This window comes from Haliotis asinina, chromosome 7 (assembly GCF_037392515.1).
Source record: "Haliotis asinina isolate JCU_RB_2024 chromosome 7, JCU_Hal_asi_v2, whole genome shotgun sequence".
NCBI lineage: Eukaryota > Metazoa > Mollusca > Gastropoda > Lepetellida > Haliotidae > Haliotis > Haliotis asinina.
Window position 1 is genome coordinate 28,796,704 of NC_090286.1, and position 60,948 is coordinate 28,857,651.

The 60,948-nt window shown below is 37.8% G+C and overlaps 1 protein-coding gene across 1 annotated transcript; it reads right to left on the reverse strand.

Moving 5' to 3' along the window:
- Positions 1-16,697: 16,697 nt before the first annotated feature.
- LOC137290470 (dihydropyrimidine dehydrogenase [NADP(+)]-like) lies at positions 16,698-60,370 on the reverse strand. Its single transcript, XM_067821421.1, has 20 exons — positions 60,305-60,370; positions 53,920-54,030; positions 44,662-44,832; positions 43,174-43,335; positions 41,492-41,688; positions 40,585-40,666; positions 38,135-38,222; positions 37,476-37,753; positions 36,521-36,731; positions 35,927-36,111; positions 34,835-35,050; positions 32,614-32,778; positions 31,975-32,043; positions 31,544-31,627; positions 30,656-30,776; positions 26,597-26,859; positions 25,028-25,207; positions 23,106-23,336; positions 22,503-22,614; positions 16,698-21,897 (listed from the first exon to the last, which is right to left on the reverse strand). The coding sequence occupies exons 1-20, from the start codon at positions 60,344-60,346 to the stop codon at positions 21,752-21,754; spliced, it is 3,114 nt and encodes a 1,037-aa protein (XP_067677522.1). The 5' UTR covers positions 60,347-60,370; the 3' UTR covers positions 16,698-21,751.
- Between the last annotated feature and the right edge of the window lie 578 nt (positions 60,371-60,948).

Genomic DNA, 60,948 nt, shown 5'->3' on the forward strand with positions numbered 1-60,948 from the left:
GATTCCTTTGTAGCGCGAATGTCTAATGTTGGACACCAGCATGTTACACATTTCCAGAATCCCACATGAATCACCTTGCATATGCTCTGTAGTTGTAAATATTAACGATGCCGGTATAGCCGGTGAACAGATTCATCTAAATTCCGCCAATCTATATCACCTGCGGTATTTGTTGCATTTCGCACATTAATACCCATGTAGCTCCACCACTAAATGCGCAACGTGTGCGTTTTATACACTGTCTGACACACACTTTAACTGGCTTTCAAACGCAGTATAGAAATGCATTTTCTAAGGTGAATCGTTAGAGTGGTTGCCATTACATCATAACCGGACTATGGTGGCATGATGACTACTGTGATATAGAAGAATTGAAGTTCAACAAAATTACACAAACCATCATGTCTGAGATTCAATCTGGACTGGTTACCAGGGGCACCATTAGAATTACGTTTGCATTTTTGGAGAGAGCGTTGGATCGGGTTTCCAACCATGTATAACATGCATAGATATCACAAAGTAAAAGGCTTCCAAAATACAATGGCGCGAGCGACTTCCACCGGAGGCTGGGTGGAAGACAAGTCTTCTACCGAGACTCCTGTGGAACAAATTCAGACGGCCTAAAATCACAGAAACCTTAATTGCTCGGCTGTAAATTTGCCAAAAAACAAAAAGAAAAATTCTACGTGACGCGCAAGGGTCCCGCTATCCAATGACGTGCAGGATGCACGTGTAAGGCTGTGAATGCAGCTCCCAAGGGAGCCGTGCTGCAATAGGTGATACAATCTGGGTGCATTATTACCTGAAAAATCTGGGATGTTGTTAAGTGCACTGGTTCGATCATCCATCAAGCATTTCATGTGTCCCCGCCGACTGTGGAAATGGAGGAATAGTGCTGAACTGTTCAAATCCCACTGAGAGTGATACAGAGATATGGTATGTGGTCCTGGGGTAGAATAGGCCTTCAGCAACCCATGCTTGCCATAAAAGGCGACTATGCTTGTCGTAAGAGGCGACTGAAGGATCGGGTGGTCAGCCTCGGTGACTTGGTTGGCACATGTCATCGCTTTACCATTGCGCAGATCGATACTCATGCTGTTGATTACTAGATTGTCTGGTCCAAACTCCATTATTTACAGACCACCTCCTATATATTGGGGAAGTGAAATAACCTGACGTGTAAAAATACAACTGCGTTGGTCGAACTCACCCAGGTGCACATGTTTATGTTGATACATAACAAAACGACAGTCTCGAGTACTGTGATTATCGTTTATTCCACGAATACTGAATATAACCGAATCTTACTATTACACATTAACAAAAGCCAAAATTTTGATGCACAAATGTTAACAATGTACCCAGTTCTTACATGTATATGTTGACACATATTGACAGCTGGGACAGAATTTTAAGAAATTATAGATAAGGACATCTAAAATGAAAAATCTGCCATGACAAGGATTCTCTTAAGAGTATGTGGAATAGTTTGTGAAGAAAGCTAATGACAGTTATACAAAAATTATCCATGGTGAACACAATGTTTTTATATCTATTTTCATCACGTTGCAGCAACAGAATTTGAGAAAAAAACTGACAGGTATATTTCGCGAAAGTGACAAACTATGCAGTTTTGAAAGCAGACATTAAACAAATAAGTATTATGAAAACTACCGTGTATAGAGGTCGCAGGTGTCCAGGCGTTTTGACCATCTACAGACTCAACAGAATCAACAACAGAACTGGACAGAGATGGAGGAGGTCTATCTGATATCGACCAGATTTGTCTTGTTCCCGGAAGTAGGCAAAACAAGACTTGAATTTTGACACATAACCTGAAGACTGAATTCAATAAATCATTAGGCTGTAATAGATAGGAAATCGGGATTCTGTATGGATGTTTCCGATTATACATTACAAGATCTTAGTAATACCCAAAAGCTGTTCATGTGGTATATATGTAAATATTTACAGTACCAAATTTCAGTCAAAGGTAGTGGTTGGTAATTCTTAGTATTCAAATTTCAGTCTTTACATTTGTGGTTGGTAAGTCTTAGTATTCAAAATTTCAATCTTTACATTTGTGGTCGGTAATTCTTAGTATTCAAAATTTCAATCTTTACATTTGTGGTCGGTAATTCTTAGTATTCAAAATTTCAATCTTTACATTTGTGGTTGGTAATTCTTAGTATTCAAAATTTCAATCTTTACATTTGTGGTCGGTAATTCTTAGTATTCAAAATGTCAGTCCTAACAGTAGTGGTTGGTTATTCTTTGTATTCACAATTTCTGTGGACAAACACTAGGTGTTTGATGTTTACTGAAGTTTGGTTGTATGGGGCACCAGGTCCTGCTGGCAGTGGCATAATTATCACGCATGTTTCTTCCTGATTAGACACAAACCTATAATAGATTTAATAGATCATGATTCGATGTTTTCAAAGTACATGGAAGCTACCATCACTCCAAATGTATGGTTTGGTGGGACCGGTGAATAAAATGAGAAATGGGTAATTTTTATGGATGGTACGTGTTAATAGTGAAAATGATACAGTGCGGAGGATAGTATGGATGGATCATGCTTTCATCTGGGCTCCGCCTCACAAAGCGATCAGAATGCAATGACTCTGACTGTTGCAACCCCCATACTTAAACACAGACTTACGCTATGATCGCTTTGTGTAACCAGACCCTGTTCGTGATTATATATCATCTAATTTAAAATGATTCTTCGTAAGTAAAATAATTTAGTTTCAGATTGCTTCACACTTTCTATTGAGCTGAACAAACAGCATTCATATCTCCAAAATACTGTTGCTGTCGATGATGATGATGATATGCACAAAGAGAGAGAGAGAGTTACATGTATTAGGGCTAGAATTGATGGTTGCGTATTAACACTGCGAATGAACCAAGGAACTTTTATCCTACTGCTTGCTGTGGTGGAAGCTCTGTTATGTGTTAGAATGTGCCGCCATGTACTGTCAGTTGACATTGGTGACTGTACGGTGAAGTCTTAATGACCAGCGCTACGTCACGTACAATCACATTGTTGTTACATTTCTCTTTTACAGAGCATACACATTAACATAATGTCTACATTGCGTTGTTTTCTCTCAAACTTCCATCAGATTTTCAGTTAATATTGCCTTATAATAAAAGTTCTCACACATTTCTGCTCATTTCACTGTTCTAAACCAGGGAGCGCTTAATTAAGCTCCATGTGTACTTTCCATCTCTATTTGAGGATGAAAAGGGCAGGTCTTGCACTTATACTAATCAATGATACAATGTGTATTGATCCTGCAGCAATCATCAATCTGATCATGATTGGAGAATGTGTATTAATACTCCTGCAATCTACCACCAATTTGGTCATGATTACAGAATGTGTATTAACTATCAACCTATCTATTCTCAATTTGGTCCTGATCAGAGAATGTGTATTAATTCTCCAGCAATCTGTTATCAATCTGGTCATGATTAGAGAATGTGTATTAATCCTTCAGCAAACTATTATCAATCTGGTCATGATTAGAGAATGTGTATATATTAATTATCTAGCAATCTATTATCAGTTTGGTCCTGGTTAGAGGATGTATACTAATTATCCAGCAATCTATTATCAATCTGGTGCTGACTAGAGAATGTGTCTGAATTATCCAGCAATCTATTATCAATTTGGTCCTGATTAGAGAATGTGTATTAATTATCCAGCAATCTATTAAAACTCTGGTCATGATTAGAGAATGTGTATTAATCCTCCAGCAATCTGTTATCAATCTGGTCATGATTAGAGAATCTGTATGAATTATCCAGCAATCTGTTATCAATCTGGTCCTGATTAGAGAATGTGTATTGATTCTCCAGCAATCTATTATCATTCCGGTCCTGATTAGAGGATGTGTATTAATCCCCCAGCAATCTATCATCAATCTGGTCATGATTAGAGAATGTGTATAAATTCTCCAGCAATCTATTATCAATTTGGTCCTGATTAGAGAATGTGTATTAATTATCCAGCAATCTACTATCAATTTGGTCATGACTAGAGGATGTGTATTAATTATTCAGCAATCTTTTATCAATTTGGTCATGACTAGAGGATGTGTATTAATTATCCAGCAATCTATTATCATTCCGGTCCTGATTAGAGGATGTGTATTAATCCCCCAGCAATCTATCATCAATCTGGTCATGATTAGAGGATGTGTATAAATTCTCCAGCAATCTATTATCAATTTGGTCCTGATTAGAGAATGTGTATTAATTATCCAGCAATCTACTATCAATTTGGTCATGACTAGAGGATGTGTATTAATTATTCAGCAATCTTTTATCAATTTGGTCATGATCAGACGATGTGTATTAATCCCCCAGCAATCCATCATCAATTTGGTCCTGATTAGAGGATGTGTATTAATTCTCCAGCAATCTATTATCAATTTGGTCATGACTAGAGGATGTGTATTAATTATCCAGCAATCTATTATCAATCTGGTCCTGATTGTAGAATGTGCATTAATTCTTAACAATCTATTATCAATTTTGTCCTGCTTAGATTATGTGTAGTAATTCTCCAGCTATCTATTATCAATTTGGTCATGATTAGAGAATGTGTATGAATTATCCAGGAATTTATTATCAATCTGGTCATGATTAGAAGTATTGGTTTATATCTTAACATAGGAAAAATTGCTACTACCCCTTGGATCTCGATTCTCGCATTGCGTGAGGATTTTCAATTTAAACTATAAACATTTCTGATAGTTCCTTTGACTAGTTTTTCTATACATATGAAAATGGTTTCAGATTTTACTTTTTAAAAATAGAACCCATTGCTACTACCCCTGGGGCCTGGATGCTTTTGCTTCGGGTGAAGATTTTCAATTATTACATTTTTTCAGTATAAACATGAACATTTTTCATAGTTTCTTTGAATAATGTTTCCATACACATGACACTGATTTTCAAGTGTAATTATTAAGAATAGAACCCGTTGCTACAATCCATAGAGACTTGGTGATTTTGCCTCGGTTGAGCTTTTTCAATATAAAGATGAGCAGTTCTCATAGTTTCTCTCCAAAGGTTTCCTATAGGTATGTAAATGGTTTTCACTTTTACTCTTTTTAAGTAAAACCCATTACTACTATCTCCGGACCTTGATGCTTTTGTCTTTGATGATTGTTTTCAATATTTTGTTTCAATATGAATATTAACACTTATGTGATTAGTTTTGATATACACATGAAAATGGCTTTAAGTTTTAATTTTTTATCATAAACCACATTGCTACCATCCCCAGAGCTTTGATGCATTTGCCTTTAGTGAGTTTTTTTCAATATGGCTTTTCAATGTATGCTTTTACAATTCCTCAATACTTTGCCACTAGTGAGGTTTTTCCATCACAGATTTTTCCGTATCAGTTTTTAGTAAGTTTTTTAAATTATAAACACTGGCATTTCCGATAGTTTCCCGGATTAATTTTGCTGTACATATTATATAAAACAAACATTGCATTTAACCCTATGGCCTTTATAATTTGCTTTTAGTGGGTTTATTTCATTATAAACACTGGCATTTCCGATAGTTTCTCGGGTTAGTTTTCCTGTACATATTATGTTTTAAAAAAATCCTTTTACCCCTATCGCCTTTATAATTTGCCTTTCGTGGTTTTTTAAAATATATACATTAGCAATTCCGACAGGTTCACGGATTAATTTTGCTGTACATATTATATAAAACAAACATTGCTTTTACCCCTATGGCCCTTATAATTTGCCTTTTGTGAGTTTTTAAAACATATGCATTAGCAATGGGGATAGTTTCCCGGATTAATTTTCCTGTACATATTATACAAAACAAACATTGCTTTCATCCCTATCGCCTTTATGATTTGCCTTTAGTGAGTTTTTTAAAATATATATATTAGCTATTCGGATAGTTTCCCGGATTAATTTTGCTGTACATATTACATAAAACAAACATTGCTTTTACCCCTATGGCCTTTATAATTTGCCTTTAGTGAGTTTTTAAAACATATACATCAGCAATTCCAATAGTTTCTTGGATTAATTTTGCTGTACATATTATCTAAACCAAACATTGCTTTCACCCCTATGGCTTTTATAATTTGCCTTTTGTGAGTTTTTACAACATATACATTAGCAATTCCAATAGTTTCTTGGATTAATTTTGCTGTACATATTATCTAAACCAAACATTGCTTTCACCCCTATGGCTTTTATAATTTGCCTTTTGTGAGTTTTTACAACATATACATTAGCAATTCCAATAGTATCCCGGATTAATTTTGCCGTGCATATTATATAAAACAAACATTGCTTTCATCCCAATCGCCTTTATAATATGCCTTTTGTGAGTTTTTTAAACATATACATTAGCAATTCCGATAGTTTCCCGGATTAATTTGGCTGTGGATTTTATATAAAACAAACATTGCTTTACCCCTATGACCTTTATAATTTCCTTTTAGTGAGTTCTTTTAAATATAGATATTAGCAATTCCTATAGTTTCCCGGATTAATTTTTCTGTACATATTATACAAAACAAACATTGCTTTTCCCCCTATGGCCTTTATAATTTGCCTTTTGTGATTTTTTAAATATATACATTATCAATTCCGATAATTTCCCGGATGAATTTTGCTGTACAGATTATATAAAACAAACATTGATTTTTACCCCTATGGCCTTTATAATTTGCCTTTAGTGAGTTTTTTAAATATGTATATCAGCATATTCCTATAGTTTCTCGGATTAATTTTGCTGTACAGATTATATAAAACAAATATTGCTGTACAGATTATATAAAACAAATATTGCTGTACAGATTATATAAAGCAAATATTGCTTTTACCCCTATGGCCTTTATAATTTGCCTTTTGTGAGGGTTTTCAATATTGCTTTTCAATATAAACATGAATATTCTAATTCGCTTATAGTTTTCTGACTGGTTTTCCTACACATGTACAAATGATTTTCAGTAAAAATAAAACCTATTGCAACTATCCCTATGATGTTGATCCTTTGCCTTTAGTGAAGTCTTCCAATATGGTTTTGCCAAAATTCATTATAGTCAACACATGTTTCAGATTCACACCTTTTGGGTACTGACAGATATAATCTTCAGGTAATCCAAAATGTGCATTAATAAAATGACAAAATGTATTTAGCACAATAAAACCCATGCTGGTGCAATATTAGGTGAAAACATAACTTGTGTTGTGACCTCCCGTCTACCACAGCCCTCATGGATATCAGTCACCTCTCCATTCAACCCTTTCATAATGTGCCTTTACCTACCTTTCCTGATAGACAAACCACCAGAATAACCTTTGACCTCTACACACGTGACTAGAAGAGCTAATGATAGTGTTGCTGCCGTGATGTCTTTACAACCAAGGATCTTTAGCTTTGGCCAAAGCAGGATCTGAATGGCCGGAGGAGTCGGGTGAATGCCTGAAAATAATGTTTAAACTCAGTCGTGCATTCATGACTAACAGCAAGTATGTCTATCGACAGGTTTCAACAATACCTATCCTTCTTGAGGAGTAGAAGTTCCTGTTCTTCATTCAGACCACACAACATTTCATAGTAAACATACATTAGACATAGTAAGTGAATCGGCTCTAGTGTTATGGTTAGATAAAAGTATTATCCTTTTCAGAAGTTGAGAGGTTTACTGACAATCTGCTTCTTCGTTGTTCCAGATTTTGTACTTCATATATATGTCTATGCAATTTTGACAGCAACTGTTAACTGTTACACCGATATTGAGCAGGCACTAGCAGACACTGACAGACACCAGAAGAGGCTGGCACACACAAAAAGGCACTGGCAATTATTATGTTTCTTGCATTAGAATCATGATTCTTGGTTAAGCCAATTCGTGTGGGTCCGGTCCTCATTTTAATGGAAAAGAACAGGACAGCCAATTGCTTCGAAAAAAACACAGGTTATAGTGCTCAACTCATGACAGATTATTTAGTGGTTTATTACAATTTCTTCATTTGGGGCTATTGATCAAAAACGGGTAGATTCACCTACCCGACGAATGCGTTTGCGGATGCCTCTTGTTTCCCTTGCTGCAGATGCCACTGCAAGTAAAGCAGTAAACACAAGATATTAGTGATGCCAATCACCTCACCTTCTGTCCCAAACACCTCCCTCAGTCTACATAACCCCCCTCATGCATCGCACTAGATCCTCGAATGGCCCTGGTAAATGAGGTTAAAACTGATCTTCAGCAACCCATGCTTGTTGTAACAGCGCCTAACTGTTCAGATGGCCAGACTAGCCGACATGGTTGACGTGTTATCCTACTGGGTTGTTTGGTCCAAACCAGACTGGGTACAACAGACCGCCACCACATGGCTAGAATATTGCTAAGGGCGGCGTTAAAGTAGAGAACTAGAAACAAAATTTTTTTTAAAAATGGTGCGAGAAGACGTGTCTCAGAAAAAAGACTGGCACCACTCACTGCTGTCATCCATTGCTGGTGTTGTTGCACATGCGCTGTGAGCACCTGCTGTTGATGTTGCTGCATGTGAAATGCTGTCATCTGCTGGTGTTGTTGCACGTGGGCTGTGGGCCTCTGCTGGTGTTGTTGCACGTGGGCTGTGGGTATCTGCTGGTGTTGCTGCACGTGGGCTGTGAGCATCTGCTGGTGTTGTTGCACGTGGGCTGTGAGCACCTGCTGGTGTTGTTACACGTGGGCAGTGGCCACCTGTTGGTGTTGTTGCACGTGGGCTGTGAGCACCTGCTGGTGTTGTTACACGTGGGCTGTGGGCACCTGTTGGTGTTGTTGCACGTGGGCTGTGGGTATCTGCTGTTGGCATGGTGGCCCTTGAGATATGTTCACTCAGTGCCGGTGAGATGGCACGTGCAACATCGCATTTCAATTCATCTCTCACAATGGAACGCAGTGACATCCTGATACATTAAACAAACTTGCAACGAACAGAAGAATACATTATTTCAAGCATACATTATTGAGATACTTTTCAAACTTGACAAACAATGATAAAGCTACACTTTTCAGAATAAAACCAACATTGTCATTGAACACTGAACAGAATACATAGCGTGAAAGGACCTGAAACAATTGTTTCGACAACGCTTAAAACTAAAAACGTGCCTGTAATATCGATACTTGAACAATTTGGGGGGGATTTGCTGTTTATCCCTGTGGTGCAGCTAAGTAAATAATTGCGAGGAACGTTCAAATGTGGTTTTAGGGAAAAAGTTGATATTTCATCTTTAAACAAATTCTCAAATAAATCACGATTTTCTATACCACCCTTCTCTGAAACTGTTTAGTCACCGCAATAGATATTGTTTTCCTTTAGTCTATTTTTTCCTTTCAACTTCACCCAACACAAGTACCTGTCCTCTTGTGGAGACGGTGCCATGTCGGAGCTTGATCCAAGCTGTTCTGAGTTGGTGGTCTGGCTACCAGAGCTTGAGCTTTGAGGAGACAGAGCAATAAACATCAGTAACAGAACCTTGTTAACTTATTTGTAAATTATATTACCGTCAATGCAGTGAATGAGTGAGGTGGGGTGTTGGGGGTGGGGTTGCTTGGGGGTGAGACACTTTGCGCATTATGCCCATGTGTGAGGAATCGAACCCTGGTCCTCGGCTTTTCGAGTGAAATCTTTAAGGAATACAACTTGATACATATTAGGCACATACTATTGATAAAATGAGTTCATATATATGTCAGTGACCACATCTATTGCATACCGTTCACATTATGATTGGGATAATCTATATAAATGACTGCACTTGACATAAGGATAAGACTATATATCATGGAAACAATTCCAGCCAAAAGCGGAGCAATATGCTATTCTATCATTACATTATATTTCAGAGTGTTGAAGAAGTACATATTCTCAATATATTCTAAGTAAGTCCAATGAAAACAAGACACTTACGAGTCATAGAACATCAGTTCATTGTCTGGGCTAGTTGTCACTTTTCTTGCACTGAAACCACAATACCACATTGTGTATACAACTGTTCAGAGCATACCAGAGTGTCATCCAACAGGATATGATACACAATGACATATTTGAAATGGAAATGTTTTCTTAAATATTTTCTTGCTTTTAATGTCAACTTTATATCTAATCCCAATGCCTTCCTTTGATGCATCGATGCTAATGCTATCAACCACTGGTCTAGAATCAATTATTTACAGACAGCCTTCTTTTAAGTGGAGAAATTATGACTGCGACGTTAAAGAAAACAAAGTAAACAAACAAACCTTTCAATGCTTCTGGGCTTCAGTAATTCTCAAAGAAAACACTTGAAAACAAACTTACCCTCTAGGCCAATTGTTACAGTCAAACAATTACCTGATTTTGCTTACGTAGTTGAAAGGGACATGTATCCTTACAAAATCAACCAGAATATCGAATACTAGGTCCCTTTGTTTTAGAGGAGAGCCCAACTTAATAGATTGAACAATTCCTAAACGTGTGTTCAGTTGACAGGTGTTGTTTAGTGTGCAACTGCTTTGATAAGAAATATGGCCAATCTAATTCAGCTTACGATGCTTGATATTGCCTCCTGCTACACGAAGGCTTATGTCCTGACCTGTTGGCAGGCTTCAATGCGAGAAGAGACTGCATATAGAAGGCCTGGATCTCCTGCTGGTTCAGAGCGGGGAGTTCAGGGGAGGTTGGTGGCTCGGGGGATTCCCTGTAAATGGGAGAACATTGTGACGTCAGATTCAGCTTTTTTTAAAATGTTTATGTTAGATATAAAGCACACGACACCTGGATGATGGGGATGGAACCATCCCTCTCACAGATACCACTCTCCACCCACCCCTCTCACAGATCACCACCCTCCACCTATCCCTATCACAGACCACAACAACTCATACCCCTCTCACAGATCACCATCCTCCACCCATCTCTCTCAGACACCACAACAACACTCACTCCTCTCACAGACTACGATCTTCCCTCCACCCCTCTCTCTGATCACCATCCTCCACCCATCCCTCTCACAGATCACCACCCTCCACACATCCCTCTCACAGACCACGATCCTTCACCCACCCCTCTCACAGACAACCACCCTCCACCCATCAAATCACAGACCACAACAACACATACCCCTCTCACAGATCACCATCCTCCAACCACCCCTCTCACACACCAAAACAGCACTCATCCCTCTCACAGACCACGATCTTCCCTCCACCCCTCTCACAGATCACCACCCTCTACCCATCACTCTCACAGACCACCGCCCTCCACCCATCCCTCTCACAGACCACCTCCTTCCACCCATCCCTCTCACAGACCATGACCCTCCACACACCTCTCTCACACCCCACAACAACACATACCCGTCTTTCTCTGAGAGCGGCTCTGAAGCAGCGGCTCCTCCGTTGTAGATATCCTCTGGGGAACTCACTGTCTCCACTGGGGGCAGCCCAGTCCCAGCGTAGTTTATTCTACACACATGGATGCGCGAACATCAGGTAAGTAAATGGACTGCGATCCACAAAGTGTTCGTAGCTCTGCGTCATTCTTACTTTATAAAGTAGCCTCTTAAAGGGGCACTGATGCGGAGCGAATAATGTTTCTCGCCAACGGTCTAATTACGAAACCAAACCGCAAATTGGTCAGCGCCCGCTCCTTCGACCGTGATGGACAGAGGAACTGGACTCCTGTCCATATTAGCAGAATTTCTTCACCTAAACAGTCAGGAGGCCGGATGCCCATCATATGCCATTTGTTTAAAAATTTCCATGGTATTTCATGTCTGATCGTAACCAAATATCCCAGCAGTGTAGTTCTTTTCGGATGATTGGATTGTATAGTTACTGATCCAATTTGATCCTATTTCTGTGTTTTTAACCTCGATATTTCATCATGTTACATGAAAATATGATGTCTACAGGCAAGTAGTGAGCCATTTGTTTCACTACGGAAGATTGCAAAGCTTTATATTTAGGTAGTTTTGAGTGTTGGTTGAGCTGTGGTAGCTATGATAGCTACAATGGTTTATTATTTATGATAATAAAAACCCACAGTTGATTTATTTGAATTCGTAAACAAAAAGCGATGACTTTGCCTTTGGTAGAGAAATCTGAAAAAATTCTTACGTAAAAAACCCTTATTTCACCTATTAACCAAAGTACACAGCAAATGTCTGTGTGTATTCCTTATGTAACGAAATTCCGTTGGTATCCTCAAAACAGTTTCGGCCCATAAGTGTTTTCAGGCTGCATGCGACACAGAGATTACATCTTCCTTGCTGTAACTCGAGTTTGATGGTGTAAACCTACACGTGTTATTTGTCATCATTCTCTGGATGGTCAATTAATGAATTTATAACAGGTATAATTAGTAGTAACACCACTTCGGTTACTCACTAAAGGTTCCCATTTGGCATTTCTCCTGTCTGGAGTAAATACTCAACATTATAAATTGAGGTCTGTAATGGCAAATGTATTGTATGTTATGTAATATGTGCATGTATGTGATGCAAGAGGGTTTATCAGCTGAGTTACAAAAACAAACATCGATCAAAGGATTAACCGATAACACACTGATTGATTAATTACTTTTATCTTCACGAAGGTCACGAACCAGTCACGAATTCTGGGATATCATCCGGGTACTCACGGGAGAAAAACAATAACAAGAGTTTACACCAGTCCACGCAAACTGCTCCGCATCAGTGCCCCTTTAAAGTGACGATAACTTCACGAACACTTTGTGGGGATCTGGGCCCACTTGCACAAAACGATCTTAGAGCTACAATTATTGTAAGTACTTAAGATTGTGATCTACAGTTGGATAACGTTCAAAATTATGTATTTTTCTACTTGTAAAAATTGAATCTGACGAGAGACAAGAGTTTTAATCTATGCATTTTAAATATAATACAAATATTCTTCAAACGGAAAAAAAACACTTGCTGGGCTATGTGAAATTTGCATAACACGTTTTTAACAAAATGAAAAAATAATTATCAACAAAATAGCATAAAGTAATTAATATACTGTGGATGCGCATTTAAGAACACAGTCAACACACACGAAATAATATCGTTTTTATATTTCCCTGTCATGAATTTTCCACAACACTCCCACAGTCATGTCACACTTTCTTATCTTTACAAATCTAATGCTTGTGGATATATTTGGGATTTTACTCCACATAACACCGGCCAGATGACAAACTATGTTCAACTGACAGCCACTGACAAATCATGGTACATTTAGGTGTTATATCATAAGGAAATTATGTGTTATCTTTTAATTTCATGATTATTAGGTCAATAACGCAAGCCCCAATTTCTTAATGTATTTGTTTGTATTTCAATATTCGCATCAAACATGATATTTCTGTAGTTGCAGTATCACATGTTTAGTTCATAAAAAAATGAGAATGTAGAAAAATTAGAGAATAACCCCTGAGGTACGAGTGATTATACATTACCTTCCACGTTATCGCTTTCTTCTTCAATGTTATCATTTTCTTCAAAGATATGTGGGTTGTGGTTTTGGGGGTTTTTTTGTTTTCATGAAAAATCGGCAAGGTGCGATTAAGAAAGGAATGTCATTTCCGTGCAGTAACAAGTTCCACGTTTTATTTTTATATACTAAGATTGCTCTGTGCAAGCGGACCCTGGACATTGCTGTCCGAGAAATAGTGCAGAAGGCACAAAGACACATAAATAGAATGCCACATTTCTAAAGAGAGTGGGTGAGTATAGTTTTACGTCACTTTACAACAGCATTCATACAATATCACAGCGAGGGAGACCAGAAATCTTCGTCGTGAAGAGTGAAGGCTTTACCCACTAGGGTACCTCACCGAATCAGTACTAAAAGACGATAGAGAACACCATATTCATTCTTGTTACAGTAGTTTGTCATGGCATGTTCTTTCGCTTGGTTTTAGTGACATAAATGCTTCAAACGAAGAGAAAATGCACAAATATATTCATGAATTGAACGTTCGACACATGCAAACGTAACACGATGGTGGTCAAGTACCAGCAGAGCAGTATCCCTACCTCCTGATGCCGATAACTCTCCGGGTGTTGCCATGTCCATCCCTCACAGGGGGCGGGGGCCCTTCTTGTCTGTGAATAAAACAGTGTCATGTCTAATTCAGACCATACTTTGTTAGGTAAATGTTATACGCTAGCTTTCTATATCTATATCCGAGAGAGATCGTAAATTCATAAGAAAATCATAAAAATCGATCTACGAAAGTGTGACATCATAAATAATATGCATTAACCAAAACACCTGAGCACCCGATCCCGTTAGTCGCCTCTTACGGCAAACTTAGGCTGCTGAAAATTAGTTCTAACCCGGATCGTCATGGGGTTCCAGGACTGTGAAGTTTGCATTTGATCAACAGTGTACCCGAGTTGTCACGTCAACAGGGAGGCACACGAACAGTCATAAACCAACTCTCATTATGTGAATGTAGACGATTATATTTTATCGGGTTGAGAGACCAGCAAGGTTTCATGTTGGTCAACAAGCCATGGCAACCGCATACTTATGTGTGTGAAGTTGTGGTTTCATTATTATATCGTTTAATAAAAGTCATTCCTATTAAATGCTGCGAATTAAATGTTGAAAAACATACCCGTTGTCCATTATCTGGAAACCAAATTCTCGTTGGCGCTATAAATCTTTGCTACAAGCAACTTTAACTCTTCGAGCGCTAATGCCTGCGTCGAGTAGAAAAGGCTGCTGGCCTTCTGTGACGTCACAAGTGCGTAACGCGTCACGGACTTTGTCATGACGTCATAGTGTTTATAGTGTCATATATTTACGTCTACGCGACCTGCAATATTGGCTGCCGTCTTCGCAAGGGGCCTATTGAGGAAACAGTTTTAATAGCAGTCAGACTGTAGACTACACACTAATTGGTAGCGTCGCATGTGTTTCAAGGGGGGGTTACTGCTATCGGAATAGCAACAAAACTATAATCAACATTTCAGAAACTGGCTGACCTCATTTTGTCCAGGGTCTATTTTCACAAAGCTTTGGACAAAGCGTTTCACGACTGCCATGCCTCCTCTAATGTATATTACACATATACTACTTATAATAAGACTTTGTTTCGGCCACGTCAGATAAGCTATTGTAATATCGGTTGAGCTGTATAATACATACTTGCGTTTGTGCATATTTTATCATCAATTGCGTATGTGGCATGTGGCGTTACGAGGTCGCACCGAGTTCATCTTGTCATAAAAGAAATAGTAATGTTGTACTCACCAATAAGTAGATGTAAATAATAGGTAGTCCAATGACTGATGTTATGAACAACGATTCGTATTTTGGAGTGTTCTGATTGCATCGCCTTCAGCGGCAAGTAGTTTGTTAGTGAGCGTTGGTATACCAGATATGGGCTGCACATATTGTGCCCATGTATGGAACTGAACCCGGGCCTTCGGCGTTATCACAGACAGCTGAAACTGAAATATATTCTTTCAATGATGGATAATTACAGTGTAGGTGATCATTTCATGAAGCTACACAAAAACTAAAGCGCACGTAAAGTCAATATAATGCCATTAACTAAAAGTAGATAATTTAACCGCACCACCTGCGGTAGAGCGTCTGCCCACGAGACTTGCAGTTCCAGTGTCGATAGGAAACTCTTTTGTCGTTTGAGCGTAATCTTGAACGAAATTTTTCAACTGATTTCAAACACTCACATTTGAATGTTGATGTTCATATAAAGTTAGGAACAGTAAAGGCGGTCTTACTAATGAAAAGTAAAACCTGTTAAGAGATCTTTCTAGCGAAAAGTAAAACCTGTCCCTCCAAAACAAAAACCTCAAATGCGGTTATTCTGGGAAAACAAGAGATGCCCTAATATATAGTGAGAAGCACACTTCAGGTTTATATGTCACTTGCATGATTGACTGGTCTAGACTGGATTATTTATATTTTTGGAATATAGCAGAATATTGCATTAAACAATAGCCAGTCATGTCTTACTCTAATCCTGGTAATTACTTGGTGCATTATTACCTGAAAAATCTGGGATGTTGTTAAGATGGTGCACTGGTTCGATCATCCATCAAGCGTTTCACGTGCTGAAAGCAGTAACTGTTTAAATACCACACAGAGTGATACAGAGATATGGAATGTGGTCGCGGGGTAGAATAGGCCATCACCAACCCATACTTGCCATAAAAGGTGACTATGCTTGTCGTAAGAGGCGACTAAAGGGATCGGGTGGTCAGCCTCGGTGACTTGGTTGGCACATGTCATTGCGCAGATCGATACTCATGCTGTTGATCACTGGATTGTCTGGTCCAGACGCGATTATTTTCAGACCGCCGCCATATAGGATATTGCTGACTGCGGCGTAAACCTAAACTGACTCACTCACTCAGATTGTTACAAAACCAGAGGACAGCTGCAGGAGTATCTGAATTATATACTTACCTGAATGAAGCTGACAATATGGGAACAAGTCTAAGCCAGACAAACCAGCTATTAATGTCATCAGCACCAACCCACTTCGTTGGGTTATTATAACTACTAAATCCATTTAATCGTCCCCTACTACCAACATGGGTAGCTGAGCATATGTACTGCTTCAACTCCTAACTGGTCTGACTTTTTTAAAATATAGACTATAATGGAAAAAAAAGCAAACTGATTTTTCAGATCTGATTTTATTTCAAGTATTTCTACATATGCATGTATAATTCCCGTATGTCAACTTACATGATACAAGAGATTTTACATGTGTTTCACATGATGTTTATTTGGGTCCCACACACCAGTGGTGGCTTTCACAAATCAGTCTTATCACTAAGATGGCCATTACTCATACATGTTAAGATGGACTTGCACAGACTTATACCATTCATGGTGTGAAGACTGTCCTGTGCTACATCAACTGTGTCATCTAGCAGCATTTAGAAGTTGTTGTAGATATTTGATTTACTTGTATTTAACCATCATAATCTCAACTTTACCTGATGAAGGGATCTGCACTGATCCTGAAAGGTTGTGTCGAAAGAATAAAGAAGTTTAAATCCATAAAATATCTTGGTCAATCCCAGTTAAGTGAATTCTTGTCACACAGACTTCAGTTGGCAACCAAACCATGGCATCTCTCTGTCACTGACTTTGTCTAATTTTGCCACAAAGCTACCCTGTTGGTGTACCTCCCTATATTCTCCAAGATGTACTTTAGTGGGAGCTCTTAGACATCTTTGTGGAAGGTACAGTTTGTTTTATTTCATTTGACACTTATGAATTGTTTTTTGACAACACAAAATCTAGGAATTGCATCAAAACTAAATTTTGCACAGTCACATGAAATTGACAGACCAACTCTGATGATCTGTCTCATAATTTTTGGATAAAAAGTTATGAAGGGGACCACTTGATGAACAGCCAAGTAATCAACAAGGCTGTAGTGGAATTTCACACCAGCAAATTACTGTTCTACCAGCAAGCATTCCCCCCTCACAAAAACAAGCAAAAGTGACAACAAAATAATGATCGTTTGTTGAACAACTTTTCCATTTGGGTGTGAAACTTATAAGTTTGTAGATTTCATGGGTCTGTGCAGATTTTGGCATTGTTGCAATTATCGAAATGCAGACAGTAGTTGACACACAAGCAGTGTAGTTGTACACCAGTACACACACTACATACAAGAGACTGATCTGTCACAATATCTCATGCTGAAAAAACACATCAACACACACATGACCTTGAAGTTCCATGACAGACCTACACATGATCCATAATACGGCTGACTAAATATCGCCATATGATAAACATGGTTAATTTACTGGTCTCTGAATGACTTGACTCAACCATCCAAATGGTTCATGTCTACACACTAAACTACCTCCACAACACCCAATACATTGTTACAACAGCACAGTTTAGGTGTGAGTGATAAACATTTGTGTTTTTGATACTATCTAGACTAGTATTTTCAGATAGATCACATTGGATCACCAAAGTGCCCAAAATACAGTTAAGGTACATGCAAACAAACAAAAAAATCAAGGGTGAGACACGGAATGAAGCCGAGATTACAGTTTCATATACCACTATATTACTGTCCAGGGTTTATGAATATTTGTAAGGATCTGTTTTTGAAAATTAAGCATACAAAATATCCAAAAAATAGTTATGATCCTTCATATATACAATGAGACAATGCAACATGTTATATCTGGGACTACACTTTCTCAGTAAAGTATAGAGTCTAGTGCTTTTGTTGGGTTGAGCCCCATCCGGGATTTGAAGCCACACCCTCAGAGTCAGTCACCCAATCACCAGCACCGAGTCAGCCATCTAACCCACTTAGCCACCACAACTTTCACTGTGTGTTGAAATGTTCACAAAATCCTACATCTACAACTACAAATGTGATTCAATAGAAATGGTGTAGCTATCAATTGGAAAATCAACAAAGATAGAAGTTCATATCTTTAAACCATGCATCTGTCTCTGTATATATACTTTTCATTAAGCAGGTATACAAAAACATATAACATTTTATACTTCTCAAATAAACAATCAACACAAACTTAAACACATAAAAATCTGTTTTAAAGTAGGATTTCATTGTCATTATTACATATTTTGTCCTTTGTCAGGATTTCCACAATCAATTAATAAAAGATTTGGGTCCCAATTTCTAATGAAAAACAAGAAAAATAACAATCTACTTCCATACTGTAAGTAGTCTATCCTACAAAGATATCAAAGACGTCATTTCAGTGTATATTTCAAAGCATACGTCTTGTGCATGTCTGCATCTTGAGGTTACAGGACAAAACAACATATACTCTAAGAATCAAATAATGCAAAACATGAAAGTTTCAACGTTCCTCTACTCCACAGTCAAATACATAGCTTGTGAAGAATGCTTAAAAAAATAAAGGAAGATTTGTACTTTCATATGTTCCCTTATTCATTTCCATGAGCATATATGTACAATCCAATATAATACTCAATAGAAGAAAAGGACTACTCAATACTTCCATACTGCTATAGTTAGGCTATCACAAAACAACAAATTATCTAGTCCTAAAAACAATGGGTGTGCTTTAAGTTGTTTTGGGTACCAAGTATGATGTTGTGCTATCACCAATACCAGAACAGCTTTGTCTGCTGTCATAAAGCATGTGGTATTGAAACTAGAATGTTCTATTACATACTAAACACCACTTCCCTGAGAGAGAACTTAATGATATACTGAAGACACTAATCTCATACAGAGCCCTGTCACCTGATTGTGTTTTAACTGACAGATGATGACAAATGTCTTCCCTGAACCATACACACCAGTGTTTGTTATATACTGGTATATATACTGGACAGCAAAAGAAACAACTGTTTTTGTCAGGCTTTCAAGTTTTGGGGGGTTTTTTTCTAAAAAATTGCATTTCTTTTGCTGTTCAGTATATTTATACATTAATACTCTTTCTGTTGCTAGGTTACAGTGAAGCCACATAACATAAGAATCATAAACAGACATTTCAAACAGTAATGAATACAATTAATAAAATCTTCATGAAAATCTATTTATGCCTAAGGACTTAAGTTAATGTTTAAAAAATGAGATGTTACTTGTTTTTGTATGATGAGTGTATTAACATCATTGTCAAGGTGCTCAATTTTTATAAGTTGTCGGAATGACATCAATATGATGTTATACAATGTTGCACATAAGCAAAAAGTTATGCCCACCCTCAAGACATCAATACCTTGCTTCTCAGATAAAACAGTTTATGCATGTACAGTCAGACTTCGTATATCTGAAAGTCAGATATCCAAATTCCTCAGTTTCTGAACATTCTTCCAAAAAAGAAATGTTTCTAGGTACAGTTTGCCTCATATACATTGTATCTGAATGTCTGGTTTCTGTATCCAAACAGTCAATCTGGTAACAAAACAGCAAAATATGTACAAATTTGCCTTAGACACCAAGGCTATCGTCAGCAAAATGTGAAGTGAGCTCCTCAACAGTGCTCACTGCACTGACCTTTGATCAGTCCTATATCAAAACCCAAGGTCTGTTGTCAGCAAGATATCAAAAGAGGAAGTCTATCATATCTACCGCTTGTCAAAACATTGTTCTGGCTGTTAGTTAATTCACAGTTTATTGAATATTCAGCACAAGACGTGTAAGTTAATCAGAGAAGAAACAATTAAACTTTGACATTGAATTGACACTGATTCAAATTGTCTGTCGAGTAAGCATAAATAAACATGGAGGTGTCATTCGTTGTGCATTTGAGCAAGATGGCTAGTACAAATGTTAAACATAAACATTCTGCCATTACATCTACGGAAGAGAAGGAAATTTGCATGTTTACATGTTCAATGTTATTTTAAATTGTTTTGTTTTCACATGTAGCCAGCCACCTAGGTTCTGATTCAGATATCCGAATGATTCGTTTGTCTGAACAATTCAAACAAAAAAGCAAAGTGTTCGGGTATATGAGGTGTGACTGTAATTGCACTGTGTTCTAATAAGGATGTAAGAAGACACACGTGTCAAAATCCTGTCGAACTAAAGGATATCAAAATAACTTTGCATTAATCTTCTAAGACAAACATGAACGAAAACAACGCTGCTCTGTTCTTTTGATGCAAGAAATTGAGTGAAATAAACAAACGCATACTTTTGATTAGACTAATGCTTTGTCATTGAATATACATGTGTATATAATTTTGATAGTAACAAACTAACCCATTTAAATGGGGAAATCTAGACTTGCTTCATTTAGTGCTTTATCATTATAGTGTGGGCTAGGCATTAGGGAAAATTATGTAGTTCAGGGACTGTGATATTTGATATATTGGTGAAACCATTACCATATATACATATTCCACATATTAAACACCTTTTCCAATAATTAACCTCTACACATATGAGAGATTAATATTCATAATCCCTTTTTCTCGGGCCAAAAAAATTAAAAAACTCACCATATTCATTTAGGATAAGGCCAAGTAAATATGCTAGAAAAAGACTCTTTTATGTACAAGTTGTTTCATGCTGCAAGATGTTTTTGTTTGTATAGTGTTCGATGGCATTACAGCAATATTCCAGCTATATGGTGGTAGTGTGTAAATAATCAAGTCTGGTCCAGACAAACCAGTGATCAACATCATGAGCATCAATCTACATCACTGGTATATAATTACGTGTAAACCAAGTCAGCAAGCCTGACCATCTGATCCCATTCGTTGCATCTTACAACCATGGATCTTCATGGTAGACTACCGTAACATACATGAAATGAATTTTAGCTCCTGTAAGAAACAGAAATATGTTCATACCATTCAACTCCTATTTGACAAGTTTCTAAATACCAATGCACTCATTACTGCAAAAACACTAGAACACTGACACGTGGGAGCTGGATCCATAACGACAAAGGTCTAATCCATTAGCGATTATATCTCATAAATTATCTAGAAATACACTTATATACTCTGATTACAATCCAAAAGCCGTCATAAACTGATCATTTGATAGGAACATACTGCAGATGAGATATTGTCTGTGCTTATTTTCATGGATATTATTACAGCAAATATGGAACTCACAAAATAAAGTTTTTAAAGGCAATTGGAATTGAAACAGTAACACATGTTACATAAGCAAAATAATAGCATATGTAATTTCAAGGTAGTGGATATCATCTGAATCTGTGATGGTAATTAACTCTAGTTGGTCGCCAAGACAACAGCTGGTGTGGAGGAAATGTCACTGACATTGAGAGGGATGCCACGTTTTGGGATGTAGGGGATTTCTCTTTTGACCATTGTGATGCAGTCGATGATGGGGCACACTGACAGGCACAGCGTACAGCCTGCAACACAATTACTGCGTAAGTCAAACAATGCAACATGGGTGAAACAGTCAAACAATGCAATTTAGGTCAAGTAATGCAACTTAGGGCCAACAGGTCTCCCGGTGAAGCCTGTAACACAATCACAGTAAGGTTTGTTTATTTGTTGTTTGACGCAGAAGTCAGCAATATTCCAGCTATATCACAGAATTCTGAAATAAACAAGCCTGGAACAGACAATCCAGTGATCAACATTGTGAGCATTATTGACATACACTCTGTTTGGGTTCAAATGAAAACAATGAAATTAGTAAATGACTTGAAATAGGATAAGTGCACAAAATATAAATAAGAACAGGGTCTTTATACCTCTGTACCCCAAAGAATCTGAAATCTGACATTTCATGAGCCATCATGGAAAAAGCTGTTTCAGAAACTATCATGCAACATTGATCTATTTTCATACATCTCAGCCCAGTCTCCTACAAGTCAGGAAACCGCCATGGTACAGAAGTGGTACATGTCTTGCATATGCCGATTTTGAGGTATTTAATCATTCTAATCCAGCTCTTTACAGGGTTCCAGAGAGTATAAAGACTTGGTGGTAACTGCCTGTTTCTACCTACCTGTGCAGTCGTCTGTGACGTGAGGGAGGTGTGTCTCGGGGTCAAACTCAATTGCTTGGTAACCCGAATCATTGCATGTCATGTAGCACTTGCCGCAGTTGATGCACATGTCCTGGAAATAAATAGTGAATGAGTTAATTTCACACCACTTTCAGGAATATTCCTGCATTATCAGGACGGTGAACACAGAAATGAGCCTCACACATTGAACCCACGTGCAGAATCAAGCCAGGATTGTTAGCGAGTCAAGTGAAAACTTTAACCCCTAGAAGTAAAGACAGGACAGTGTGTTAGTTTGTGAGGGTGGGGGTGGGGGTGGGGGGAAGGGGATTGGTAGGGGTGTGGTATGAGTGTCAAGTGTTCACATGTCCATATCATGGATTTCAGAAATGATCAGTTAAAGACTACTATCAGTTAAAAGACATACTGTGTCAATACGTTTCCTTTCCCACATCTGAAAAACATGTATGTTATTAACTGCCTGTGATACATTCGGCCTGATGACTCACATATCTTATAATAATTACCTCGGCGCTACTCCGATACACATCACTTTAACTTTAATCTGTTCATCGTGGACACCAATCCACCTTCTGCGCTCACCTCATCGATCAAGGCCACTACTTGCTGCTTGTTGTCTAGGTCATTGTAAGTGCCGATCATTGGGAGAGCTCGGCCAATTACATCCTTCACAGAGGGTACTGACTTCTTAGGGACATTAGCTGGTCGAATTGGAACCAGTTTGTTGTCATTCTCCAGCAAGTCGGCCTTGACCTTCACCCCTGCTATCACTTCCTCCCTTTTCTTCATGTAAGGTCCAAATGATGGCAGATGCTGAAGAAATAAATAATACAGTGTGTTCTTTGTCACGTAATTAGCAATCCCTAGCAATCTCATATCGCTGAAAATCAGCTTAGAGTAATGTTAGTTAAATGTCAAAATCAAAGTCGCCATAGAACATTGACCAGTATGCCCTCAAATAGTTTACATGTTAAGTTTACCCTTCAGTAGTTTTCAACTAAAGTTCACCCTCAAAATATATTAAGAAAGTTTATCCTTCATTAGGTTTGAACTAAAGTTATCTCTGCAATACTTTTCAAAGAAACTTTATTCTCAAATAGTTTTCAAAGAAAGTTCACCCCTAATAGTCTATTTGTCCTGCGAAAGACAATCATGTGTAGGTAATAGCTGATTATGATCTTTGGTGGTAATACATAGAATCGCATCCAAATGAGGATGCAATTATGAAAGCACATTATCACCTAGAAACAACTACAGAAGAACATGGATATAGTGAACATGGATACAATGTACAAACGAATATAGCCAACAAATTTAAAAGTCCTGTCAATAGTCGTCTATAGTATCATTAAAATTATACGTGAATAGCAAACTCATGAGTAGTGAATTAACGGCTATAATGGACTGATTTACTGCCCCAAGACCCAATTAACGATGTGATTAGCGAATTCACTCAGTGTCAGCTCAGCCAGTTAGCCGGTATACATCAATCTTGTTTGTGGCAAATCAACATTGTTTGATGGTCACTAATTAATTAACAAAACAAACATATCATGTTTAAAAGCTTGACTGATATACAGGCCTTCAGTTCACTCACGTCACAATGGCAGGCAAACGTAAAGCTATCACCTTTGACACCAAGCTTCAGATAATTCAGGCTATAGATTCAGGTGTAAAATCTAAATTAATTTATATATTGTTGTGATTGTTAAACATGTTCTAGTTAATGTCTGTGAATGTACAAGAATAAAGATTTGTAGCCTCAGTATATACGTCTCTACACCTCTACAATCCAAGATGGTGGTCAGATGTGCATAATGAACAACAATTTTAAAGAACTAAATTTCTTGCTTCCTTGGAGTTCATTATATCAATGTTCTTCTGTATAGCAACATGAACATTAACTTCTCTGAGTATGACATATGAACTAAAGTGATATAAAAGAATGGACTCTTCTTTAAATTCTTCTTTTCAATAGTATAATGACATATAAACTAAAGTGATATAAAAGAATTGACTCTTCTTTAAATTCTTCTTTTCAATAGTATAATGACATATGAACTAAAGTGATATAAAAGAATGAACTCTTCTTTAAATTCTTCTTTTCAATAGTATAATGACATTTGAACTAAAGTGACATAAAAGAATGGACTCTTCTTTAAATTCTTCTTTTCAATAGTATAATGACATATGAACTAGAGTGATATCAAAGAATGAACTCTTCTTTAAATTCTTCTTTTCAATGGTATATACATACTTATCAAGTATTTAATGAAACAGTGTCCTTATGTATTTATTTTACTGTGCAAGAAAGATTTAACAAATTTTAACAATCACTTAAATGGTTTGTATTTTCAACACTAACATGCCTGAGTATGAAATGTAAGGATCAAACAACACCTTCAAATATTTAAATTTCTAATTTCTTTCATTTTAAGCCTTGCACAATAATTCACTACAGGTTGGAATTGCCATATAGTAAAGAAAAGCATTTTTAGCCTCACGTGTCCGATGAGGTCAGCAACCCTGGGTACTGGCTTCCCCTTCTGATGTTTGGGGACTGGAGGACTCTGTCCATCCCAGTTGTGCAGCTGGTCAAGGCTTTGGAGGTACAGCAGTGTCTTCAGACCTGATATATAATCCTGTACCACTGTGAAGTCCTGGTTCTGTACAGCACTGCACACCTACAACACCACCACACATGTCACTACTGTCCTACACTGGCGTCACACCACAATCACAATGGCTCCTTGCAAACATACTGATACAAGAGTATTCAAAAGAAATAAAAAAGTTTACCAATAAATTGTATATGCACAAGGTATGCAAATGCCAAGGATATTATGAGTACAAAGTCAGAAAAATTATTGTCAACAGATTTATTTTGTATTAGTAAAGTTGAAAAATAGAAATATTCAGGCAAATATTTCTGAAAAATGTTTCATAAACATGACATTCAACAAACTTAAAGTTTCATTCTTGGAACACAAAGATGGCAGCCATAATGACAAGCCTGCTGCTCACAACAGCAAAACCCAGTATATGCAAAGCTGATAAAAACACTAGTGAGTGAGTGAGTTGAGTTTTACGCCGCACTCAGCAATATTCCATCTATATGGTGGTGGTCTGTAAACAATCAAGTCTGGAACAGACAATCCAGTGACCAACAACATGAGCATCGGTGTGCGCAATAGGGAACCGATGACATGTGTCAACCAAGTCAGCGAGTCTGACCACCCGATCACGTTAGTTGCCACTTAAGATGAGCATAGTCGCCTTTTATGGCAAGTATGGGTTGCTGAGGGCCTGTTCTACCCCGGGACCTTCATGGGTCGATAAAAACACTAACAAACAAGACAGGGTTATGACAAATAAACAACAAGCAAATAGCAAATAAACAAATCACTGACAATGCTCAGCAACTACCATCACAAATCCAAAGTCGCACTAATTCAGCAAGAAGTTTTAAAAAATGGCTGTTCACTGATACATAGGCATCCACACATGCTGAAAACAGTTTGAGCTGATCTTAGAGTTACCTGCCCTTCTTTTTAGAGTAACCTGCACTTGTGTTTACCAAGCATTACCAAGATCCGCACAGCATACTTTCATCAAGTCCCGCCATGCTATGTACCATATCAAGAGAATTGGTTTAGCAAGCCTGTAATTATTGCTGAGCCTTTTAATGAATAAAGATAAATTTAAGGTTAAAATAATAACTGTTACACGATTCTCTTTTATGACATTCATACAGACACTGACAAAAATATGTATGCTATTACATTCTGGACTTGAAGAAATACTTGGAAGCTTCTTATGGATGGCAGCAATAACAATTTTCTCATTCCCAGAATGGATTTGGCGTAATCTTGTATTTCTATCTCTAGCAGTTATTATTTTGTGTCAAGAGTTATGTTTTCAGAGTTACTCACCCTTGTATTTAGTGTTATCCACCCTTGTGTTTAACATTACCCAATCTTGTCTTCAGTTACCAACCCTCATACTTAAAGTTGGCCAACCTTTCTTCAGAATTATCCACCTTGTGTTCAGAGGTATCCCCATTGTGACCCTACCTGTAGAGCAGATGCCCCAGCTTGAAGGAACTGCAGTCCTGCTTCAGCTGAGTCTATTCCCCCAGTGGCCAAGATGGGGAAGTTGGGCAGATTCCGGGCAATGTCGGACACAGCACGCAGTGCGATTGGTCGTATAGCATTACCAGACACACCTCCATATGTGGTACGATGTTCCTTGCCAATGCTTGGCCAGGCAGTAGCGTTTGTCCTCAATCCCATCAGACCAGAGACAGTATTTGTGGCAGTCACTCCATCAGCTTTGCCTGGGTACGGTAATAAATTACACTGATGATCAAACAGTAGTGTCATGGGACTTCAGACCATATCATGGTGTTCACTCAGCTGTGTCTGTACATGTACTTACCAAAAGCAGGACGCCATTCAATACAAACTAGAAGCATTCAGTTAAAGGGTTATGGTTGATGAGGAGCCAAATTTCTGGCTATATGGGAGCTATAGGCGAGCTGTGTAAAGCACCAGGCTAGTAAAGTGACAGGCTATTAAACCAGCGAGCTTGGTGGTGCCGGGATCAAGCCCACCTGTGACAGTGACCTTGGAGTCAACTTTGAGTGCAGACTCTTTCAGTACTAGTGTTGTCACAAACCCTAGTTTGCAGTACACAACCCTGTACACTTGAAAGAACAAACAAATCTGTTGGTAGATGACCAGATGGTGGCCACATGAACACGTGCATACACCTAGGTGCAGGTACAGCAACATGCAGTAAACATGGACAAAGTATTGTAACTATGTGTCCCAGTCCACCCAGCTGTGAATGGGTACCTTGTATGGATGGGAAAGCCACATTAACTCGGTGCTCCTAGCAGGCTGCAAGAGTTGTATGATCCCCAGGCAGTTGAGATAGAAAATAAGATGTTGTGATGGGCATCCAACAATTAGGGGAAAAACAGAGCCCCCTTGAGCAGCTGAACTAGCTAACAGGATATCGGCGCTATACAAATGTATAGTGTAATAATAATAATATCTAAACATTCTCATCAATGACTTGTGCAAAACTAAGAAACTGTTTTTCCTATGTTCTTACTGTCATAGGTATTTTTTAGATATCAACATAAAGTTTCCATTTTGAATGAGTAAAATTCAGAACAAAGGTCTGTTTCAATGAATACCCTATGTGTCATACTCGTATCTTAGACTGCAAATGAATCAGTGAGGGAGTGAGATGGGTTCAAGTCACTTTCTACAGCATTCTATTATATCACAGCTGGTCTGTTTACAGTAGAAAAAAATCTTGATGTAGCACAGGTTTCAGACATTCATTACAGACTGAAACAATATTCCAAACTGTGAAAATTTTGTACATTAAATGTAATTGAAGATGAGTTCCACTTATGTCCTTACTACACTGATTTAAGGACAAAATATCTACCACAGTACTACCATTCATAGCCTACCACATTTAAATTAAAGGACAAGGTATGATAGAGGCCCTTATTGGCCCACAACATGTCATGATTATCAAATTTTACAACACAATAATTTTAGCATAAAAAGGGCTAAATTAATTGTTGAAGTTACCTCCAATTGCATTTTTATGTTTTTAGTGTTGTTAGTTTTCCTCTTTGAAGACCTCAAAGTTAACATATTTTACAATATCTTCTAGAAACCTACATTTTCTGATTTTCAGAGTGATAGAAAAGTATGAGCAAAAGCATGACCCATCCCAATTTTTTCACCACATATGAAGAGAGTAAATTAGAATGCACACCTAAAAAATTGTGGTGGGTCATGCTTTTGCTCACATCAAAATCTTTAAAAAAGTACATTTTTTCGGTTTATGAAATTGCCCCATACAACATCTCAAAAAATAAACATTGACATAAAATAACATCTTTAAAAACAATCCATCACATTTACGCATCTGTGCCATGGTACATTATATTTTAAATGGTTTTGTGCTCTAAAATACACATATCAAACATCTTTATTAAAATTTTTAATATCATAAGGCACTCGCAAGGCTGATTTATGAGAGGTAAACTTTGGTTTTTGGTTGTTGGTCTCTGCTAGAAAAGTAAGAAGATATCTGAAGATTTTCAAAATATGATCAAGCAGCATTGTAAAGGTGAGAATCTTTGTTATTATGTCAGAATTTGATCATAGTCTTTCTGTCATCTATTTATCGAACACCTTTGAGTCACCTGTCACTGTCAAAATAACACTGTCATTCAACAGGATTGCCATGTATAAACCTATGCATTTTCCAAGACCTTATGCACCTTGATGTTTCCAATGACCTATTAGCTATAGATTTCATTTAACCAAAATGACTACAGTTAACTGTATGAAAAGGATTTTTTAGCTAGAATAAGAACATTGTATCAAGGTCTGGCAGATGATGAACACAAACAGACGTCAAGTCATACATAGTTGTAAAGTGTAATTATATAAGCTTAAATTCACATTGTGACGTAAAGGAATATGTGGACTAATGGTTGCAATAGTGGACTGTTGATTTTTTTTTTGTTATCAGACATGCAGGTTCAAATCCATGTAACTTTTCTTTCTTTTTTTTCAAAGTTGGTTTATCCAGTAACTAAACTGTTTCACATCAAATCCAAATATTGTAATTTTTTTCTGCAGTTTGGTAATCTATGTACATTGTTGAAACAAACTTTAATTAACATCATGTAAATTTTTTATTAAGACACTGACCATTCACCTTTTCAAGTCAGTCTAGTTGCTTTTGTTCCCAATATTTTAAAATTCATATATATTTTGATCTACTTTAGGTTTATACACTCACGAATACTGCAGTTCTTGACAGTGAATCAGAAACTGAGATTGATGACTTTGTGAATGAAGAGTAATAGTGGATGTTTTGTATCTTTAAAGTGGATAAGTTGTGAATAATTACTCTGTGAAGTCTTTTGAATACTGACTTTAACACTTGCATGGTATTAATATGAACCTGTGCTGACAGTGAAATTGCACCCGAAATGGGCCCCTTTGAGGTCAAGATCTGTGATTTTTAGTGCAACATGATTGGTTATTGTAATAACATATGATGATTGAGAATGATGTTAACTGTGTATGTGTTAAAACTGGTTGTAAATGCTGACTTGTAACACTTACTAGTTAAAATGAAGTTGTGCCCAAAATGTAGCTTTACCCAAAACAGGCCCCTGTGATTCTTAGTACAACATGATTGGTTATCATGCTTACATGTTGTACAATGGACCCATGGATTACATTTGCAAAGAATGCTGTGAAAAATGACTGAGTTTTGGGGACACAATTGGCAAGTAATTGACTTAACAATGTTTTGCAACCCTAATTGAGCCCCTTGAGGTTAAAACATTATGATTGACATTGACATGTTTTCCAGCATGACTACCTGTCGTAAAACTGCTGTAATTTGTATGTAAATAAAATAACAGTTATAAATAAGTCATTATGGCACAGTGATATTTCAGACTTCTTGTTACTTTTCATGGGAACAAAAAAGACATTTTGGGCCCCTCTGCAGTGAAATTACACCTCAGATCATGTAAAATGTAGCATTTTTATGCAAAGCTAACTTGTCTCTAAACAAATAGCATGTTTTCAACCAATTCTGTTAGTGGGCCAAAAACCACCCTTATCATACCTTGTCCTTTGTTAATGAACTCCAGTAATACAACTTATATTAGCAAACTTGGTATCTATCTCCACCATGCCTCTGCACATAGAAAACAATGTTCTGCTCTGTCAATGTATGACGACACTGAAGGAGGCAGGACAGACATTTCCTCCCCAATTTCAGTCAGTTCTTGCATCAGGACTAACCCTTAATATTCTCCTGACGCCCCTCAGGGGTTGTGCCCATTGAGCAAACATGCATCAACATAACTGAAATAGATACTTCCGCCATTTCTTGATGGACAACAAAATAAAACTGGGCTCTGTCTATTGAAGTTTCAAGCATTTGCATGTTTCCATTCCGTACCAGTTTAGTAGACAGGCATATGGATATGGATTTTTTACCCCAGGATTTACAGTCTGGGCATATGAAAACAACCAGCATTGTATGTGCAAAATTGTCCATATTATTATCACCTTCATAGGCAGCCTGAGCTATGACAGCAATGCTGGTCACATTCGGGGTCAGCTTGGCAAAGAAAGGGATCTTGATAGCCTCTCTCACCCAACGGCAAATATTTCGCACCAATTCTGGATCCTGAAATGATATTCACAGATCACTGAGTTTTTATCACTCGCCCCCAGAAGATACTGCAGTGTAATATTTTCACTTCAATATTACACTAGTGACCGCTTGACCTATGGCGTCAAAATGGTTCAATGTTGTGACGTCACAATGCTAATGTTGATATCGCGATTTTACTAGACCTTGCTTGACTTGAAAGCTGAGAATCCTCACACTATAGGCAATTTCGCCACAGTTTCTGTCAATTTATGTTGGCAAGTTATAAACAGAATACTAAACTCGCTTCCGTGAAATACCATTTTCATTAAACTCGTTAAAGATTTAGTATCAAACTAGTTTTCGGTATTACACGGAAGGTCGTTCAGTATCCTCTATTTACGTCACACTCACTAATATTCTAGCAATATGGCAGCAGTCTAAATAACTGAATTTGAAACAGACAATCCAGTGATCAACAGCATGAGCATCAATCTACACAAATGGGATACAATGACACGTGTCAATTAAGTCAACGAGCTTTACCCTCCGATCATGTCAGTCGCCTCTTACAACAACCATGAAGGGTTGCTGAAAATCAATTCTAACCCAGATCTTCATGGGTTGATCACTTCCATAATGCAATACTTTTCATAACATTTAAGAAGCATCTGGTTAAATTTGGTTTTATATATATAGGTGATATTTTCAACCCACTGATATTTTAGTTCTTTATAAATATATCATACATAACTCTTGAGATAACAAAGCATTAGGACGCAGTCTACTAAACACACACTCACCTGTCCACAAGCCAAACCCATGCCTCTCTCACCCATTCCGTGGGGACAGGAAAGGTTAAGTTCCAGAGCATCAGACCCTGCTTTCTTGATTAAGTAAATTAATGAAACTTTGTATAAGATCTGAGAAATAACAGGTCTCTTGGTATAGATACTTCTGACACGTTCCACAAATTGAGATGTTTAGCATAAAAAGAACAAAAACAAACATAAAAATTTCTTGTTGCATGCTGTCAGCTAAAGGTATCACTATTTTTCCAAACTGTAACTGGCATGCAAACTTGGAAGAGAAAAACTGTGTATTTTAAGGGTTCCCATATTCCGAATTTACAAGGAGTCATAACAGGTTGTTTAAATTTGTTACTAAGTATTATCTTTTTGCAGATTTGAAGCCGAATAAAATCCCTGACCAACCATGTGCTCTGATCACTGACCTCAGCCATTTGGGCCAGCTCTGTCCAGTCTTCCTTGCTGTAGCCACACATGATGCTGGCAATAACAATCTGAAACAATGTATACAAAATATACTGAAAGGCAAAAGAAACTTTATAATACAGGATATGACATTTAATTATCAACAGAATATTTGAACCTATTTCTTTAAGTATAGACTGGAAGTCAAGTTTGAGGAAAACATGAATCATGGTTGTATAGTTTGAAGTTTTGCTTGAGATTGAGGTTAGAAATGTTCATGTTTGTGGAAAGGGAAGAGTTCACACAAACACAACACTGGAATCAAGATGAATATACATCATGCATGCATTTAGGCATAAACTGCCGTCTTGAATGGCAATCATTCATTTGTTTCCTGAACACAGTAGCTATGGCTATATAAACAAAAGATTAATGACAACAAGCCATTGGACATCTACACTGCGACATCTATCTTCGGCGACATTTCTTTTGCCTTTCTGTATACACAGAAAATATAAACTTCACCAAGGAAAATAGTTTCATATACATGTACTTTCTTACTTTTACTGTCAAAAATAGTTACAGATCTCAATACAACAGTGTGTCATGTAAAAGGAAGGAAGCCAAAACACTGCATCTGCTAGACAATGCGCTGTTACCCTGTCTGGGAAGTCCTTCTTGAGTTCTGTGACACTGGAGCACCAATAGGCAGCTGTCTTTTCACTGATCAGCTCGATGTTGAGGAATGACCCTTGTCCTGGTCCATAAAGATGACCAGAGGTTGTTCCCCTCACAATACGGGGTGACACATTGGTCACAATGTCCTAAAAAATTAAACAAGTGTTTGTATGTTTGTATCACAGTCTGACTTCCCTACCGTCATCCATCAAGAAATGTTTTGGCACAAAGTGAATGATTATTGTGAGATTATGTCAACATTGTGGTTGCAACAATTCACCCAAACCTTTACAATTCAACTTTTGATATTGGAACTTCAATTCAAGTAAAAACACCAGATTTCATTTAACTCTCAGTGTCAACGTTTTTTTGTGAAATCCTCGTCAACTTGGCAATGTCTACTAACAACAATTGCCATTTTATAATTAGCCTTTCATCAAGAAGTCACACTTTGCCTTATTTCAGCACTCTACAAACTGTTCAAGATGGAGTCAAAATTATGTTCTGGCTGTGTGGAAATAATTCAAATATCAAATCGAAATGGTGATAGTGGTTAGTGATGAGGGCGGTCATTTTCCTGTTGGAATGTTAACCCAGGGCCATGACATTGCAGAAGAGGAAATGCCACAGGTCAAAGAATCTGATACCTGTAGCCCACACCAGTTAAGCTGTCATTAACAATCACCAAAGGAGTTCTTTGGTGTGCTGTTATTCCACCCCAAATCATCACGGAACCACTACCTAAGTGATTCCTCTCCAAGACACAGGCCTGTGCATAATGTTCTCCCAAGCGTCTATAGGCACGATGACATCCATTACTATGGGAAATGTTAAACCTGGACTCATCTGCAAAAACAACACTTCTCAACCAAAACAAGAGTCTGCTGACATGATTTTGGCACCACAGTCTGAGAGCTTGTCAATGACATTGTGTCAGGAAAGGTCATATGGTTGGACGTGATGATGTAAACATTGTGTTGGGGTGAATATGGTTAAGTCCTGGGGCAGTCATCACTGCAGTCTGAAACCTGTGGCCAAGATGGGTCACCCTTATCCATCTGTCCTGTCTTGGCATTGTTACGCGTGGACATCCAGAACGTGGTGATCAAAGACATCATTTGTGTTCTGGTAGCATCTCACCAGTGCACAAATGGTGTTCCGGTGGCAGTGGAAATGTGCAGTCACTTGTTGTTGAGACATTCCCCCATGTACCATCCCAATGGCCTCATGATGTTGTACAGATGTTAGCCTTGGCACGCTGTGCATTGCAATAGCTGTTTTAACCTTTTGATCGATTGGAAGGGCAGGGATTGAGCTTTCCAAAGTGACAGTATTGTGTGGCATTCATTTGTCCTGTTTCCTTTCCTGGGATGCACATGCAACAACATATTGCACGTTTCAAGGATGAAACCACCGACGTCATGGAATGGCACATGCATGCATGTTGGATATATGTCACTAATCTCTGTGTTTAAATCCTTATGTGTCAGCACAGGTTTGATAGATGTAGATTTTAAATTTTTGTATGCACAGTTTCTTTATGTGCCTAGTATACATTTTATTTAAGGACATAATGATTAGTATATACACCAAAATTGTGCAGTTAACAATGTTGACGATTTATTATGATGCTCATGAAATGAGCCTAGCCTTTCCATTTACAGACATCCAAAATAAATGTTGTACAAATAGACATATGTACCCATTCAGAAAAAATATTTCTTACGTAGATATATATTTCTCTAAAGGTTTTAGCTTCATTTCTGGGAATAAATATCTGTTTACAACAGAAGAAAACTATATGAAAATTAACAACATACAAAGCTAAATCAACGAAATCAACCAGAGGCTTAAAAACATTTCTCACCAAGATAATGAAAGAATATCAATAATGAAGGTGGAAAAAACTATTATCACACTACCTCAGTGTCACTGTAACTGTATACATCAGTATTTGAAACTATGGCAATACTCGTGGAATACAAAGATTTTTACAAAGGTAAAACTTTCCTCAACTGCCATCCAAATTATCCCCAAGGTAATGGGGTGGTGGGGTAGCCTAGTGCTAAAGCATCAGCTCATGACACTGAAGGTCCAGGTTTGACTCCCCACATGGGTACAATGTGAAGCCCATTTCTGGTGTCCCCTGCTGGAATATTGCTGAAAGCATCATAAAACCACACTCACTCATCCATATCATACCTTGTCAAGGGAGAATGTCTTGGTGAGAGCGAACCCCCAGCCAGCCTCGAATGAGCGTCGGATCATGGGGCTGCTCGTGGTGGGCGGGGCACTGGCCAAGCCGAAGGGGTTGGGGAAGCGGAGGCCACAGATCTCCACGCTCAGGTCAACCTCGTCTATTGGGGTGAAGAAGTTGGGCAGGCATGGTTCTTGGGCAACAGAAACTCCATCCAGACTCTGTCATCATGGCAGAATTATCATAATACAACATCATCTAAACTGGGGCCATTAAAGCAGCTGTAATTTTGATAGCTCAACACATTTCTTTTCTTTCAGACTGGTAATACTAAACAAAAGACGTGAAATGTTTCTCAGGCATTGAAGTGTCACTTTTATTTGTGAGCATGACAAATTTTTATTGCCATTAAACAAAATTATTCAGACTTTGCGTTGCGATGATCCATTTGTCCATTATAAGAATGTAATGTGTCTGTAAGAATGAGTGTGACTGAATCTACAACTCAAACAACTTCCCAAACTGTATTTCTGAGAGTAAAATAAAAATGTGTTCCTCTCTTGTCACTCTTTTTCTATCAAAAAGTATAAAGAAAGTCCCTACCCCTCTGGTCACTTTTGCAAAACATGTGCCTGAGAAACATTAAATTTTTTGTATGCAGCCTAATATTTTCTAATATCAAGCATTATTTTATGGAGTTTAACAATCCACTCAGATGCACCATACTCCGAAGCAACTAGTTATGTCCCCTTAATGCCAAGCTCAAGGGAGAAACAAGAGGTGACAGTATCTTCCAGTATCTTTGGTACAATTCACTTCCTCTGGACAAATGTCCCATCTACTAGACCATGGTGGCACTCCAATGACTTCATTAACCATTATTGCTGTGAGACTGAAACACATGTGTTCGAATATGATGCAATCTTAGTGGATTGTCATGCTATACAGCTAGTCTATAGCAAAACCGTCACCCCTGGGAGTTGAAGCTGACACCCCCTGGGAGTTGAGGCAGACACCCCCTGGGAGTTGAAGCTGACACCCCCTGGGAGTTGAGGCAGACACCCCCTGGAAGTTGAAGCTGACACCCTTGTAATCACCTGCAAGTATCGATGTAGGTGCCAGGAGGCAATCTTTCCATCATTGGTTGACTCCACTGTTGTCTGAGCCACCCCAGCGATATCGCCACCACAAAACACCCAGGGCTCAGATGTCTGCATTGTGGAGGAGTCCACTTCTGGCAGGTTCCATCTATTCAGTTTAATGGGGTCCAAGGCTTGAATGACTGTAAAAAAGACAGGGCATGAGTTCCATGGCAGTTTTCATACCAAACAAATGAAAACAAAGACTCTGATGTTGTATCTGTACAAACATGAATAAAATCACAGTTTAACCACAAACACAACAAAACACAACAAAATTGCCCTCATTCATTCAGTTAAGTCCCTTGTGTATGCCTGAAACTTATAATTTTTGGTGCAAACCATGGTATGCAATGACAATATTTCTTAAGGAAGGCTTTGCAAGAGAGTCGTCTGCACCTAATCCATTCATTTTTTATGATATCAAATATTTTTACATTATGAATATATTTGTGGGACCCACCAAAGTGGTAAAAGAACTCACAAAGTGTTGTTTTGATCATGGCAAGTTCAGAGACAATTTGATCATTATGACCATGTATCCATTCTCACCATCATCATCAGTGAGTCCTGATCCAAAGGCTGAGATGATAAAGTCAGCCTTCACACGGACAAGCTGCTCTTCATCTTCTATCCACTCCCCTTCATCATTCTGTTCAGTGCGTAGAAACTCCATCCCGCTTATTCGGCCATTTTTGGTCAACACTTGTTTGGGCGACATGAACGGCATGAACTCGCACTTCTCCACCTTGGCTAGCTCCATCTGTGGGTAGATCAGTAGTATGATGGGTAGGTTCACTTACAGGAGCAGGAAGCAGATCCTCAAAGCGATTGTAGCCCTACGACTGTTGTAAGTCTCTTTTAAAGTATGGCAGCTTTAGCGCTAAGATTGCTTTATGAATGGGTCCAGAACCACTGCAAAGTCATCTTTAGTCCTAATAGGAAATTGGCAACTGGTAGACCATGAATTTCGACCCAAATAAATATGCATACAAGGCACAGTCATAACTTGGAAGGGCTTATACACATGCTATATTTGATGAGGATAGCAGACTGTACTGTAACACTATCATGCATGTGACTGCCAGGTTTGTATAGTACAACCTGAAATGCAAACGAAAAATACATTTTGAAAATTCCTGGAAGGCTCTTTTGCAAACCGTATTTCCTGTAATAAACACCATGCTCAAATAAATGCCAGTTTTCGAATAACACTGAGGGGGTTAAGCAACTTATTAACAATTACTTAAATTACACCCAGTACGCACAAAAGTGTCATATGAGTAAGCTAACATGATCAGGTTGTCAGGTTCACAAACGTGGTTGACATATGTCATTATATCCCAATTCTGTAGATTGATGTTCATGTTGTTGATCACCAGATTGGTCAGACTTGATTATTTACAGATCACCATGATATAGTTGAAATATTGCTGAGTGCACCATTAAACAACACACAAACAAACACCACGCAATCCCAATCATTCCAAGCAACTGCATAATCTACCTCTTCAGGAACAGCTCTAATGTTGGTGAAGCCTTTTCTGAAGACAACAAACACGCGCTTAGCGCCACATCTCAATGCTGATGTTGCACAATCAAATGCTGTATCTCCTGCTCCGAGGACGATGATGTTGCCATGGAGTTGAGGTAGCTGAGTCTTACATGAGCACATGCCACTTTTGCTGGCTGCTGCCACCTTCGGTAAGAAGCTCTTTGATGTGTAGAAACCCATATCTTCTGTGAGGTTTGCAAATATTGGAATCTTCTTGGGGTCAGGAAGACCTGCAGTAATGAGATAAATATCATGACAAGTTGATAGGTATGATTTGATTGAGTTGCTGCCTAAATGAACGGCACAGTTTTGTGATTCATCCAATCTGTCAAGCCACAGTGTCTGATCCCGTGATCAACTTGCATTCAGCAACAAGCAGCTAAATGCAGACTTTTAATACAGCATGTTATGTTGGGCTCATGTTATGGACATTTCTAAAAGTTATAAGGCATTTCAAATTTAAGGGACATGGATGCTTAATATGTACAAACACATATTCATGTTTTGCTTCATAAGATTTTGAAAACTGAAAGCATTATTAAGAATCTGTATTTTGCTTTCCTTGAGTGAGATTCTAATGACACAAGACTCAGTCTATGAGGCTAACGTACCTATTCCAATGAAGGCTGCTTTGTATCCCTGTTCTTGTAAGAACTTGAGTGAGATGTCTGCAGTGCTGAGGGATCTGCCTGTCTCTACCTGGTTCACACAGACAGTGAGGTAATATTGAGTTACAATGATCTCAAACATCACCCAGTTTCATCACAGATGTATAACATATTTATCACATTTTAATTCAAACACTGAAGAAACAGCAGAGCTACATAAAGGCTACAGTGCAGTTTTTGTAAAGCTATATTACCACTGTATCACAGCTATAACACAACTATGAAAGAGCTACATCACAGCTCTTTAACAATCATAATTCAAACATATAACAACTATTCCACAATCATATTAACAGTAATATCCCTACTATATAACAGCCATACAACAATCATATAGCAGTTATACCATAAGTCATTATGCAACTATATAACAGTAACATCGCTGCTATATAACAGCCATACAACAATCATATTTCAGTTATACCATAAGTCATTATGCAACTATATAACACAATAAACATACTTTTTTTCCCTTGATGCAAATTTTCAGGAATTGACAGTTTAGACCACATCGCATGGTCAGTTATTCATGCAGCAATTGGTCAAAATAAAACATGCAACCAATTTCAATGGCAGTCACAACACACATGGCTGTTTTCGCTAATTCGGCAATAGGATTTGGTTCATTAATTATTTTCGGGACATGATTTGGGAACAGTTATGACAGTTGTGTATGATTCTTAATGCTTCTCTCAGTCATCATTTTAAGATTTCCATAGACTTGTGTCTTCAAACTTGATGTGTTATGGTAACAACTCAGAGGCAAGCATGGGTAGAGTGAATGAATGAATGAAAGTTTATTTGCTGTGTTATTCACGAAAAAATAATAACTGCACGGTATATAATATGTTTACACCCCAGCCATATAAATCATAATACACCCATATAACATTTATACCACTGCTATATAACAGCCACAATACAACCATATGACAGCAATACAACTGCTATATAACAGCTTTAGTACAACCATATGACATATACCACTGCTATATTACAGCTATAGTACAACCATATGACTTATACCACTGCTATATAACAGCTATAGTACAACCATATGACAGTTATACCACTGCTATATAACAGCTTTAGTACAACCATATGACGTATACCACTGCTATATTACAGCTATAGTACAACCATATGACTTATACCACTGCTATATAACAGCTATATTACAACCATATGACAGTTATACCACTGCTATATTACAGCTATAACACAACACCACAACAGCTATGTCACAGCTGTAGCTCAGCTATATTATCTTTTCATTGCAAAGACAGAGGAGATACAAAATCCATGATTTCAACAATATCACAGTCATAAAATTTTAACAGGTACAATAAAACATGTTAACGGCTATGTCACAGCTGTAGCTCAGCTAAATTACTTTTTTATTTAAAAGACAGAAGTGATAAGAAAGCCATAATCTTGATAATATCATGGTCATAAAATTTCATACCAAGGTTGGAGATATTGCCAAAATGACACAACAGGTAAAGGCCTTGGCTATACCAGCAAAACACAATTGCTACTCTGCTAGTCTAATAAGAAACATCAAGTAACTCTGCAATGTGTGCTCCTCTGAAATTTAACTAGTCATATGAATTAACAGCTGAAAGTGATCTAATTACAGTGTCACAGCTATCCTGGGGCCCGTTTCACAAAACTCTCGTAAGCCTAAGATCTCGTAACTTTCCTCGTAGCATTCCTGCTTCCTATGTTTCAGTATAGGAGGTACCAATGCTACGAGAAAAGTTACAAGACCTTAGGCTCACGTGAGTTTTGTGAAACGGGCCCCTGGTCCAGAAAGGACTGAAAACTGTCATAACTGGTTGCCTGTAAAACTGTAAAACAGTAGAACTGACTTGAGACATTAGCACCATGTCATGAAGCAAGATACACCTTTAACCATTCTGCAATGGTAAGGATGCAACAGTTTATAGAAGGCACGTCTGAGGCTATGTGATACCTAATCTGCTAAACCTTGAATGAACATACTCTACACTGGATGTTAATGTAGAAATCATAGTGAGATCTCACTAGAGTGAGTTTGGTTTTATGCCGCTTCAATCAATATTATACCAGTGTCATGGTGGGTAACACCAAAAATGGGTTTCACTCTAAGACAGCATAGCACAAGTGGTTCCTTTTACTAATACCAAGATACAGGACATGCTATGACTGTTGCAAGTCTACGTTACAGTTACGATCAAATGAGCTCTAAGACAGCATAGCACAACTGGCTCCTGTTATTGACACCAAGCTCAGAACAAGGTACAACTATTGTCTGCCTACACTACATTTACGATAACCTTAGTGCTATGACAGCTTTGAGCAACTGGTTCCTGTTATTAATATCGAGCAACAAGATAGGCAAGGATACAAACCTTGACTCCCAAGTCCTTCATCAGCTGAATCTCAAAGTCCACAACACTGATTGGTAAACGGAACTGGGGGATCTCTGATGTACTGAAACATGAAATAATTAATGTCTTACTAAATACACAAAGCATGTCTCCATGGTATATATAAAGAGAGAGCTCACCTGGTTCAAACTGTATTTGGAGATGCTATCAAAACTGCCTGCTGAAATACTACACAGACACCATGTCTCAGTGTATGTTGCCAGCTAATGTTGAGTTCCAGGTAACTCTGTATGTGTTGTTTAACTTTTGTCAGCAATACTCCTGCTATGTAATGGATGCTCATAACTGAGTCTGGACCAGATAATCATGTGACCAAAATCATAAGCAAACTGGAAGGGTGGCTCAGGGAGTGACTTGGGTTTATGCTACTTTCTGCAAATTCCAACAATATCATGGTGATGGCAGCAGAAACAGGCTTCACTCATTGTACCCATGTCTGGCATTGATCCAGGGCATTTGGAATGATGAGTGCTTTAACCACTAGGCTACCCTACTGCCATAGAATGGGTGTCTGAGTGGTTGAATGAGTGGCTAAGTGGGTGGTTGAGTGAGTGATAGAGTGAGTAGTTGGGACTGATTGAGTGAAAGGTGAGCAAATGGTTGAGAGTGATTGAGTGATAGGTAAATGAGTTGTTGAGTAGATGGTTGAATGAGTGGTTGAGTGGTTGAGTGGTTGAGTGATTGGTTGTTTGAGTGAGTGAGTGAGTGAGTGAGTGAGTGAGTGAGTGAGTGAGTGAGTGAGTTGGGCTTATCACCAATCTGAAGGAAAGACTCCTTCTTGTTAAGGAGAAAAAGTTAACGTAAAATACAATCAACATACAGAAATTCTTTCCATACTAACTGACTTACAGTTTCTATGTTGATTTACCTGAGACCTCCCAAATACTCATTCTTCTCAAATACTGTGACATCACTGTATCCTAGACGAGCCAGGAATGTGGCACAACTGATGCTAGCTGGTCCACAGCCAATCAGGGCGATCTTGGACCTGTAGCTGGCAGGCAGTTGGTCAATAGGAACTAAGTTTGGATCTCGGATTTGAGGTATGTTCATCGTCTTGAAAATCTAAAAGACGCAGTCAAGTCACAGATTTACATAAGCAGATATGTTAGATACAATAAACAGTATTGAAAGAACATTCATATGCTAATGAAACACTGCCAAATGGACTGTAGCTCACACAAATTTCTGAACAAACAGGCAGTCATTTAATGGTCACATTGCATTGTGTATGCATTCTTAGGGACACCACAGAAGAGTCTAAGTAAACGTAGTCTCAGTGTATTTTGTTACACTCCACCACTGAACCTAGTTGAAGGTCGCGTCAGGTAACCTTTGAGCGACCAATGACCGTTCAGTCCAACGCGAGACGGTAAAATAGTTTTAACCAATCAGACAACGACTACTATTTAGGGATCGGAGGGACTTTCAAAATATTCAGGTCACTGACACAGATCTCTCCACAAACAAATATCCACATATAACACAATTATTTGATCAGCAGTATATAGGGTTTTGGGTTTCTGTTGACATGGTTACCTTTAGCTAATGTTCCCGCTAGATGACATCCTTGAATATTGCTCCAAACATTATTTTCAGCGACTGTTTACTCACCGTTGTCATGGTTGTGCGTACGCCGTGTGCATCATCCGGAAGTGAGCATACGCTAAATAGTATTCGGAATCGTTCGGGTATGAAACCTTTTCGAGACATAAAGTTCAAAAGGTATGTGTGAATGTCCACTTTCGTGATTTGGTAAGCTGTGTTCCAATTGGTCAATCTCAAAGGATACCTGATGCGACCTCCCATAAGGTTTTGTTAGACTCAGTAGTGGAGTGTAACGAAAAGTACTGAGGATAAGTTTACTTAGACTGACCACAGAAGAGATTATTCATACAAATTCTTGGTCTGTCATTGTCCTAGAAACATGCAGTCACTTGGAGATGTGAAAGTCAGAAGGTTTTCAAGTTGAGAAAATATCAGAACATGCCAAAAGCTACATGACATGTACTCTGCACATTACACACTTGCTTCACATCCTATATCACACATGCAGAAATGGCTGAAAGAAAAGTACAAATGGCATTTTCAATATGGCCACAATATCAACCTGGAGTTCTGTGTACAGATCTTAAAGGATTCATGACTAAAAAGCATCAGCTCCATGAACGTTTACTTTCAGAAAAGTTGCTGAAAATATGAAAGCATTACACAGACAGATGGACTGATAGATAGTGGACAAACCACCATGACACGCTGTACATCATTGCATACAGATTGGCTCTATGTATAAGACCTTGTACACTAGAAAACTGATGCTAATCTATCTACCACCACCCATAATGAAACAATAATTGAAGCATGTCATCAGCACAAACACAATCTTTATTTTGAGCCACAAAAAACAATCAACTTATAAAGCTTTCCTCCTTATAGCTGGAATACAGCCGAGTTCAACATTAAACAACATCAGTTGGCCCTTAAAAAGATTGTGCCTCTGAATCCATATTGACTCTCCTACTGCAGTCTACCTCCTCCCCATCTACCTACTTCTGTGGCAAACTGCTGGAGCCCACCAATGTTGATCGGCCCCTCTTCTGAGGCCTCGAGGTTACAACCTCCAACACAGAGGTCAGAGGTTGGGCACACCATGCCACAGGTCAGCCCAAGAGGATTGTCTGAGAGGATGGCCTTGGCTGCACCATAGTAATTCTGAAACAAACATCACCCTTCCTGAACAGGAAAACAAATATTTCAACAAACATTTTTGGTTATTCTTGCTTATGTAATCCAAAAATAGTCACATGCATATTTTTGGCAGAAATCTTAATGGAACCATACTGAGATTTACACATGTAATGAAATCAATTCATTAAGGTCACAGAGGGAAATTCATTCTGTTTCATCTCAAAGGCGATAACTCTAGTGAGTGCTTTCATTTTACGCAGCACTCAGCAATATTCTAGTTATGTGGTGGCGGTCAGTAAATAATCGAATCTGGACCAGATAATCCAGTGATCAACAACATGAGCATCGATCTGCTCATTTGGGAAACCGATGACATGGTCAACCAAGTGAGAGAGCCTGACCATCGGATCCTGTTAGTCGTCTCTTACAACTAGCATACTTGCCTTTTGTGGTAAGCTTGGGTTGCTGAAGGGCTATTTTACCCTGGACCTTCATGAGTCGAGATAACTCTAATTGTAACCACAGCAATAATAATGATTGATTGCACGACCTATCAAGTGTATCCAGGATGGAACACGAGTGAGCAAACACTTCACCACTGCACTACTAAACTCATCCTGCATTACCTTGAGTCAAATCATAACGAACATCTTGATATATACTGAGGGAACACAGGAAAATTCAACTGTTCCTTAAACATTTTCCAGTTTTCATCACCAGCTTTGAATAACACTGTACAAAGAAATCTGAAAAATACATTAAGGAACACTGAAATGAAGAGTTGTTCCCTTATTTGTTTCCCTCAATATATATACCATGGCCGTATTCATCATGAATCCATTTTGAACTGCACGGGTGAGTGACTTGTGTTTTATGCTGCTTTGAACAGCAATATCATGTCTCAGGGCATTTCTAGTACACAAGAGAACACTTTAACCAGTAGGTTATTCCCCTCCCCGAACATTGTGCAAATGAAGTCACCAGCATTTTATGAGGGCATATCACAAAATCCCCCCACTTTTACTCTTCTCATGAAAACTGACATGCAGCTACAAGGACACCTGTGAAGGGAAATCTGGCACTAGACAAACCCTTGACATACTGAACTAAATCAGAGGATTGTGGGAATGGGTTGTGTAAGACAGGGTTGAATGTCCGACTGGTTTTGAGCCAACACAAAGAATGTCTTCATGAAGAAAAAGTAGTGTAATTTGATTCATTGTCAATTTATCATGATGTCATTCAAATCCACAACAGATGAAGTGCAGTGAAGATCGTCGGGGTATGTAACCATGTATGTAAACATGCAATACTAGCCAACCAAAAATGTGCTACTTGTGTTCCAACTACCTTTGTTGCAATGCAACTGATGAATGTCTTTATATCCAATTGTGTGGGGCAGCTCTTCTGACAGGGGGCGTCGGCACACTTGAGGCATCGTGCGGCCTCACGAAGTGCAGCACGCTCACTTAATGTTGTGTGTTTGATGTCGTCGAAGTTTTTCACCAAGTTGTTACAACTCTGAAATGATTGATATTTTCTTGGTTAAGTCAAACAAAAATATGCTACACTAACTTATTGACCTGAAAAACAAAAATGTACATGAATTAATAAAAGATATTCTGAACGAAATGCTCCATTTTTCAGAACCCCCAGTCTGTCTCAGTCTACATATGTGCGTTACTCAAAAACTGTTACAGTTCTTTCATATTACATAAGTCAATATTTTGAGCCTGTTAAGTTTATGTGTTTTAAAAGCACATCCACCCAGTAACTAAAACTGACCACAATTTTAAGCATTCGGTGCTGTCATTTGTTATCACCATGACTTATGCTTATGTGTGCACTGAGATTTAAAATTTTTTTTGTTTGTTGTGTAACCTTAAAGGGGCACTGATGCGGAGCAAATTGTGTTTCTCGCCAACAGTCTAATTATGAAAACCAAGCTGCAAATTGGTTAGCGCCCGCTCCCTTGACTGTGAAGGACACAGGGACTGGGCTCCTGTCCACATTAACAGAATTTCTTCACCTTAAACAGTGAGGAGGCCAGAAGTTTTATATAAAAATATCCATGGTATTCCTTGTCTAATTATAACAAAATATCCCAGCGGTGTAGTTTATTTCTGATGCCTGGATGGTATAGTGACTGATCCAATTTGATCCTATTTTATGTGTTTTTTCACCTTGATATTTAATCATTTCATGTGAAAATATGATGTCTACAGGCACATAGCAAGCCATTTGTTTCATAAAAGTCCAAAAGACTGCAAAGCTTTATATTTAGATAGTTTTGAAGGTTGACCCAGTCGTCATAGCAAAAATCATATGCACATTATGATAGCTACGACCCTGATTTATTATCTATGAAAATAAAAACACACAGTTGATTTATTTGAATTTGTAAACTAACAACGACTTTGCCATTGGTAGAGAAATCTGAAAATGTTACTACGTAAAATAAACTGATTTTACCTATCTACCCAAGTACACAGCAAATGTTTATATGTATTTCTAATGTAACAATGAAGTTCCATTGGCATCCTCAAATCGGTTTCGGCACAAGTGTTTTCAGGCTGCATGCGACACAGAGATAACATCTTCTTTGCTGTAACTCACGTTTGATGGTAGAAACCTACACGTGTTACTAGTCATCATTCACCTGATGGTCAGTTAATGAATTTATGACAGGTATAATTAGTGGTAAGATTACTCGACAAAGGTTCCCATTTGGCATTTCTCTGGAGTAAATACTCAATGTCATAAATTAAGGTCTGTAGTGGCAAATGTATTGCATGTCATGTAACATGTGCATGTAAATGATGCAAGAGGGTTTATCAGCTGAACTACAAAAACGAACATCGATCAAAGGATTAACCGATAACACACTTACTTACTAATTACTTCCACGGTGGATTTGTGAAAAAGGCAGTGTTTATGTGTGTGGATTTACTAATCTATATTGACTTCACCCTGTCATAAAGTGTGAGTGTAAAAACAAGATCCTTCCCTTAGAGCATCTTTACGGTACACATACCACACATACCCGTGTGATTGAAACCAATTCAGCAAACACTAACAACACCATGTGTGACAGTTTCAATGTACAGAGCAATTCTTTACATTCCACACATGGCAAGTGCTTTCTGTTTAAAAGCTGTTTGCCTCAAGGTTTCAATTATAGATTCCAGGCAAATATGAAGGGATAATGAGTCTTTAATTTCATCAACAGGACACAAAATGAGGGTATATGCCGCAATACTTACAATATAGGCCAAAATATTGTCAAAAATGTATGACATTTTGCCTTGAATGTAACATTTATCAATAGACAGCTAAAGTGAAGGTATATGCTGTAATATATAAAATATAGGCCAAAATATTGTCAAAAATTAGTGACATTTTGTCTGTAAAGTAACATTCAAGATTACTGCACTTGTATGTATGATTTCAGTAGATTGTCAGTAGTAGTCTGGACTTATGCTGACTTCTATAGCGCTTGCCTACTAAAAATACACTGAGACAAAATATACTGAAATGTTGCAGATAATATGTGTTGACAGTCATGGAACGGTGTTATACAAGAAAGTTCTATCTATTGCGTATATGGAATACATAAAAGCTTACTGGAACCTGAAAAGTATCTCACTCTATCAACAGATATAAAGCAATGAAACATAGTGATAAGACTTGGGTGTGGAATCTTAAAATTGAAAGTTTATGACGGAAGGTGGGCGGGATTTGAATAAAGTCACCGATTATGTCACAGGGGTAACGGAGGAATTGAAGATGAGTATATTTTTATCCTTGCATATAAAGATTATGGGAATTTAAGTTAACATTGTATTTGATTGATCACCACAATCCACACATTCACAAATTTGGACAGCTAATTAATTCAAAGTGTAGTGATGTATTAAATAATTTATGCAAATGAATTTATCAAAGCTTAATCCTAAGAGAACAATAAGTTTGAAATGGCATGTACAAAATCTAAATATTACATCCACATATTCTGTATGTCATTCATGCTTGATGTAAATTGTATACCAGACAAAATTATGTAAATTTTGAAATTATGAATAATGATCTATGTATTCTCTGACAAACTGATAAAATATCAATCCTAATACTACCAATATCCCTAAGTTATTTTGTCCTGTTTATTATACTAAGTGGCCTTTGTACCAATGGCCTTTATACAAATAACAACTTGTCTATAGAACACCAGGGATCAAAAACAGATGCTCTGTGTCCAAATAACAAAAGATCTGACAAAAACAAATCATTAATTATAAATCTCATTAAACTTCGCATATCCCTGACCTAAATAGGATCCCAGTATAATCAATGTTGGAAAAAGTAGATCCAGCAGCTGTGTAGCATTGAAATTTGAGTGCAGTATGGATTTCGCTTAAATTTGCCTGCTGTACTTATGATAACATTTATTTGGGTTTGTAATTAACATTTATACATTTTGATGATGTACAGCTACAAATACTTCATGCAGCATCGTTATTTGTTCTGACATCGCCCTACAGATCTGAGTTAGTGAGTTTAGTTTTACAATGCTTCTAGCAATATTCCAGCTATATCACGACAGGAGAAACCAGAAATGTTCTTCCACAAATGCTCAAGCCCTGAATTAATCAAGTCTAGAATTCCTCAGGTTCAGGTTCTTAATCTCTGGTCTTCCATGGGCTGCTCTTCAGTTTAAATGGGTTTATTTGTTACAATCAAAATTATATATTCAGAGACTAAGCATTAGTCTAGGCTTCCAAATTATACCCATGCCAGGAACTGAGCCTTTCTCATGGTGAGAAAACACTCTACCACTAAACTACCCCCCTTAGATTTGAGCAGATACTGGGAAAAAAACTTGGTTGAAATTTATTCATGGAGGCACTATTCCTTTAAGCGACTAAGTATTCAGAAACATGAAACATACTTGACAGTTACTCATAACATCCTTATGAAAGGAAATAGTTGTGATGTAAATAGGCTAGTACATGCCTCACTGCACGTTCTCACAACTCATCTGCCAAGATAAAGTACACTCACTTGTTATTTTATACATGTATGCTGCAATGACAACACTGCATCTGCCATACCTGAAACTGAGGTGGGGCCACTGAGGACTCAGCAGTGTCAGTTATGCAATAATGTCTTTAACATAAACAAACTGAATTTAGGTCAGCTGATAGAGTGACTGGTGTTATGCAACCTTTATAAATACTCCCAATGCATTATGGGTTGAAGCCATGTGGGAATTAAACCCAAGCTTTAGATATGATAGATCAATACTTTGACCACAAGGCTAAATGCCTGTGCCTCCATACAAGGCAAGGGTATTGGTCATGTAAGAAAGAAAATATTATGAATGGTGAAAAGGTCATCTACATGTGTTATTTATCGGAATAGCTGTCAACCCTCAGAGCTACCAATGCTGGAGATTTTTTTAAAGCTGGGGTCCAGGTCAAGGGCGAAGCCCCCACTCCGAAAACAGTTTTTAGACATTTTGAGATGCATTTTCAAGGCTTCTGGTAGCATTATTTTCATAAACATGCAACACATGCAACAGGTAAAACAAGGCCATAAATCAACATATCTGGTTAAGGTGACTGAAAAACTTTTTTTTTCCCAAATGAATTCTTTTATCACAGAACATGTCCTCATTTGTAGATGTTATGATAACAATCCATTGAGGAAATGATTGCAGCTTTTGGCACATGAACATTCATAATAATTTTCACTGAGTTTCACAATGAAAAATAAATGAAAAAAAAATCACACTGATCAGTTCTAGTAAGTGCAATAGTCAGCATACCATGATTACTCAAGTATCACACATTCACCCAGTTTTAAGTCTATGTACATATGTAAGTAAGTTGTCCTTTTCCCCAAAGAAATCAAAGTAACTTCAACTATTCTCAACAGCAACTGACATGCACGAACCTATTTACAATGTTCCCCACAAGCCTTTTTCCATATTTATTACTTATGCTTAATGTTTTACTCTTTTGTTGCCTTCTTTGCTTTAGTCGGACTTTCTTCGTCACTCATCTTGGTGCACTACTCCTTGCTTAAAACTGTTTTTTACCTTCTACTTTGCTGCGCAATGAGCATTACCCTAATACTAACATCCGGAAGCACATACCCAGTTTGATATATTAATTTCCAGACAATTCGGATGCCATTAATCACATATTTACTTCGGTTTAATTATGTTATACATTAAAAAATCTTTTGGGGGGGTCAAATTCCTCAATGCGTGAGATTTAGGTACCTGCGCGTGAGTGCATGACATGAGGCTCAAATGCGTGAGACTCGCGCAGGATGCGTGAGAGTTGACAGGTATGCAGATACTTTCTGTGAGACAGAATTTGTTTCAGCATGACTTCACCCTTCATCAAACACTAGACCACACAATTCAGGTTTCAGTCGTATTTCGGGATCAGGGTACAGGTCATTGGGGTTCAAATGAGAACGATGAATGGTTAATAACTCGAAATAAGGTGCACAAAACATAAATAGGACAAACAGATTTGAAATCTGACATTTCATGATCAATCATAGAAATAGTTTTTTGAGAAACTATCATGAAACAAACGGCTGGTGGAACAGCACCAGCGCAGTCTTCAGATGCATCTCAGCACAGTCCCCAATGTTTCTTAAACAAGTGAACAATTTTTTCTGAGATTGATCATAAAGCATCAAATTTCAGATCCTGTCTGGTACAGAGATGTTTTGTGCACTGATCCCTATTTCAAGTTATCTAATCATTTGTCGTCCTCATTTGATCCTGGAGTGTCACTGAACTGCATAGTAACCATAAGATTTGGCCCACCATTTCTGTTTTACCATGTGTTTTATCAGGAATGATCTGACTGGCTGCTGCATGCAATAGCTGGCCAATGGCTGTTCAGTCTAAATTTATCTCTTGACTGATATCAGTGTTCCCTTCTGTAGGTATCTAAGAGCCTGATATGGCAAGGGTCATTGTCATTCAAGTCACCTTTTCTGATAAGAAGAAATTCCAGATACTGTGACCTTGAGATGAAAGATTATCTTGTGCCATTATTAGAGATGTCATTTAGGAAATGTGGGCCATACCATAAATTCAAGCAAATTAGAGGGAAAAGTCAATAAATGTAAAGGTTTAGACTGAAAAAGGATTTGTATATTCTTTCAGTTGCAAGTTTAGGAAAACAATGAACTTTGAACTCTGTTTTTTCTATATAAATGTGGCTGAGCCTTCTTTTTCCATTCATTTTGCTGAGTTAAGTTATTTCTTGGTGACTACATGCTAATTCCACAAAATTGGTGTTGGTAAGCCTCGCTCTGGAGACTGATACTGACCAATTTTAAGGGTAATCTTCAGGAATTTGAATAGGAATTGGCTGTCAGAAATTGCAGCCTACACTAGTTATAAGAATCTGATATAATACAGAACAGGTGCTTAGGTGTCTGAACTTTGTTGACTGCATGTCATTCTCCGGGAGAATGGATTAATGCTTGTCACATCCATCACTGGATCGAAAGGTCCAACAGAAATTGAGTTTACACATTGTCATTTTAAAAGCACAACAAAAAATGACAGCTGAGCTAAAATAAGCAAGGATATGAATGTATGACTTTGCGGTAGCACTCTGGTTATGGGCAGCTATCCACCATTCAGATAATACTCATTAATCATATCGGCAAATATAGCAACTAGACAAGAGTTATATTGTATTAAAGTATGTTTATCCCACAGTATGTTTATCACACCACTTATCATGTTCATTCATCATGATTTTCATGTCTAAAGTTCAGATGGCAGGTCTAGCAACAAGGGCATGAACAGTCATTCAAACGAGGAATACCTCTAACATGTGAACACCTCATCTAACAATGACAGATGGCAATGCCTGTAGCATTTTTTAAATGTCAGCACCAGTAACTCCTTGATGTACCTTCACTACTTCTAATCTTACATGATACATGGTAGTTCTAAAATATAAAATTCAGACGTAAATTTGAACTACCAACTATTATCATTCATCAAAAATAAAAACATGATTTTTTAAATATAATCTTTAAATAAATGGGTATAATGGTATAAAAGAATAATAAATAGAAGAAAATAAATAGAACATGAATTTATCACAAAATGCACAATGTGAAAGCAAAATATTATGAAGTGATGAAGACAGGCTCAGATAATTACATAAATCATGACGAAATGTAAAATGTAAAGGATATTTACGAAATCTACAGTGAAGTCTTTACAGTAAAGTTGGAAGTGATATTAACATACTTGAAATTAGAGAATTAGAGAAATCATCATGAAATACAAAATGTGAAAGTGAAACACAAAATACAAAGCAACAAGTTTATTTATAATACAAGTTGTCCACTGGTCACGAGGGGGCCATGGGCTCATGTACCCTGGAGGTTTGTTTATGTTCCTCGAGCCCTACAGCTCGGTGAGCCCATGGATCCGGAGGAACCAGTTAACAATGTATTTATCTTACCGAACATCTGAATTTTAATTTTGAACTGTTTGCAGCACTTCTGTTGAACGCTAGGCGAATCGCCATTTTGCAGACAACACAAGGTAAAAAGATTTAGAGTTATCTCCTTTTCCATCGATTGTCAATCGCAAAACACTGGTAATTTCCGTGCTTCATGCATGATTCAATGTTATTCCAGACAAAGAAGTACTACCATGAAGCACCAGAAGAGTTCAGAATTCCCAGCGGTGTACATTGAAAATAATACATCACCTGTAAGCAGGGTACATTGAAAATAATAGAATAGCGCCTAGCCAATCAGAAAGCGACATTCATGTGTGAGGTAAGATAAGTTCAAATATTCAACAGATGAGAGTTATGACCCTTCAGCATGAGATCTCTGGGCACACAGTCCTTATCGCAATAGCTGTTTCACCTTAATAGTCCCCGCTAGTGAATGCATTCGAGAAAATTAAATATTTTACCTGCCTTTGACAAAAGATATCAAAATTTTGAACTAATCCAAAATTAATTGTCAAAGAGATAAATAAATAGTTATGTTCCTATGGCTTGGTGGATAATGTGATATCATATCTCAAAAGCATGGGGATTTTGATCTCACATCAATCCTTATTGCAATAGCCCCATTGTTATGAAAGATTATTTTACAGATATATTCTCTTATGCAGATAGGAAAAAAAGTAAATGGAATGAAAGAATATCTCTTTCATCATGAAGTGGCCAAAATTGTGTTCGCAAAAATAGTTGTATAATGTCGGGTCACAGTGTTTCATGATTTATTATGACTTTGCATTTGGGCAAACAGGCAAACATCACTATGAAATTTCACAGGTTTTTAGAGTAAGAGGTCACATCACTAAGAACTGAAAATTTTATGAAAGTACTTTTCGTTTAAAGTTATTATTTTTTTGTGCTTTAACACTGACTAAGCTGTTGTGAAGTTATGAGTGCGAAATAATTTTTGGCCACTGAATGTAGGTCAATATAGCATTACTCCATAACCAGTTAACTGACGTGAGAGTTCTCTATTGATATCACAAGAAGGAAAGGCAGAAGTATTGCAGATCCTAGCACATTACCCTTATATTGAACTCCTCCCATCCATAGCACTTGCAAACTCAGATACAAAACCAGGATTATCTCTCCTTTTTGGATTTACCAATACTGAAATATTAGTTAGATTACAAAGAGGAAAAAGAGGAAACCAACCTACATTGGTACAGAGCAGGTGAAATAAAAAAACAATCACAGGGTAGCTGGTAGTTAGATCCATTACAACAGCTTCCTGTCATTAAGAAGGGACACAACTCTGCACATCAGGCTGCAGAACCTTAAATGAATGTGCCTCATTAATATAGACTGATTCCCTGAAGGTATAGTAGTGTCTGTCCTCTTCATTAGATTAAATGATACGGTATCTATGTTCTGTAGCCTTAATTTTTATAATGTGCTCTAGTGTGCAGTCATCAACTGAGTGTTTGTCATTCAGATCTTAGCCGGATGCAAACAAAAAATTACATATTGTTTATACTGGCAATATAACAACATCAATGGGGCATCAAATATTAATATTCATTACCTACGAGAGTGAAAATTTCAGGGGTAATATATTACATAAGACACCAAAGGGCCAAATATCGCTTTGTCATGGTGACGTGACGTCAAGCTTCTTGCATGACGCTGTGTTCAACATACGACAACAGCAAGTAGCCTGCCCATGCTTAAAAGTAGAATTGGGTTTATTTGAATCAATTTGACGACTTCGGTAATAAACAGAATATTATATTTGTGCCCATATAATACCATGTTTATGACACTCAGATAAAATATTGGTATATCCATTCCTGTAAATACCAACATTTAGGAACTCATGTTGACATGTTGAACATAGTATGACATGGGCACTCATACAATATCATTTATATATGTCTCTTTCTTCACATCTGTAAGTGTTATTTCTTAGGTTGTGTCATGGCCTGAAGCAGAAGACACACACATTTTGGAGGGCTTGAATTCCCAAAAGGACTCAGAACAACAGGTAACCCTTTGGGCTACTTGGGCAGTAGATGTAACAATGACCCACTGGACTACTCACAGAGCAGGACTTGTCCTGGTTCCTCTTCCAGTGCTTCTTGGCCGATTTGGTGACAGCGCTGGGAACAGCATGAGCATGAGTTGTCACCCGCGGGTTCAGGGACAAGATGTTCTGTGAAGTAGAATAACCAAGACTGAGAGGCAGCACTGTATCCACACTACAACACTGTATCTACACTACAACACTGTATCCACACTACAACACTGTATCCACTCTACAACACTGTATCCACACTACAACACTATAGCCACACTACATCACTGTATCCACACTACAACACTGTAGCCACTATACATCACTGTATCCACACTACAACACTGTATCCACATTACAACACTGTACCCACACTACAACACTGTATCCACTCTACAACACTGTATCCACAACACTGTACCCACTCTACAACACTGTACCCACACTACAACTCTGTACCCACACTGTACCCACACTACAACACTGTACCCACACTACAACCACACTACAACACTGTACCCACACTACATCACTGTACCCACACTACAACACTTCATCTCCTAAAATTGAGCCCTGTTATGTTTGTTTAGAAACCACTCATTACTCGACTAACTCTTAATCTCTGACCACATGTAATTTAAATAGTAACAAATGATCCCATTTAAAATGAAAAGGAGCCCAGTAAGTTGGGAGAATATACAGACTAACAGCTAGTCTCTGAAATGAACATATTTTACTGAAAAAATGTCCATAGTGAAAAAAAAATAATATAATGAAATGGAGCCCTGAGACTTTCTTCATTTCCAGAAGATATGGAAATCTAGACTTGCCACATTTTCTAGACTTGCGTGGGCTTTCTTGGATATTTATACTTCAGGGTCTGTATGACAGACTAGGAGAATATAGAGCGCAGGGAAATCTAGACTTCGGGTTTCAGGGGCCTGTGAGCCTAACATTTACATTCAAAACAACCTGTCACTTATACGACTCATAGGCGTAGGATTGGAGGAGACAGGAGAAAGAGGAGGAGAGCAAAAGAAAGAGGAGAGAGATGAGAAAAAGTAAGAGAGAGGAGAATGGAGGAGAGATGAGAAGAGAAGAGGAGATAAGTGGAAAGGGGAGGGGAGAAGGAAAAGTGGAGACTGGAGGAGGAAAGACAATAAAAGAGACTGGAGGAGAGAGAAAAGGAAGAAAAAGAGAAGAGGAGGGGAGGAGTGATGAAAAGATGGAAGAAAGAAAAAGGAGAAAGTGGAGGAAGAGAGAGAGAGGAGAAGAAGGTGAAGGAAGAGGAGGAGAAGAGAGACTCTGGGGCTGTGAGACAGACTGCTCTTATAAATCATCCTGTAACATGGATTTTTTCTAGCAGTATTCAACATCATCCCTCTAGAAGAGAATAGCCTAATTTTAATGACATGTCGCTCTAAGGGACCTATCTGAACATGTAATAACACACCATACTCAGTAGAAAACAACTCATCATACATGTCAAAGGATCAGATCAGTCAAGTTCAAATAGCAGTTTCCTTCCTCCTATGTTTCATAGGGCAACTGCACATTCAACACAGGAGACACACAGGTTATTGTTATGCTTGGTGAAACATTTTACCCGTTGCCAAAGGTCGAATTAGTCATAAACTGCACTGCATACATCTATTGCTCTCTACGGGGTGATGATTGGGAAGGCCGTAGGCTATCACTTAGTCTCTAAATATGTATAATCTGACTGAAACAAATGAACCTATTTAAATTGAAAAGGAGCCCAAGTGTGACCATCGATTCATTCATGACTTTAGCATTGCAGAGAGGACTCGTCAGTGGGGAAAAGTGGTTCAGGGACTGTGAGACAGACTAAGAAGGTCATTGAGGACCTTTGTCAGAAAGTTCTGTGCAAACAGACTTTTATATCTTTTATAATAAAGATCTTTAAAGAGTTTTAGAGATGTGCCAGCCTGGAGAGATAGGTCTTGAGGAGAGTTTTAAAACTTGAGAAATTGTCACATGATTTTAGATTTTCTCTTTGAAGCCATGATTTTAAGTTTTCCTTTAGAAGCAATGAGCAGTCAGGCTGCTGTCTTGTCTATCTTTCACTTTCCATGGAGTTGTGTACCACCTAGACTAATTCTTAGTCTCTGGAAACATATAATTTTTATGGGGCAAAAATATTCCTTTTAAATTTAAAAGGAGCCCAAGTGAGATGGGAGATTCAGAGACTAAGGAAATCTAGACTTGCTTCGTTTAGGGCTTTAGCATTGCAGAAAGTGATGGGCGGGGCAAATACAGCAGTTCAGGTACTGTGAGATAGACTACATTGTACTGAGGGGGCTGGCAAAAATGATCGATAATTAGAAAAATCGGAAATATTATTAATGATGATTGATAAGGAAACTGTTTTATTGATAATATAGTACATTAATTTTGTGGTTGAAAAAAGTTCTAATTTTCTGACACAATGTACAATTTTAGGACTTTATTGTAATGTTCAAAACACTGTTTAGTAAATAATCAATGCAAACACATGTCACTATTTACCAGTGATGTGAAATATATTTATATGTTTCAGACTTTTTTTGCTAAAAGTTACATCCCTGGTATTAATTGATATTGGATCGATATTTAGTTAATGTTTATTGATCGAGATTCTGTACTTCAGTACCTTTTTGTCATCAACTGACTCTGACACAAGCACCTCCACTTCAGTACCTGGTTGTCATTAACTGACTCTGACACAAGCACCTGCACTTCACCTCACTTCAGGTTGTCATGTGATAGCGAGTGAGAGAGCATGGTTCAATGTTGCTTTTAGAGAGAGAGAGAGAGAGCATGGTTCAATATTGCTTTTAGAGAGAGGGAGCATCGTTCAATGTTGCATTTAGAGAGAGCATGGTTTAATGTTGCATTTAAAGAGAGCGATAACATGGTTCAATGTTGCTTTTAGAGAGAGAGAGAGAGAGAGAGCATGGTTCAATGCAGCATTTAGATACAGTATGGTTCAATGTTTCTTTTAGAGAGAGAGAGAGCATGGTTCAATGTTGCTTTTGGAGAGAGCATGGTTTAATGTTGCTTTTAGAGAGAGCATGGTTCAGTGTTGCTATTTTGTGAGAGAGAGAGCATGGTTGAATGTTGCTTTTAGAGAGAGAGAGAGCATTGTTCAGTGTCGCTTTTATAGAGAGAGCATGGTTTAATGTTGCTTTTAGAGAGAAAGAGCATGGTTCAGTGTTGCTATTTTGTGAGAGAGAGAGCATGGTGCAATGTTGCATTTAGAGAGAGCATGGTTCAATGTTGCTTTTAAAGAGAGGGAGAACATGGTTCAGTGTTACTTTCAGAGAGAGAGAGCATGGTTCAATGTTCAATGTTGCTTTTAGAGTGAGAGAGCATGGTTCAATGTTGCTTTAAGAGTGAGAGAGAGCATGGTTCAATGTTGCTTTCAAAGAGAGAGAGAGCATGGTTCAATGTTGCTTTTAGAGGGAGCATGATGTTGCTTTTTAGCAATATTCCACCAATAATGGGGACTAAATTCCGTGAAAACAAAATTATATTGTAGGTGTAACGAATGGGCAGATCCTGACTGCTGAAATCACCTGTATCCTTGGTTTCTACATTTGGTTTTTGTTTTGTTTTTTCATATCATATTTGGTCCTTCCTTCAAAACCTGTTTGAAAGCAGTTCTGTCTTAACATCAGAGATGAAAATCACAACAAGAAAATTAAGAACATAAACACGTCTGGAGTGACATTTGTCTGCTTCAACACTTTCAAACACTAAGAAATTTTTAAACCTTATCTAAACCTTGAAGACAATTATCCCCATCCCTCCTTTCATTTATGACAAGTGATAACTCTCATCAGCATCTTTATGGGTCTGTGAAGAAATTAAACAGATATACTGTTCCATATTGTAATTCATAATTACTGTCAGGATAGGTCATTTGTATTTCTTGACAAGAATTTGATCCAGTTTATTATTAGTGTCCAATGACCTTTTGTTGATAAGACAATTCGGTTAACCTTTTGTTGGAGCCATTTTGATAACATACTAGGTCACTGAGGGTCATACTATGACCTACCATAACTCTCCTACAGTGTCCCCACTGCAGCTTTGTTAACCTGTCTCACATTCTTAGACTAAGAAGAAGTCTCTAAAATGAACACATCTTACAGAAAAAAGTTCTTAATAAAAAAAATAAAATATAAGGCCATTTCATTTCTTGTTGTGCAATTTTACAGAATAATTTTATGCACACAAAAAAAATAAAATTTTAATATCTTTAGTGACCAAAAACGTAAACGTCCAAGAAATTGTTTTTAGACTTTTTTTTTCAAAATACTTATTTCATAAATTGTTCAAAGTAAAATACATTTAGTATTTAAAAAGGAATATTACTTTGACAAGTGATTTTTTTTGCATTTTTATTCCCCTCCTGCCTTTAGGTTTTTGGAGGACAAATTTCCTAAAACAAGGAGTAAAATTAATCTGGCCCAATGAAAAGGAGCCCTGAGACATTCTTCTTTTTCAGGGACCCTAAAGCTGTGGAAATCTAGACTTGCCACGTTTTCAAAATGGGCAAAACAATTAACACACTAAAGCTGACTGAGACCTCCAGTCCATGTGAACTTGACCTTGTACACATCAATGAGAACCACATGTCCCATACAGCATACTTGGCACATTCACAGGGATTGATTTTCTCTCAAGTCACCATGTCATACTGACAATATTATCATTTGTGGTGCAAACATACAGGACTTAGGAGGTTAGGGAGCAAAATATCTGAATTAGGTCAGTGACCATGCTGACTTAAATCCAGCATCTCTAAGCACTTTTATCACTTATCAAATATTTGAATTTATGGTTGTCATGGTGACGTCAGGTCATATTTTTAGCTTTCTTACAACATAACAATGATCTCAAATAGAACTTGTGCTTGTGTTAACAGTTGGATGTGAAATGTACAGGCCAATTGGGATGAGCAAGTTGAGTATAGGGTCCCATGGTCCAATGTTAATTACCTTATGTTTGGATCATAACTGATGGTGGAAATATATCACAATTTATTTAATGTTTTAAACAAAGATGTAAAAATGTTATTTTACTGTCATTATAAACTTGCATATGAATCAGTTATTCATTGTTACTAAAGTTCTTTACCGGAACCAGATAAATTAACACCAGCAACACCTCCTCATAATGATGTCATTCGGATGAGGCTGATTTTTTTAAAATCACATTAGACTTGAACCTTCGTTAGTAGGTTGTAAAAATAAACATTAATATTCAAAAAATGATACCTATATTTAGTCACACAAAGAGATACTGACTTTCATTGTAAAAGCAATCTTAACTGTCAATTTATTAAAAAGTCAAGTCATTCTGACCTTTTCCCCTAATTTTCAATTTTGTCTGCGCAACAGATTTAAAAAAAAAACAATATACTACCACTCAATCAGTTAATTCATGCTCTGATATGTCTTTGCTTGATTTGAACAAATTAACTTCATAACTTAAAACTGGTCTTAAAACTGTCCTGACAATCATTTCGACACAATTCCAACAAGGCGAACATAAAAGAGGGACATACAGGGTAGACAGAGGTTAAGCTGTCATAGTTGTCTGAAAGTGAGGTTATTCTGTCATACCAGGGATAATCTATAACATGTCTATATAGGCTCCCTGGTCATACACATCCTAAAGCAAATATATCCAAGAATGTCCCTGCAAGTCTACAATGTGGCAAGCCTAGATTTCCACAGCATCTCTGGGCTCCTTTGCATTTTATTTAATTACTATGAACTATGTATTCTGTAAAATATCTTCACTTCAGAGATTAGTTGTTAGTCGGGACGTGAGGTATTCTGAAGACAGGGATCAAACTCTATAGGTATGGTCTTGTCCCTTCTAGCAACCAACAGTAACTTCAACAAACACAAGTAAACATTCAAAGTGAAATACTATGCATGATTCGTCAAATAATGATGTTTTTTTTTATACATGCATGTTTCAAAATTGATCCATGACGCTTTGAGTCAAATCACTAACAATCTGTTCAATACTCTTCATGGTTTGCGGTAAAAGAAAAATAACGGGAAAAAAGTAGATAACAAAATCGCAATCCCTTAATTTCATTATAGTACGTGCTTTTAACTGTTCTCCGTGTCACGGTGACATTGTTATATCATAAAGTGCGCCCACCCGAAAGTTAATAGTGCGTCCATATTAACACAGCGCATGCATCAGATTCAGCTGCTCAGAACAGTAAGCAGTATGTCCACTGAACTGCAACTTTTAGACAAGGCAAAGATGTAACGGCTGCACGCATGTCGTTTTTCGTTATTAATATTTGTCGTTTTAACATAACAGGCAGAAGATCTGCTCTGACAAACTTTGTCACTATATGAAGTTAAGAGGAAGCATTTACCTCGATATCAGGAATATCCCTGCTCACTGCTGAGCTCGCCATGTTGTTTACGATTCTCAACCTCTGTAACCTCTGACACAAGTCGCCCTCTGACCCACTTTCACCAGCTAGTCTCGGAACTAGCCAGCGATGCCAATGGAAATGTTTCCGTTCGAAAACGGTTGCTTGTTGAAGTAATGCTGAGTGCAGTAATATATACTCCTAGGCCAAATGTAGAGGTAACATCAAAATCAGGTATTATGATACACCCAGCCTTATCACCCATACAACATATCTTGACCATGTTGAACACCAGTGCTTGTCACCTCCCGTTAGACAATGTGATCAATACTCAAGCAGTTTGTCTATGAACACGTGGACACTGTTTCAACAGTGGACTGAACCCCAGTTATATTTTAGAAACCTGATACCCTGTAGCTAATTCCACATCAACAAGAATTTTTGGAGGTTGGGGGGTGTCATACTAATAACTGAATAACATGTTTACTGCTACAGAGAGATCCCATAAGATAGGGACTTTTCTAGCATTTGGCCTAGGACTAAATATTTATACTATTACGAAGGCTAAACGCACTATTAAATTAGTGCAATTCCGTAAGGACCTCATGTTGACCGTCTGTGTCAGAACTATCACGTTTTGCATT

What these genes read in the sequence shown, in the direction of transcription:
- LOC137290470 (XM_067821421.1), bottom strand. Translation starts at nt 60,346, where the DNA reads ATGGCGAGCTCAGCAGTGAGCAGGGATATTCCTGATATCGAG. An exon ending in GGGATATTCCTGATATCGAG is followed by an intron (nt 54,031 to 60,304) that starts GTAAATGCTTCC and finishes TCTACTTCACAG; the next exon opens with AACATCTTGTCCCTGAACCC. An exon ending in TCAGTTGCATTGCAACAAAG is followed by an intron (nt 43,336 to 44,661) that starts GTAGTTGGAACA and finishes TGTTTGTTTCAG; the next exon opens with AATTACTATGGTGCAGCCAA.